The following is a 70,913-nucleotide window of genomic DNA, read 5'->3' on the forward strand; positions in this document are numbered from 1 at the left end:
ATGCCGGTGACGATGTGCAGCGACAGGGCCTGTCGCGCGTCGCCGGTGGGGATGCAACACGGCGCGGCCACCTGGGAGGCAGCCTGGCGGTGTCTCACAAAGCTAAGCGCGCTCTCACCATATGATCCAGCAATCGTGCTCCTCGGCATTTACCCAAAGGAGTTGAAAAGTTATGTCCACACAAACCCCGCGTCGCATGTTGATAGCAGCTTTAGTCATAATTGCCAGGTTCTGGAAGCCTCGGAGATGCCCTTCAGTAGGTGAATGGGTAGACACGCGGTGGGCCGCCCAGACAGCGGAACGCTGTTCCGCACTAAAAAGAAATGAGCCGTCAAGCCGCGGAACGTCACGGGGGAGACGTAAATGCATATCACAGAGTGAAAGGAGCCAATCTGACTCCATAAAAAGACTATACGTGCATGACTCCGAGGGCATGACATTCTGGAAAAGGCGAAACCAGAGAGATAGTGGAAAGATCCGTGGGTGCCAGGGGTTGGGGAGAAGGAGCGATGAAGGGATGCGTAACGAGGATTCTAGGGCCCGGACACTATTCCGTGTGGAATTGTAACAGTGGGTGGGCGCCAGTACGCATTTGTCTACCCCACGGACTGTCCAACACCAAGAGCCCCGATGCAAACCATGGACCTTGGGTGATAACAGTGTATCAGCATCGGTCCCTGGGTTGTGAACCCCAGTAACGCAGATGCTAATAAGAGGAAACTGGGAGTGACGGCACCCTGGGATGCTCTGTACTTTCTGGTAATTTTTTTTTTTTTTTGTAAACCAAAGACTACTCTTTAAAAAAAAAAAAAGAAACTTAAAAAAAAGTGGGGGGAACGCCTGGGTGGCTCAGCAGTTGGGCTGTGGCCTTCAGCTCAGGTCGTGATCCCTGGATCCTGGGACTGAATCCCACATCGGGCTCCCTGCGTGGAGCCTGCTTCTCCCTCTGCCCGTGTCTCTGCCTCTCTCTGTGTCTCTCATGAATAAATAAACAAAATCTTTTAAAAACAATAAATATAAAAATAAATAAACAAATAATGAAAGCAATAAACAAACTCTGCGTACAGGTTGAGCAGTGCCTTCCGTGTCTCATCATATGCAGCTGGAAGAAGCCAAGTGACACTTGTAACATCCCGTCTAGCGGTCTCCTCAGCCACGTGCAGCAAGCGTGTTAGGAACAACGTGTATCTTCCAAGTTACCGCAGGCAACAGCTTGTCATTTACACTTAAGTGACAAGGGTCACCCTTTCTCCAGCCTCCACTAGTCCCTGCACCACCTTCCCAGCCTTTACACTCAAAGCCCAACGTCATGCGTTCCAAGCACCGTGCCCTGTACTACGCCTCTATTGCAACATAACAAACCACCCCAAAACGCGGGGGCATCAAGAAACAATTTGTACTTCTGACAGTGCTGTGGACCACCACCTGCCTCACCTGGACCCCCTCACCTGCACTCACCTGGTGGGTCAGCTGGCTGCCAAGCTTACCTAGAGTGACCAGAACGGCCGTCTACACCCCCCCACTTGGTTTTTCGTCTGAGGCTTCTTTGTAGCAGGACGGTCCCCGATGCAAGAAAGCGAAAAAACGAACTCCAAGCTCCTTAAGGGCTTGCCTTGGGAGTCACACCCCGTCACTCCACTGCATCGTCTCGATCAAAGCATGTCAGAAGACCAGCCCAGCTTCAAAACATGCAAAAACAGACTCTCCTACTTGGCGGAAGCATAGCAAAAACCATGCGTCCAAACTGAATCAGCTATAGTACGTTCTGGTTATGCGGCTCCTGTGCGGCGAGATAATGCAATTAAGGGATCGTGTAGATGCCATTAGGAACCGAGATCTTCAGGGTGAGAGGAGAGAGAGGTAAATATAAGGTCACAGAAGTCATGCAAAAACACTGCAATATCTTACACTTAAACTGGAAATATTAGTGTGAACTCATGACACATTTCTCTTGCAAAAAAAATAATATGTATTTCCTGGGCTTAGAGCCCATGACCTGTCCTGTAGTGATGACCAACGTCCAGCTCTCAGACTGTGATCACGAGCTGCCATTTCCCACTGAAGGGAACCAGAGCTCCTGGAAGGAACAGCCAGTCGGAGATCTCAGTATGAATCTGGAACGTACCATCACGCCGGAACACAAGGCGCCCTCCACATGACGGGAGCAGCCTCCCCCCAGCCGGAGACGGAAATCTGTTCCCGTATCTTTACCCACATCCCCGTCATCGATGCCTGTAGGGAGCTGAGACCAAATTCGAAGGCACCATCATGGTGCCAAGTGAAAGGAAATTTCCTGAGCATTTTGGGAGGTGCCAAGGCCCCTTCTCATTCCTGTGAAAAGTGCCAAATGGAGAGAATCACGCACCGACTCTGCCTTTCTGGGTGCACCGTGTGTCAAGGTAAGTGAGCGGCTGCCGAAGCAGATCTCTTTCCTGGAAGAACATCAGCGTGTTGGGACACGGGCTAGCATCCAAAGGTGGCTGCGCACAGCACCTGGGGGAAGCTGGCGGGAAGCTGTGCAAAGGGCGGGCCAGGCTGGCACCCTGGGCCCGCCGATCAACCCTGACGTCTGGTCCAGGGGAACAGCAGGTCCGTGGGCCGCCCGGTAAGACCCCGCAGGAAGGGCCTGGCATGTTTGGGAAACGTTCATGCCAGATATTGAACCTGAACCTGACCCGGCCTCCAGGGGTGGCTGCTGGTTTAGGAGGCACAGGGGGCCGGGGAACGGGGTAAATGGCACCACAGGGCCGCAATTGCCAACCAGCTGTGGGGAAGGTGTGCGGAGTTCTGTGGGTCAGCGGCAAATAGCCAGATAAAAAGGAGGCGTGGGGGACCAGGATGTAAGAAGGCACCCAGTGACCTAGCGCCCAGAGGCTGGGTGCACTACACCGGCCTTTCTCACAGAACCACGTCTGGACACAATTTGAAAGCTCCATGCTCAAAATTTAAGAAAGTCTGTTGCACAATTAAATAGAGATGCTGAGTCCTGAGTCGGCTGGCACGTTCCAGGGAACAGAGCAGAGGTCTTCTCTGAGGCCGCAGGCCATGGAAGAGTATGAGCCAGCACAAGCCGGCTGGGGACCCCCGTGCAGGAATTCGGGGGGAGGGTCCTGACCGGCCTGCACATGGTGGGGCCGAGGCTTTGGTGGCTTCTGGGTATCCCCACAGACACCGTGCTCCACAGCTCCCTCTGATGCAGTAGGCAAGGCAAGCCACATCCTTGGAGGTGCATTTTGCTTGTTTTCCTGATTACTGCCCTGGGATAAATCACGGGAATGTCCTCTGCCACAACCTGTCCGCCCACCGGCAGTCACGTGCACTTCCCAGCTGCCCTTGGGATGCGGGGCAGGTGGCCCACCTGCTGGAGGGGCCCCAGGAACTCAGCGGGCAGCCCAGCTACGGTGCTACGTGTCCAGAGCTCCCGGACCAGAGGCCCATTGAGCCACCGGAGCCCGTCCTCCCTCAGCCGACACTGCTCTGTGTCCACCTCCCTGGCCCAGCCGTGGACCCGAGCGGAGCCCCGTTTCCCAGCCCGCGTCAGAGCTGAGCCTGGCTGGGAAAGACCCCACAGTAGGGCCCGGAGCTGGGGGTCCATGCTGGGCTGGGGGGCACCTAGGGGGGCCGGCAGGGCCGAGCAGCTGCTGACCTCATGGAGGTGGGAACTGCCCATCAGCAAGGAAGCCAGGTGGGAAGTAGAGGCTGGGCCCCAGCACTGCCCCGCCAGACGCAGACCCGGACCCAGACCCAGACCCGGGCCGTCCTGAGGAAGACAAAGGTGACTCCGAGCCAGAAATCAGCGGTCCTGCCGCCGCTGGTGGGACAAACCCGAGGTGCGTGGGCTGGAAGGCTGCTCTAGACCAAGGAGAGCACGTGCTGATTGAGCGGTAATATCATAAAGCGCAAACCTGGTTGCTATGTAATTAACTCGAAATGTAATGAGCAATAAAAATACAATTATATTCCTGTAATACATTAAACTCCCGTGCTTTCTTAATCCACTTAAAAGGCCCCGTGCGTGTTCCCGAGGCGAAGAACACAAAGAGGGTCGAGGGGAAGAGGCGCTTCCCCACCACGTGGCCTCGGACGTGGCTCTTGCACCCCTGGCACCACCCAGGGCGGGGTGTGGAGTGTGGGGGGGGGGTCCCGGAGCTGGGCTGAGCCGTGCAGCCCGCGATTCCGCAGCTGGGCGCCCCTGAGCGATGCAAACTGCACGGACGGCACCCCGTTCGCGGTAGCCCCCGGGGGGACACAACCCTCGTGTCACGGACGGAGGGGTGGATAAGGATGTGGTCCGTCCGCATGATGGGCTGTCCTTCCCCGGGAAGAGATGAAGTCCCCGCACCCCCCCACCCCGAGCCACAGCGTGGAATTGACCCGGGCGCCGGGTGAGAGGCCAGACACTGACGACCACGGATTTACGACTCCACTCACGGGAAAGGTCCAGAAGGGGCAGATCCACAGAGACGGACGGGGGAATGGAGGGTGCCAGGGCTGGGCAGGGGAGCAGGGTGCGGGGACACTCCCCTGTAGGGGGACAAAAGGGGTCCAAACAGGTGGATGTGGCTGCACCGTGACTCCAAGACAAACCACGGAGCCGCACCCCTGAAATGGGTCCATTGGATGGTGTGTGAACGTGAAATAAAACGTTTTAAAGAAAGACTGCGGGGTGGGGGGTGGACAGGCTTCTGGGTGCAGCTTGGGGGCCCCGGAGGGCAGGACGGTGCTTGTGGCACCTCCTCTCACTCCCTGCAGTCAGGGCGGAAGCAGTCACTCAGCACTGACCTTGGGGTGACACAGGGGTGGGGGTCAGGCAGCCAGGAAGTGGGTCACCCGCCCGGACGCTGCCTGAGGTGTGTCGCACCTGGGGGAGCCCTTGGCCTCCGTGTGCACCTGCTCACGTCCGAGCTGGACCCCCGGGTGCGAATCCCCACTCCTCCACTGACCATCCGTGTGACCCAGTGTGACCACAAGGCTTGACAAGCCTCGGAGCATTGGCACGGTCCTGCCTTGCAGGTGGTCAGGAGCTAGGGCCCTGCCCACCGGGCAGAGGTCACCACCACCAGGGGCACGGACGGGAGGAGGTGCGTCCCTCCCCCTTCCCGGTGACATTGGGTGCAGCCGCTCCGCTGTCGCCAGGGAGGATGACCATGCACGGCTGCTTCTCAACCGCAGCCCCGCCACACTCCCCACCTCCCGAAACAGGTAGGACGAGCAGCGGTGACCCCCAAGCTCCCGCCTGGGTCCGGGGTGGGGGTGGCAGCCCCGGCAGCCCCGGAGGCGCAGGGGGGGACCCGGCAGGGTGGGAGGCCCCCAGCACGGGAGGACGGCAGGCCTGGGGGCGGGCAGGGAGGGAGGGGGCCCGAGCCGCGGGGCCGGGCTGTTCGAGGGAGCTACTGATGAAAACCTTCGGCTGCAAAACATCATCGTACAAGGTCATTTTCACAAGAAAGTTGTGCTTCGTGGATTTATTGCTGTGTGCAGAGAGGATTTTAATTACCACGTTTTAAGAGGTGTTATTATCTCTGCTGCAGGCCCTGCAAAGATCGCGCTCCGAGACCCAATCACCGCCTCGTCGCACAGAGCCCCCCGGGACTGGGAACCGGCTGCGCCCCCGGCCGCGGCCGCCGTCCTCCGCCTGCCCGGGCCTGCCTCCGCACCCCCGGCCCAGCCCGGCCTGGGGCCGCAACGCGGCTCGCCCCCCGGCGGGGAGCCCGAAGCCTCTGCTCTCCCCAGGAGCCCACGGCTGGCACCTTCTCTCTCCTCCCAGCCCGGCACAGGGCATCCCCGGCCCCCTGCCTCCCTCCTCTGAGCCCACCCTCCCACTAGCAGGACCGGCAGCTCCCACAGCGTGGTCACTCTGCTCCTAAGGATGCAGCCTCGGGCTGGGCAAGGCCGGCCCTGGGCCCCCCGGGAGTCTGGGTCAGTCCCGGCCCCTGGAGGGATGGGCAGGGGTGGAGGAGTACAATAGGCCGGGTCGCCAGCTCTCTTTGCCCTTCCCCTGCTGTGAGCCAGGACACGCAGCGCCCCCTCCACACAACCGGCTTGCAGAGGGGGTTTTTTTCTTTTTTCTTTTCTTTTTTTCTTTTTTTTTTTTTTTTGCAATTAAAGAGTATCCTTGACAAATGTCCCCTGTAAAAAGGCCTCACTAATTTAAAACCCATTCTTTCCTCGTAGCATTTTAAAGTGCAGGGAACCTGATGAATTCTAAAAGATCCAGCGGGGGCTGAGGGGCCCTGGTGGGGAAGGGATGGGTCTGGAAGGCAGGGTCTCTCTCCAGCCCCCCGGCTCCCGGCACCGTCACGTGTCCTCCCTCCCAGGCTGTGTCTGGGGAAAGGGTCTGAGTCCGTCTGCCCCCTGCAGGGCTGGGGCGGGGAGGGGCCCCTCAGCCGGAGGGCACGCCTCACCCCTGATGGGCACAGGCTGCTGCCGGGTAAACATGAGACTGCGCGGTGGGTCGGCGCTGAGGGGGTCTGAAGGGCCAGCCCCGAGATGAAGCAGGAGAATCGGAGTCGGCATCTGCCAGGTGCACAGCAGCCGTCTACTCAGGTTCTGACCAGTGGGGGAGGGGCTGCAGATGGGGGGCCTGGACCCCCAGCAGTCCTCCGGTGACCCCAGGTGAGCGAGCAGGGCCGCCTCTAACTGAGGAGGAGGACCCATGAAGAAGGGGGAACAGAGGGGTACTTGATGGATTCACAGGAGAGGGGCTAAAGAGCTGGAAATTCCTTAGTACCATGGGCCCTGGGCTCTGCACACCAGCCCTGAGCTCTGCACACCAGCTCTGGGCTCTGCACACCAGCCCTGAGCTCTGCACACCTGCTCTGGGCTCTGCACACCGGCCCTGAGCTCTGCACACCGGCCCTGAGCTCTGCACACCGGCCCTGAGCTCTGCATACCTGCCCTGGGCTCTGCACACAGGTTCTGGGCTCTGCACACCGGCCCTGAGCTCTGCACACCAGCCCTGGGCTCTGCACACAGGCCCTGAGCTCTGCACACCGGCCCTGAGCTCTGCACACCAGCCCTGGGCTCTGCACACAGGCCCTGAGCTCTGCACACCAGCCCTGGGCTCTGCACACAGGCCCTGAGCTCTGCACACCAGCCCTGAGCTCTGCACACCTGCTCTGGGCTCTGCACACCGGCCCTGAGCTCTGCACACCGGCCCTGAGCTCTGCACACCGGCCCTGAGCTCTGCATACCTGCCCTGGGCTCTGCACACAGGTTCTGGGCTCTGCACACCGGCCCTGAGCTCTGCACACCAGCCCTGGGCTCTGCACACAGGCCCTGAGCTCTGCACACCGGCCCTGAGCTCTGCACACCAGCCCTGGGCTCTGCACACAGGCCCTGAGCTCTGCACACCAGCCCTGGGCTCTGCACACAGGCCCTGAGCTCTGCACACCAGCCCTGGGCTCTGCACACAGGCCCTGAGCTCTGCACACCGGCCCTGAGCTCTGCATACCTGCCCTGGGCTCTGCACACAGGTTCTGGGCTCTGCACACCTGCCCTGGGCTCTGCACATTTCAAGCCTGCGCCACCACCCTTGTGCATGGCAACAGTCACAAGAGGCGGAGAAGCTGTGTCCTCTGCACCCAGAGCTCCCCACCCAGCTGGAGGTGGAACCGTGAGACTCAGGTGCATCAGAAGCCTGTGGCCCCGGCTTCCTCTCTAGGCTGGGAGATGTTTCCAGAAGGAGTTCAGCTCTCAGACTGAGACTCTGGCCCACCCTCCCACGGTGCACTGTGCCTCCAAGAGAGGGTGCAGGGAGCAGTGTCGGGGCTGTGGGGAGGGCAGGGAGCCCGGGGAGGCCCGTGAGCCACTGCCCACCCTGAAGCCCACACCCCGGGAGGCTGCGGGGCCAGGAAGGAGGGAGCTCTGACAGCCGGGGAGCACGGCGGCCACTCTGATAGATGTATTATCGATTTATAACATGTAACCTTGTCAACTCGTGTCGCCTCCCCACCAGCCTGGGCTCTGGCTGCAGACGGCCCGGGAGCTCCGTGGTGCCTCTCCGCTGCGCATCATGAGCACGCGGGGACACAGTGTGGGGGTGACAGCCCCCCGGCCACAGCTGGCCCACCCCACCAGCTCGTGGAGCACCCTTGGCCCCATAACTGCACGTTCCGGGCGTGAGGGGGAGGCCAGGACGTGGAGCCCCTTCCCCACCCCGTGCCCCTCTCTGGACCAACACAGGCCACTGCTGAGAGGCCGCCCGGTGGGGGACCGGCCATGCCCAATGCCCCAAGGGCGGGCAGCTGCCCAGGCCTTCCCAAACCCGTCTATGCCCTGATCCCAGCTCCTGACGGACCGTCCGGCTCAGCTCCCAGGGCAGGGCCGCCCGGCAGGGGTGGAGAGGCCGCAGGCTGTGCCCTGGGGGGATGGCCGCCACCCCCTAATAAAGTCAGGGACCCATGTCTCTGGCCTTCCCCAAAGGGTCCCACGTGGTGGGCACGCTGGGGAGCCTGAGAAAGGGATTCGGTGCGAAACCCTGAGGTCCACACACGTTTTGGGCCTTCGTTCCTTAGACGGCACGGCACTTAGGGAGCTGACCGAGGTGTCACAGGCCCTCTGCCTGCTGGCACTCGTCCCCAAGCACGGCGACTCTACAATGGGATGGACACGCGCACGCACACGACCGCGCCCTGAGCTCCCCCGTTGCCCGTACTCAGGCATCCGCAGCCCACAGAGCAGGTGAGCAACTTGCCCAAGGTCACGGCACGAACCCCAGGCCGTCTGCTCTTAACCCCCCATCTTCTCAGGGGCCACAGAAGCAAGGCCCACACAGCCTTGCCGCCGCGTGTGTTCAGGGAGCCTGGACCCACAGTGATCAGTCCGGAAGCCCCCCCAAAAGGGCCCCACTAAGCAGAGCTGCCGAGCCGCCCCAACATAAACAGACTGGGTCCCCGAGGGCCACCCCTGGGTGCTCCGCACGACCTGTGTCCCGGGGGTGCTGAGGTGGGGGCTGTAGAGCAGGGGCCTCAGCAACATGGACGGGGGGAAAAGGGTGAGGGGTGAGGCCAGGGTGGGGAGGCCAGAGGCTGAGACAGGGTGGGAGACCCTCCAGGTGCAGGGCAGATGGGCCTCTGAGACCCCAAAGCCGCTCCATCTTCCACAGCTGCCCCAAGAGCTGCCCACGCCGGCCCATCCACTCTGTCCACGCCGTGACCGGAGCCAGGGAGGTGACCCCAGAGCCCCAGTGTCAGGCCCACCAGTCCTCCCGAGGAGCCTGCAGCCTCTTCCGTCTCCCATTCTGGCCAAACCTGCCAAATGTCCCCCTCGCTCCTCCTGGCCCCAGACCCTTTGCACAGGCTGCACCTTGGCCTGGAAGTTTCTCCCTGTGGCCACTTTGTCACCCTGTCTTCCTAGAACCCTCTCAGGCCCTTGCGGGCTCGCCTGGATGCCCTCCTCGTCGCCCGCCACCCCATGTGGGCAGGGCCCCAGCACACTCCTGTTACTCCCAGCGCGGCGCGGGCACACGGCAGGTGCTCAGCAGACCCTGGCAGGCCTAGTGAGGAACAGAACGCGTGAGCACCCTTAAGGCCGGCTCTCCAGCTGCACCCTTTCTGGCCCGCCACGCCCCCGCCTCCCGAATTTCCTCCAGGCCCGTGATGCATAGACGGGTGCACAAGGGTCCCCCGGAAACTGCGGGGCACCTCACTTGTCCTCACTTAGACGCGTTCCCCGGCGGCGCGGCGGTGGGGGGAGTGAGCCTGGCACGTTATCAGGGATTTGCTCCTTTGATAAATAAGCAGTAAATGCTCCTGGACGCCTCCTGCCTACAGGCCAGCCCGGATCACTGATAAAACCGTGAAAATACTTTAATTACCGAAAAACGTCGCAGTCTGTCGGGAAACAAAAGGCTTTCTGATCCTGAGAGTCTGGGACGAGGGTGGCGGGTGGGAGGAGGGGCAGGGGGCGTCGCCTCCACCCTGCCCTGGGGCGTCCCTCCCAGGAATCTCGGTGGGCGCAGCGCCCACTCCTGAGAGCGGGGCGGGGTGCGGGCCCCCCCAGCGGAGGCACCAGCAGGGCCCCAGGCCTGGGCCCGTCAGAATTAACTCTGAATTTCCAACCCGGAGGCCAAGTCCAAAGGAGGTGCTGACAGGTGGCCTTGGCTGGGCGGCGGGCGAGCCCCTCCCGTGCGCGCACACCTCCCCCCACAACCCACCGCCTCCCGTCAGGTCTCATTACCTGCGCCTGTCACCCAGTCCCCCGTCCTTCCACCTTCAAGCCCGCGGCCTGGCGCACTGTGGTGCCGAGGGTGCAGGTGGCGGCAGGTGCGTGCAGGGGCTGTCATCCCGGGCTCTGCAGGGGCGGAGCGTCCTCGGCGTCCCAAGGACGGGGCAGGGCCTCCTGGGCGCAGCCAGGCTGGAACAGGCCCTCCAGGCACCTGCTGACCCTCTGGGCCACAGGGCGCTCACCGCCCGTCCTAAAGCCCGCCCTCTCGGTGAAGACCAGGCCCCAGCGGCGGGGGAGGGAAGTGTGGCCCCTCGAAGACCGGCCGGCTGCCCCCGCAGGGCCCGGGAGCCCCAGCCCCACTGCTGGACAACGGGAAGGATGCGTCAAGGGACGTGGGCCTCTCGGGGGTGGGTAGGGCTACACGAGAGCCAGGGCATTTGGGCTGGCCCGGGGACCCTCCCTTGGGAACAGCAGAAAATTTCGGACGCGGGAGCCCCGGCCTGCTGGGGGAGCCCTCCGCCCCCTCCCCCGTCCCCGGCCACCCCACCCCACCCCCATCCCTGTCCACCCCCAGCCAGCTGGCTCTGCCTTTCTGAGCCTTGGGTGCTTACGCGGGGCCGTCTGTCAACACGAGGACCCAACTGGGGGGGACGGAGGCCACGACACAGGCACAGGCAGGCTGGACGTCTGCAAGCCGCCCGGGCCTGGCCCTCCCGCGGGGACACGCACCTGGGACCTGGGGCCAGATGCTAGAACGAGGTCACCAAAGCCGGTCCTCAGTACAGAATTCTAGTTTTTCAAAAACACTTTCCCGGAGAGAAGAAAGAAGCCCAAAGAGCTGGCACCCTGCCCCGTCTCCAGGTGGGCAGGTGGGCAAGGCGTGCGGTCAGGCCCGGGGGCAAGGGGCCCCCACGCTGGCCTCACGGGGACTCCCCGAGGCCTGAAAAGCCAGACCAAACAAGCGATGTCCTGATTCTAACAGCTGCACCTGCACGCGGGGGTCAGCGGCCGCCCCCTGTGAGGGTCGCTGGCCCGGGGCCCGGGCGCCAGGGGTCCCAGGCGGCTGCGCGCAGGAGCGGGTGGCTGCCCGGCGCGCCCAGGCCCCACGAGGCCGCGCTCACCATCAGGGACCCCGCCAGGCTCCTCTTTGTCTACATCCAATCTCTTCATCCGAGCCAGTTCTTTTTATTTTTCAATTTGCTTTGCAAATAACCCTGAATTAAAAACCATATATATCTATTTTTAAAAACCCAGTCTTTTACTGCCTTAATTAAATTTCCACAAGATATTTTTCCCTAGGAAAATTCAATTAGGCTTTAATTTTAGTCATCTAAAAGGCACTGGTGCTTTGAGTATTTGATTTTTAATTTAAGCCCTTCATAGGGCATTGCAATTAAAAAGCCCAAGGTAGATGCCGTAGCACAGCCAGGCTGTCGCATGGCGGGGAGCTCCCAGTGGCCGGGACAGGGCGGGCAGGAGGTCGCCCAGTGAGGCAGGCTCCTGGTGGGCAGCTAGGACCACCCTGGCCTCCGTTCTGGTCCCTTCACACAAGCGGCCCACAGGACACTCAGATCTGCTCTCGCTGGGTCCGGGTGGGCACAGAATGTCCGAGAAGGGCCCACCAGGGTCCCCAGGTGCTCCCAGGGGTTGGTGTCAGCGGCCAGCAGCCCTCATGCACATGAGTCCAGCCGTCCCCTCCCATGCTGCAGGAAAGGGGAGTGTGCACCTGCAGGTCCTTGCTGGGCACAGGGGCCGGGCACACTGGGGGTGGTAACCCCATGCCGGTCTGCCTGGGGCTTGTCCTGCAGCCCCGGGGTCTCAGGGGCCTGGCGCCGGGTGAGGAAGGGGTGCTGCCCCCGGCTTACCGCACCTCCTCCCTTCCTGCCCAGTAGAGGCCCACCCCAGAGTGGTGCTCGGACACGCAACCAGTGTGACCCTCAGAACTGCTTGTACAGCTTGGTCAGGAACCGGGGAGGCCCCACGGCCCACCCGCCATGCATCCCAGCCAGGACGGAGAGGGGAGCAGCCTCTACCTCTGGAGGGGCAGAGGCGGATGGAGCTGGACGGTCATGGACGGGGGTCCCTGAATCTCTTGCTTGCTCACTTGCCCTAGGTGTTTCCCTTACGGATGTCCAATGGCTCTAGAAACATTGCTTTAAAGGCTGCTTTTCCTCCACTGAAGTGTTTCTGCACCTCTGTCAAAAATCAGCCGAGCACACCAGGGGCACCTGGGCGACTCAGAAGGTGAAGCGTCTACCTTCTGCTCAGGTCATGAGCCCGGGGTCCTGGGGTCAAGTCCCTGCATTGGGCTCCCTGCTCAGTGGGGAATCTGCTTCTCCCTCTCCCTCCCCTCCCCCGCTCATGCTCTTTTTTTGCACACACACACACACACACACACACACACACGCACAGTCTCTCTCTCTCTCTCTCTCTCTCTCTCAAATAAATAAATAAATAAAATATTTTTTAAAAATCTGCTGAGCACACGGGTGTGGGTCTGCCCCTGGGCTCTCTGTTCTGTTCCACTGATGGGTCTGTTTGTCCACTGTTTGCCAAGAGTACAGCCTTCATCAATGTGGCCATCTAAGATGTCCCGAAATCTGGTAGACCGATTCCTCTCTTTTTCTTTTCTAAAATTATTTCAGCTAGGGCAGCCCGGGTGGCTCAGTGGTGTAGCGTAGGCTTCAGCCCAGGGTCTGATCCTGGAGACCCAGGATCGAGTCCCACGTCGGGCTCCCTGCATGGAGCCTGCTTTTCTCTCTCTCTCTCTCTCTCTCTCTCTCTCTCTCTCTCTCTCTCTCTCCCTCCCTCTCTCTCTGTGTGTGTCTCTCACAAATAAATAAATAAAATCTTTAAAAAAATAAAATTATTTCAGCTATTCTAGTTCCTTTGTATTTTCTTACAAATTTCATAATTATGTGGTCTGAATGTGGTTTGAATTTTGATAAGATTCACGTTAAACCTTCTTCCCATCAATCTGGGGGAAAACTGACCTCTTTACGGTGTTGACTCTTCCCACCCATGAACTCAGCTGTTCTGTGCATTTATCGAGACGGTCCTTGACTTCATTCATCAGCATTTTGCAGAATTCAGCACAAGTCCTCTATGTGTGTTATCAGATTGACACCTAAGGATTTCATTTTTTAAATGATTACAAATGGTGGGTCTTTAGTTTCTGTGTCCACATGTTCATTGTCACGATATAGACACACGACTGATTTCTGTGTCTTTATCTTGTATACTGCAACCTTGCTAAATTCCTATATCAGTTCCACGAGTTTTTTGTAGATCCACTGGGGTGGTCTGTATAAACAGTAATGCCCTCTGCAAGCGGGGTCAGTCTTATTTCTTCCTTTTAGATCTCTACACCATTTATTTCTTTTTCTTGCCTTATTGCACTGGCTGGAACTCCAGCACTATATTGAATAAAGTGGTAAGAGTGGGCACCCTCGACGTGTTCCCGACCTTGAAGGAAAGAATTTAGCATCAATAACCTACTTATTACAACATTAAGTATAATGTTAGCTGTAGCTTTCCTGCAAACGCTCTTTAGCAAGGTGAGAAAGCTCCCTCCCCCCGCCCCCGAGATTCCCATTTTGCCAAGAGTTTATCAAGAACCAGTGTTGAGGGACCCTGGGTGGCTCCGCGGTTGAGCGCCTGCCTTTGCCTCAGGGCATGATCCCAGTCCTGGGATCGAGTCCCACATTGGGCTCCCTGCATGGAGCCTGCTTCTCCCTCTGCCTGTGTCTCTGCTTCTCTGTGTGTGTGTCTCTCATGAATAAATAAAATCTTAAAAAAAAAAAGAGTCGGTGTTGAATTTTGTCAGCTGATTTTTCTTTTTTTTATAATAAATTTATTTTTTATTGGCAATTGATTTTTCTTCATAGATTGATATCGTCGTATGACTTTTCTCCTTTAGCCTAAGACGGTGGATCAGTTTAGTGCCACCTTCAGCCCAGGGCGTGATCCTGGAGACCCGGGATCGAGTCTCACATGAGGCTCCCTGCATGGAGCCTGCTTGTGTCTCTGTCTCTGTCTCTGTCTTTGTCTCTCTCTCTGTGTGTGTGTCTCCATGAATAAATAAATAAATTTTTTTTTTAAAAAAAAGCCTTTAAAAGACAGTGGATCACACTGGCTGATTTTCAAATATGAAATCAGCTTTGCATTCCATTTGGTCATGGTGTGTAATTCTTTTTATATTTTGCTGACTCTTCTCTGCCAGAATTTTGTTAAGGATTTCATATATATATATATATGAAATAAGTTTGTGGCTTTCCTTTTTTGTACTGACTTTGGTTTTAGTATCAAAGTAAAACTAGCTTTGCAAAATAAGTTGGGAAGTGTTCCCCCTTCCCCTGTTTTCTAGAAAAGATTGTGCAGAATTGGCACCAGTTATTCTTCACTTCTTTGCTAGAATTCTCCACTGAAACCATATGGACTTAGAGATTTGGAAGGTTTTTGTGAGCTTTTATGTTATTAATTCAATTTTTATTATAGTTGTAGGGCTATTCAAATGGTCTATCTCATATTGGGCAAGTCGTGGTAGTTTGTATTTTTTTAGGAAGTGGTCCATTTCACCTAAATTGTCAAATTAATGTATGTGGAGCTGTTCATGCCTTTGCTTTATTATCCATTTGATGTCCGCAGCCTGTAGTGACATCCCCTGCTTCGTTCCTGATATTGGGGAGCTACGTCCTCTTTTTCTTTGTTGTTCTTACTAGAAGGTTATCCATTCTCTTAATCTTTTCAAAGAACAAGCTCTTTGCTTCACTGGCTTTCTCTATATTTTTTTCTTTTTTCGGTTTTATTTAGTTCTACTCTTTTATGATTTCCCTCCTTCTGCTTATTTTGCTCTTCTTTTTCTAGATTTTTGAGGTTGAAGTTTAGATTATTGTTTTGAGACTTTTCCTCTTTCCCAACAAACGCATCTGACTCTAAATGTCCCCCTCAGCACGGCTTCCGCTGTGACCCATGATTTTTGATACGTTGTGTTTTATTTTTACTTAGTTCACTATAGATTTTATGTCCTGAGAAACCCCCTTATGGACCATGGGCTGGCTAGAAGTGTGCTGGTTACACATGGGCGCCCTCTGCACCCCGGAGCCTCCTCTCGCTGTCCCATGGCCCCTTCGGCCCCGTGGCCACACCTGCAGTCTTCAGCCCTTGGCACTGATCCTGTTCTCTCCCACCTCAGGGCCTTTGCACTTGCTGTTCCTCTGCCTCGCCTGCTCTTAACCTCCCACCTCAGTTCCAAAGTCACTTCCATGGGGGGGCCTCCCCAGTCCGTCAATCTGTTCACTTCTCTGGGCTTCTGTCAGGGGACCCCTGCCCAGCCCACATCCTGGTAGTGCTGAGTGAGAGGGCTTTGGGGCTGCTTGTTACCCCAAGAAAGGACAGAGTAACAAAGAGGAACAAAGAAGAGGGGGTGGGGCCACTGCCCCAAAAGGGAGAGGAGCGTCTGGACCCACCTGGGGGTACCCAGGTCACTCCCTACCCCTCTCCACACTGTCCCTCCCATGGATCACACAGGGCTGCTGGGCCCCGAGGTACCAGCTTCCTGCGGAGCTGTGTCGCATGCAGGGACGGGCAGACAGCGAAGCCCAGCCACCGCGGTGCCCACAGCGGCCTTCGTCCCGCCCCCACAGCCGAACACGGAGGCTGGCCCAGAGCTTCCGAGTAGCCAGGAAGCAGCTCCCTGGGCCTGGCACCGAGGATGGAGAGCCAGCCCCACCTGAAGCTGGGGAGGAGCCCACCTGTCACCGGTCACTGGGCAGCCCCTCGTCCACCCGAGCCCTGCAGGGCCTCCCGTCCCTCTGGGCCTGGGCAGGTTCCCGGGAAAGGTGCAGAGGCCTGGGAAGACGTCTGCAGCAGCCCCAAGCACCATGAGCTCTCCGTCCCCAGGTTGTCTGAGCACAGGCCGGGCACCCCTCCGGGCACATTGCAACGCAGCCTGGGGGTGGGGGCGTCGCTGCCAGCCCTGTGGTGACCCCTCGCCTCCAGAGTGCCACACAGCAGGGCTCCTGCCACCACCCCCAGGCCACGGGGGATCTCTGGGACCGTGAGAAGTCCTCCCCAGAGAGGCATGGTGTCCGTGTGGTCCCCAGGGTTAGAGGGTGCACGGGAGTACGAGAGCCCCCAGACAAGGGTCCCGGACAACCACAGCCCAGGTGGGGGCACAGAGGAGACCCACCAGGCGGGGGACACTGAGCAGGCACCTGTGGGGTTGGGGGAGCCCAGACCCGTCCAGCCAGCAGTAGTGTCCCCGCACCCACCGAACATGCCCCCAGATGCTGGGACCCGTCGGCCGGCCCCTGCCCAACAAGGCAGGTGGCGGGATGCCGTCTGGCACGTAGCAAATTGGCCCTCCTCTGATGAGAAGAACCCGATTATTTGACGGTGTTTCTCCACCACGGGAACATCTGTCTTCACTGTCTAATTACTAACAATTAGTGAAGGCGGTCTCGGCCTGTCAGGTGCCCGCGGGGCAGGGGCTCGGACGGTGCGGGATGGGGTCCCCGTGTCCTCTGCTGGCGGTGGCCGCGACCCCGGGGGGGAGGGGACGGTCGCAGGCCGGCAGGGCTCCGCGCCTGGGCTCCCTCCCCCGGGTTTGGTGGGTGGCCTTCGGGCTGCCCGGAGCTGGGCCCTGCAGGGACGCTGCTGTCTGGCCGCTCACCATCTCCTTTGTGTCGGGAGGAAGAGCCTGGCCCCGGAGGCCTGCGGGCCACCACGTGTCAGGATGTGGCCTGTGTGGCTGTGGGGTCCTGTCCACTGCGTGACTCGGTGCCCCCGGGCCAGGTGACAGGAAGAACCGGCCAGTGGGCAGAGCCCCAGGACAGCAGGCCCCGGGCGGGGGCTCCACGGCCAGTAGCGATCAGTCCGGGGGGGTCCCCGGCCGTGAGTAACAGCGATGCCTGGAGCCCCAGGCCATGGCCCCTAGACCGGACCCACACTTCAGGGCTCTCTGCTCAGAGCCGCGCCTCCCCAAAGTGGCTGTGCACCCTCCCTTGCCCCAGCGAGCGTCCACCCGCAGGGCCCCCAGGTGGGCTCAGGCTCAGCAGCCCCCCGCCTGCCCGGTCTCCCTGGAGCACACGTGGCTCCCGGGGCTGCCCGGCAGCGGCTCCAGAGCGGTCGGGCTGGGGCGGCAGGGAGGGGCTGTGTCCCCGCCCCAGGGCCTGCCAGCGGTCACCCGGAGCGCCCCGGTCCATCCGCCCTGGCCTCCCCAGAGCGATCCCCAGCGTTCGGGTAATTTCCAGCCTCCGCCCCTGATTAACGGCTGCTCTGGGGCTCTTTCCTCCGGCCCCAGCTGGATAAACAGGCCCAGCCCTGATAGGCCCGAGGAAGGACGGGAGGAGGCGGGCGGAGTGGCCAGGAAGCCAGGGAGGGGCCAAACTGGAAAAATGAGGTGCCGGGCCAGGGGCTTGTGCCAGGGTCAGTGTCCAGGGACCACCCCGGCAGATTCCCCAGGGTGGAGGGCAGCCCCTCACCCGACCCTGCCCTGCTCAGGCAGCCGGGCATCCCGGGGTGGGGTGGGGGGCCCAGCCTCGACCTCCCCGCCCCTGGGGCCCCAGCCTCAAAGCTGCATCCTGCACTCGGCCATCACCCCGTGGCCCCCGCGTGCCTCTGGGACAGTGGCCATCCAGCCGCGGGTTGCACACGACAGCTGCAAACCCCAGCCCCTCCCTGGGTCCCTGTACTGCAGACAACCTGGGGAGCCCGGTCTCAGCCCCCACTTCAGAGATGAGCCAACTGAGGACCTCCGGGGGCATTCACATGCCCGGGGATCCCAGCTGGGGAGCTCCAGGACGACCCCCGGGGCCCCCGGAGGATATGGTCTGTCTGCCAGCAACTCAGCCCCTCTCACCAGGACACTGATGCCCCCTCGGCGCCCTGGGATTATGCTCCCTCGGGCCCCTGGGGGCCGCTCTTCCGCGGGGCCTCGCCCTGCCCACCCACCTCCACTGCCCCCACAGGTACTTCCAGAACCTTCTTCCTAAGTTCTTCTTGCAGGGAGCCTGCCCGGATCTGCTTCTAGGGAACCCAGACTCGGGTCTGCGGGCACTGACCCGGACACCCCTGTCATCTCTGCGGGGTGCCGGGGCACAGTCTCCCCTCTTACAGGAGCACCACAGATGGAGCCACGGCAGCCGCCCTGCCCAGCACCGAGGCCCACGGTCTGAACCAGCGACCTGACCCAGGGGTGCAAGGCCCAGCCTCCGTGACTGAAGGAAGGGCCTGTTCTAAGGCACCACACACTCGCCTGCCTTTTATAAGGAGAGAGACGGATGGGAGACCCTCTGTGATCCGGGCACAGCCGCTGCCCCGCTGCCCAGCCTCACGCCGGCCCCCGGCGTCCTGACAGGTGAGCGGCCCCTCTCTGCTCGCAGGAGCGGGTCTCGGGCAGCTGTGCCCGGACAGCTGCTTACAGCCCCGTGTCCCCGTGCCAAACGCGGGGGTGCAGGTGCGCGGCTGGGGCTCTGTCCACACGTGCGGTGCACTAGGCCCATCACACAACGTGCCACGGGAGTGACCACCCGCCCAGTGCAGACGGAAGCACCTGGCTGTCCTGAGCAGGCAAGGAGCTGGGTCTCCCCCGGGGGTGGGCTGCTGTCTCCCCATGCGCCCCCAGGCTGGGCCTCACCCTCATGCCAGCGCCATGGCCCCAAGCCCCTGTACTCAATACCAGCTGGGGCCTCCCACCCCGTCTCTTTGTCACCCAAGGACCCCTCCTCCTGTCCCAGACCCTAGGCTATTTCCATGGTCCAAGCCAAAGCTGAGGCCCCAAGGGTTTGCACTGGGTTTGGGGGGAGGCCCCTTTGTGGGTGGGAGGGCAGAGGGACATGTAAGCTGGCACCCAGGGCAGGGAGCTGGGGGCTAGCCCGGAGCACGGGAACCAGGGACTAAGTGGAGCCCTGGCCGGGGCACGGGTGACGTATGTCCCCTGAGGCTGCGAGGGGCCCGCGGCACTCACCCAGACACCTCCCCCTGCCTCCCAGGGATGGCGACGCCCGCGTGCAGGTTCCAGCCGGTGCCGGAGGAGTGGCCTCTGCACTTGAGGACAAGCACGTGCAGCTCACCCTGGGTAAAGGTGGTGGGCACCCATGAGTCGTACGAAGCCAGCCACAGGGAACGGGACACAACGCCGAGGGGGTGGGGGGTTCTAACGTCGGGCTAAAAGTCAGCCTCGTCCCCGTGACAGTGCCTCCCCAGGCAGGAAGGGGCCCCTGGGAATGCGCAGGCAGCTGACAAGGACGTGGAAGGACCCCGACGTCCCTCCAGAGGCGCGATGGCGCAGCCCCTGCCCCGCAGGCCGCTCAGAAAGGCCAGTTGGGAGGGGAGGAAGGCCTTCTGTGCCGTGGGCCGGGCTGCGTCCTCCCCAGCCCCGGGGGAAGGTGGGGGCTCCCCTGTCGCCACAGGGCTTGGAAAGGACCCCGAGGCCGGGCTGGGCGGAGGTGACCATGCTTGGGGCAGGGCTGTGTTCCTCTGGGCGCCAGTGACCCGCAGGCCAGACCCGAGCGACAGCAGCTGTCAGGGCCGTGCCCGGGTGTCCGTCTCCACGCCGTGCTCATCCCCTCCTCGGTCCTTCCCCCGAGCACCCTGAGCACCCCCGGGCGGCCCCGAACAGGCCCTGGGGTGGGAGGGTCTCCGCCGCCGCTCAGCCTCCAGCCAGGGCCCTGATCCGGGTGCCTGCAGCTCGTGCACGAAGGGGAGATCAGGGCCCAAGACACGCGGGGAAGGGCCGTGGGGCTGGAGGCAGAGACGGTAGCGGGGCACCTACAAGCCAGGAGCCCCCAGAGCCCCGGACCCTCCAGAAGGAACCTGCGCTGCAGCACCTGCCGTGTCCTGTGGACTCCAGCTTCGGGTGCGAGAGAGGACCCGGGAGGGCCCCCCTTCCGGCCCCCAGGCGTGTCTGGACGGTGGCGCTGCTCGCCCTCCTCTCAGCACGGAGCACAGCTGTGCTCTGCAGGCGACGGGACGACAAGCCCTGCCTCAGCCCCCGCCCGTCCCAGCCCCAGCGGCGGACAGTCCGGGGTGCTCGGGGCTCAGACACTCTGTCCTGGCCCGCGGTCTGCAGGACCCTGAGCGCTGCGCAGCCGCACCCCGACGCCCCACTCACGGCCTGCAGCTCGCGTCCGTGGGGCCGAGCCGGGGGCCACCGGGGCTGGCACTGGAGGAACCGCCGCCTGCCTGGAGGCTCGGTCTGGCCGCCAACCGAGCCCGGGGCCGCGGCGTAGGCTGCGGGACAGAAGGACACGGACAGCCCTCCTGGGGAAGGTTCCGGAAGCCCAGCTCCAGTGTCCTCATTAGCAACAGCTGACAGTCCATGTAGCTGCTTCTCCCGGGTGCTGCCGGTGTTTCTGGACCACTGGGGAGGTTTAATTGACTGCGTATTTAATGTCAGAGTTATTTAGATTCTGGACCATGTGTCTGCAATAATGTTATAGTCACACGAACACTTGCCGTGCGCCTTGTCCTACCGGGGAGCGCGTGACCTCACGCCAACCTCACGGGGAACGGTGCCGCCGTTTCCCTCGTCTGACGGGGGAGCAATCGGAGCCTCAGAGAGGTCAAGTGATGCGCCTCAGGGCACACAGCGGCGCGAGACCTGCCCCGGGCGTCTGGGTCCAGTCTGTGCTGCTCCCCGGAGCTTGCCCTCAGCCCGACCCTGCTAGCAGGGGGCCAGGTCTCTGTGCGGGTCCGTTTGGGAAGAGAGGGGGGCAAAGACGGAAAACTTGGTCCCACGGGGTTCACACCGCCTGTTCCCCTGGCCCAGCTCCTGCTGGATGCCTCCCTGGGCTTCCTTCTCCCTCACCTGTCCACCAGGTGTGGTGCAATCAGCTGACTTCCCAGCACCCCACCCATCCCCCACCCACCCCATCTCCTATCCCCATCCCCCACCCCAGAACATCCCCACCCACCCCACCTCATCCCCCCTCACCCCCCACCCTCAACCCCCATGGGGTCAGGGCTCCCACTGTCAGGCACAAGAATTGGCCTGGGTGGCTCAGAGGTTGAGTGTCTGCCTTCAGCCCAGGGCGTGACCCCGGAGACCCGGGATCGAGTCCTGCATCGGACTCCCTGCAATGAGCCTGCTTCTCCCTCTGCCTGTGTCTCTGCCTCTCTGTGTGTCTCTCATGAATAAATAAATAAAATCTTTAAGGAAAAAAAAAAAAAGAACTGAGCCTACAGCTGTCTGGGGACCTCAGGGTTGCAGGGTGAGGCTGCCTCCCCTTGCACCCCCGCCGGGGGTCACTTTCCCCAAGGGCCCTGCCATCCTCGGCCCACTCTGCGCTCCTCTCCCTGTGGCTCCTAAAAGCCAGAAGTTGCTGAGGAGAAAGTGGGAAACCCCGTAAGCAAAATCGCCCTACTGCCGCGGGGGAAGCTCCGCTGGGGCCCTGGGGCACCTGAGCGGAGCCTGGAGGCGGAGGGGCCGCGGCGGCGCCCACGGGGCCCTGGTGCACAGGCGCAGGTGCCCACGAGCTGCAGGACCCCCCGTGGGATCAGGCATGGGCGTGGACCTGGGTGGGTGCAGACAGCGTGTGCGCCGGGCACGCCCATACCCACGTGCGACCCACGGGCGAGCGAGCCCCATACGCACCAGAGCCTCAGCGCCACGTGGCGCGGGGTAGGAAATGAGCGCTTCCCACGTTGCACGACACCTGCCTGAACGTGCACACGTTTGGAGTTTTCAGAAGGTGGTTCAGGGCCCGCCCTGCGGACAAGCCACCCCCGGCTCAGACCTCCCCCCCGCCCCGGCTCCGGGGCTGAGCAGCACAATGGGGCACATGCCCGCAGGCCCGGCTCTGCCCAGCGGGACACAGGTGCCGGTGACGGCTCACCCGCCCCCAGTGCCCACGCCCTGGGCCTCCGGCTCCCCGGGAGGAGCGCGCTCCCGTGCAGCGGCTCCCTGATGCCCTCGGGAGGGCGGACACCTGACAGCCTGCCCTTGCGCTGGCCCTGCCTGCAGCAGTGACTGTCGTGTCAGGGTGGCAGGCCCAGAAATGTGGTGGTAGCAATAGTGGTGACAATAGTTACTGTGGAGGGGACAGTCACGGGGAGAGGAGGGCAGGAGGGGACAGTCATAGCCGTAGTAATGGAGGCGGCAGCAGTGGTCGTGGGGGTGACCAGTGCTGGTGACATCCGTGCCGAGTGGTACTCTCGCCCCTGCAGAGGGGACGGGACAGCATCTCCCTGGATGGTGCGCATCACAGCCTGGTCAGCACGCAGGCCCCCCTCCCCTCCCCTCCCGCTGCCATCAGAGACCCCAGACCTCTCGGCTCCTGCCCACTGCCGGCGGCCTGCTCGGCCCGGAGAGGATTGGGTGCTGGGGGGGGGGGGGCAGGGCGTCCCGGTCCATGGGCAATGAAGGGCGGCTCATTACGGGGAGACAGTAAATATTCTCTACTTAGATGTGATCGCTTTAAAATCAGAGTGTGCTGGTCCCAGCTGTCACGCCCATGCCCGGGCGCTGGGTCACTCGTTAAAAGCGAAAGGTCACTGTTGCCTCTTGGTTGCGTTTTAATCGGATTCGGCATCTCCGGCTTCCCGCCATTGCCTGCCAGGGCTCGGGCGCCTCATTAATGGGAACCAAGGAGGGAGATGACATCATTTACATTTAATTGTCTTGTTTATCCGCGTGGCTCTGTGGTTGTTTTAATAAAGGGCAGAGGCAGATAAAGGCTACATTTGCATCCTGCAAGGGGAGTCTGACAAGGTCTCCTGCTGTTGACATTTATTGTTTGCAAATGAGATAATCCAATAACAGGAGAGCCAGCTCCCCTCCCAAGCCTCCCGGCCTGCCCTTCTCAGCCGAGGGCAGTCCAGTGACTGGGGATGGGGACGGCTGGTGCACCTCAGTCCCTCTCCCCGGACACCTACGCACACCTAGGACGTGCCCCCAGAGCAGCTTCCAGGCAGGCCAGAGCCTTTAACACACACCACGTACAAGCACCTGTTGGGCCCAGCCACCTGCAAGCTAGAATTAGCATCTGCAGTTTGCCGGAGAGGAAGCCGGGGCTCAGAGAGGTCAAGTCGCTCACCCAGTGTCACACAGCTGAAACGTGAGCAGGGCTAGGAAGGCAACGCACGCAGCACGCTCTGAACGTGCCGAAATGGCTCTCCCTGCCCGTGCCCCCGTGCTAATGCACAGAGTATGTTAAAACTTAGTAATGTGGGGTTCCTACTCATCCTGCTTCTACCTGACTGGGGACCCAGCTCTGATTGTCAGAACACCCAAGGAACCTCACAAGAAACCCCTAGAGCTGCATGAACTCTATTTTCCAGGGGTCTAACAAAGGATTATTGATTAGTTTCTAAATCTCGCCCTCCTAAAAGGTCTTACAAAGGATTGGCATTATACCGGGTCTAATGACACATTTTGTGGGTGGCTTTATTTGAAATGAATATTATTATTAGCTAGCTGGGGTCAGGAGCCTCCCTGAGCTTCCACAGCCCACCATGCACCCACCCCAAAACTACCCTCTGTCACATCGTTCAGGATGCTTTGGGCACTGAATTGTCACTAGGTCTAGGTCCTGAAAAGCAACAGGATCCAAATAATGTTGGATGGATGGATGGATGGATGGATGGATGGATGGATGGATGGGAGGATGGATGGAAGGGTGGATGGGTGCATGGATGGGTGCATGGTTGCATGGGTGGTTGGGTGGATAGGTGGGTGGTGGATGAGTGGATGGATGGATGGAAGATTGATTGGTTGATTGGATGATTGGATGGATGGATGGATGGATGGATGGATGGATGGATGGATGGATAAATGGATAGGTAGATAGGTGGGTAGGTGGATGGATGGATGGATGGATGGATGGATGGAAAGGTGGGTGGGTGGATGAATGGATAGGTTAATGAGTGGATAGGTGGGAAGATGGAAGGAAGGAAGGAAGGAAGGAAGGAAGGAAGGAAGGAAGGAAGGAAGAGAAGAAGGGTGAGTTGGTGGGTAGATGACAGACAGATGGACAAACATCCTTAGTGCTGCCTTTGGTCTTGGTAGGGGACACGGGTTGTGAGCATCCGTGAAGCATGAGCTCCCTTGTTCCCATCCAGCCCACGGGCATGGAGGAGCCTGCCTGGTGTCCCTTGCCCACACACCAGAGCACAGCCACCTGGCTTGTTCAGGCCCCACATCCCTAAGCCAACAGCAAAGAGGGCTTGGAACATCACCAGGGTTCACGGATGCTTGAGGTCAACCCTAACGCAGCCTTGGTGGCCATGTCTGGGGAGTCTGAAGTGTTAAGATCCATCCTTCTGAAGATAACCCGATGTCCCAACACCCCCAGCCTGTGGGCCACACTGGCCTCCATTCCCCGGGTCAAACGTGTTTGCCACCCCCAGCATCCAGGTGTTAGAGGAGACACATCCAGGCCAGGAGCCAGTGTCCTGAGCCTTCACTGGACCTCAGGCTGGGCTCCGGGTACTGAGGCCACGGCTGCTGTCAGGCCACACGGAGAGCTGGCACAGCCCGCCTGCCCCAGCCACCCACCCCTGCATCCCGCCACAGCCCAGAGGGAGCTCTTCTGTGCAAACAGTGCCCGGAGCCCTGCACGGCAGGGCCCGTGGTTCTCATGCAGATCCCATGGCCCCACGCCTGGACACAGCCCACCCTCAAGTTCCCAAACTTCAGCTAAGTCCAGACCAGAGTAAGAGACGTTACAGTGACCACCAGAAATTTCTGGCAGACGGAGCTACCAAATGGAGGGAAACCATATGTGGGTGGAGGGGGTGAATGTAACCAGAAGTCATGTCCTCTATGGCCACCTCTCTTCTCCCCAGGCCTGGGCCCTCTCCTGGTGCCCAAGGCCTCCAGGACAAGGAGAATGGAGACACACACATGACCCCGTGAGGTACAGTTTCCCTGAAACTAAGCAGCCCTCTGCCTCCAGCTTGGGCGGCAAGGAGCCACAGGTTCTGGCAGCACCCTGCCCCCCTCCAGCCACACAGCCTGCCCCCCAGACACCAGCACACGCCATCACCAGGACCCCGACCTGCCTTGAAGCCAGGCCTGGCCTTTGTCCTGAGCCTTAGATATAGGTGCGTCCCACCCAGTGGTGTGAGGCAAGGAGAAACGGCAAGCCCGCACCCTTCTGGAATGTTCTGAGGGCTGAGGAAATGCCAAGTCCAGGGGTCAGGTCCTCACCACCACCCCCACCCCTGGCCACCCGCAAGGCGCAGCAGGACACGATGACGCTATGTCTCCGTTAAAAGGGTCCTGCTTCCCCTCTAAGGAGGGGCCGCATGTTAATTCATCCACAGCCAGGGATCAGTCATCGGGCAAATGAGATTAAATGCCCTTGAAATGGAATTAAAATGACGTCAAACAGCAGAACATCATTTCTTAGCAAAGCCCTGCAAGACGCTTCCTGCTTTAACCCCTCCGTGGCTGTGTCTCAGCCGTCACAGTGGAGACCCCTCTGCGCTCCTGCACCCAGCCCAGGACCAGGGCCAACCAGGGCCAGCCCCTGCCCAGGACCAGCTCCCAGCCAGGACCATCCCCCAGGCCAGGACCATTCCCCCCCCCCACCCAGGACCATCCCCCTCAGTCCAGGATCATGCCCCCAGCCCAGGGCCATCCCCGAGCTGGGGGCCATGCCCCACCACACCTGGAGTCATCCCTCAACCTCCTAAGTCCTTGAAATGGCAGATTCTGGGCCTGCAGCCCCTGCGGGCTCTGGGGACACAAGGCAGAGTCGGGGAGAAGGGAAGGAGTTGGCCGAGCTCCTGAGGGCCCGTCCCTGGTTCCTGCCTGTTCTGGTTCATTCGCACGGCCAGACCTTTGCTCCCTGTCCACACGCAGCCGCCTGGGCTCCCTGGGGACGCGCAGGCCCCCACCCCGTCCACAGCTTTGCAGCCTGGGCGCCGGAGGGGCCGCGTCCTCCTCGTTCTGATGCTCCAGGGTCCCAGGGAGCTGTGGCAGGAGATCGGCAGCCCTGGGCAGGCCACCTCTCCCAGGGGGCCGAGCGCACACATGCCCCCGCTCCCCCGAGCCCGCCCCACAACCGACCGGAGCTCCCAGGAGCCCCCGCCCGGCCCCAGCCTCCCACCTGCGGGTCCACGATGTCGCTGCCAGTCTTGGTTAATAATCTGCTTCTGGCCGCGATCATGATTTCTCATTTTCGAGGAAGCAGCCGCTTGCCAGAGCGCGTGGCCGGTGATCCGCCAATTTGTCACGCCGGCTGCGGCGGCCTGGTCGTGTGCACGTGCCGCCGGGTCGATGGACCACATGCGCGCCCGTCAATAGCTGTAAGCAGCGAGATTTACGAGATAAGCCAGGACAGTCCCCCGCCGGGCGCGGGGTCAGGGAGGCGGGTGCGCCAGCGCCGGGAAACCGGCGTCCCCGAGGGCCTGGCCTGGCCTGACGCTCCGCGGGCCGGGGCTCCGCTGCCCCCACGCATTCACCCTGCCTGGTCCTCCCCCGCCGAGCCTGGCTCCACCCAGGTCAGCGCCCCAGAAATGACCGCTGGCCACGGAGCCCTGGAAGGACCCTCCTGCCTGCCCTGACCACGTGCCCACCGAGCAACAGGCCTCGCAGCCTATCCCACTCTCCGTGACTCAGAATGGGGCCAGCGTGCCCCAGACCAGCCCCTGCCCTCATCGCAGCCCAACCCCCCCCACCTTCACTCACATGACCTCTATAAACATCACCCCCCGCCTGCTGCCCCGGGACCGCCCGGCCCCCCCAGGGAGCTGCCCTCTGCTAACCTGTGTCACTCTCAAAGCCCCCTTGGGAACCGAGCTCTGTGTGGCGGGCCCCGTGGGAGCGGCTAGGGTGGCCAAGTTCACCCAGACCGCCTACCTCCACTAGAACGAGCCTCAGCTCCCACTACGAGTCCAGGGCTTGTCAGTCAGGCTGCTCCGGAGAGACAGAACCAAGAGAATTGTGCCTATATACGCAGTTCACGAAGAGGGACCGGCTCACGCAGTCGAGGTCGGCAGCACCCCCAACGGGACCCTCAGTCATCGAGAGACCCAGGAAGAGCCAATGTTTTAGTTCAAGTCTAAAAGCTGGAAAAAGCTGGTGCTTCCATCCAAAGGCTGTTGGGTGGGAAAGTCCCTCCTGCTCAGGGAGGGTCCGCCCTTTTGTTCTAGCCGGGCCTTCAACTGATTGAACGAGGCCCACCCACACCGAGGAGGCCATCTGCTTTGCTCATGCTACCAAGCTAAATGCAAATCTCATCCATAACTACCCTGGCAGACACACTCGGAGTAATAGCTGACTAATCTGGGGGCTCACTGTGACCCAGTCAAGGTGACACGTAAAATTAGCCTGGGGGCGCTCAGTAAGTTAAGCATCTGACTCTTGATTTAGGCTCAGGTCATGATCTCAGGGTGGTAGGATAGAGCCCCATGTCGGGCTCTGTGCTCATCGAGGAGTCTGCTTGAGTTTCTCTCTCTCCTTCTGCCCCTGCCTCCCGCTCATATGTTCTCTCTCTCTCTCTAAACAACAACAAAATATTAGGGGACCCCTGGGTGGCTCAGCAGTTCAGCGCCTGCCTTCGGCCCAGGGCATGACCCTGGGGTCCCGGGATCGAGTCCCACGTCGGGCTCCCTGCATGGAGCCTGCTTCTCCCTCTGCCTGTGTCTCTGCCTCTCTCTCTCTCTCTCTGACTCTCATGAATAAATAAATAAAATCTTTAAACAACAACAACAAAATATTAGCCCTATCAACATCTCTCCTTCTGCCTCTCCAAAACGCGCAGCTGTTTAATCCTTCCTGACCCTGTCCCTCCAATCAGCCTGTGTCCCCCAACGCAGAGTGTCCTGGCCACCCTGGTGACACTCCCTAGGACAGCAGCAGAGCTGTTCCCGCCCCCTCTCCTTCCTCCAACCTCGGGGATTGGCCCTGGTGAGACACTGGACACTGGACAAAGCAGTGCCAGAGGCCACCCTAAGCATTCCAAGCTCTCCCTGCTGGCCCTGCATGGCCTATTCGCTCAGCCTGGTGCCCCCAGACTCGGTGGGACCCTCCTGCAGCCCTTAAAAAAAAACCCCATATGAGGAAGACTCATGGGCTGGGCGCCCTTCAGGAAAGTGGTGGTGTTTGCACAGGCAAGGGGCTGCCTGTGGTGCTGCCGGGCGCCCCGACCGCACCGAGGCACAGCGAGGCGCGGCGGGACCGTGGGGCTGCCCCCTAGGACCGGGACCCCCAGAAGGAGGCCCCCAGGACCTGCAGGCACACCCCTTCCCTGTCCTGGTGATGGAAAGAGGGGCGGACTGGCAGGAGCCCTGCAACGTGGCGTTACGTCTGCCTCCAGACTGGGGGCCGAGGCTCGGGCTTCGGCGGGGTTGACAGATCCCTGGGTGCCATCTGCACGGTCACCCCGTCACCGGGGCCCCCCAGACACCTGGTGTGACGAGCGCCTGGACAGACCACGTGGTGGGAACCCCCCACCCCCTTGGCGACAAGTGTGCCTCTCAGAGAGGCCTGGCAGCCCCTCCACTGACCTTGCAGAGCCACAGCCCCACCTCCCAGTGATGGTCACCTCGATGTCCCCCCCAACACCAGACTCAGCCTGGGCAGCACAGGTTCCTGCTCCGGTCCCAAGACCACCTCCCCCAGCCCCCAACACTTATGTCACCCCGTCCTCCTACAAACCACCGCAACAGAGCAGAGTTCACGGTACAGCGAGAACTTAGGGACCCGTGAGAAAAAAAATGGGCATCCGGACAGAAAAATGGGCGAAAGGTCAGAGTGGCAATTCACAAAGAAGGACAAATGACCACAGTGAAGCGAGGGAAATGCAATTCCAGATGGTGAGGGCTGCTGCAAAGAAGGATGTGGGTGTTGGGGCAGAGGAATTGACCGAGGGGGGTCCATCTGGGCGGGCCGTGGTCAGGAAGGCTCTCTGAGAAAGCGGTAGCTGAGCAGAGCCCCCAGCGATGTCACGGATCAGCTAGGAGAACGTTGGGAGCCAGGGGGAGGGGCGTGGACACTACAGTCAAAGTGGGACGTGCAAAGGTCCTGAGGCAGGAATGTGCTGGTGGAATCCGGAAAAAGCAGCAGGCAAGAGGAGGTGGCTGAGGTGGGGAAGTGGGGAGACGCTGGGCCATGTGTTTGGGGAAGGGACAGACAACAATCATCACAGCTGGGGAGACGTGGAAGGGACCACGTCACTGTGAGGGGAGCATCCAAATCATACGGTATTAAACAAACACCAGACGTTGTTCTGGGGCACAGATTTAGTTACTGCGTGGGCGCTCCACATCCCCAGAGATGGGAGGGGAGAGGGCCGGGCCCAGGGGCCTCCTGTGAGCGGCCGAGGGCTGAGGGCCAGCCCTGTCCTTCTGGGAGCAGACGGGGGACTCAGGGCTCCTGCGGCCGCAGGGGAAATGTCCTGGTAGCCACTTGCCCGTCCTTAGACTCGGCGGGGGTGCCGGAGCGCGGTGGGGGCGGGTGGCCCCAGGACAGAGCCCTTGAGCCGCCACCCACCTCTCTGCTGGCCGTGAGTGGGCCCGTGCTCTGCGCCAGGTGCGTGACAGGTGCACCCTCCCCTGGCCCGTCGAGGCCGCCACCCTCGTGACCCCATCCCACAGAGAGATGAAGGCCCAGCCAGCGGAGGCAAGGGCCACGCGGGATGTGGATGCTCAGGCGACTCGCCCGAGCCCGAGCCTTGGTCCCACAGGACGTGCACACAGGGGCTGAGCTGGGGTGGCCCCGCTCAGGTCAAGGCTGTGAGGTGCCTGGAGGTCTGGGTGGAGCCGAGCCAGGCCAGCACGTGGCACGCAGGCTTCCCCCGGGCCGGGCCAGGGCGGGGCGCCCCACATACACACCCGGCCCTGGAGCCCCGCATAGGGTCCTGCACGGTAGGTACCCGGCAATTGCCAACGCCCCCCCCCCGCCCCGTTATTTATCCCTCAGTTCCCCGGGGAGAGGTCCCCCCCCCCCAGCCCTCTGTAAGCCCACATGGCTGGGGGCCCCGCGCACCAGGGTTCGGCCCCGGAGCAGAACGGGGAGCACTACAGCATCGGCTGAGGGACGCACGTGGGCTCCGGGGCCGGCACACCCCGACAGCTCGGCCTGCCCGGCCCCTGCTCCTCTCCTCGGGGCTCCCCCAGCCCCCAGCCTCCCCAGGCCCCAGCCGGGCAGCAGGAAGGGTGCCCCTCGCCAGGGCCTGGCAAGCCGCCCGCAGACAATGGGAGCACGACGCCTTTTATGGGGCGTTCGGCACCCAAGGAAGCTGAGCGGAACAAATGAGATTGGAATTTTACGATTCTTTTATAGCGTCACACTGCAGATAGCTTTTTAATTAGCTTCTAACTCAACACCTTTGGCAACTCTCAATAATTCACCAGCCCCCGCCCCTCGTCCCAGCCAGGTGTGCGGAGCACCTGCCCCTGTCCCCTCACCAGCGTCACCGGCTCCGCCTGCAGGATGGGCCGAAGCAGGGGCCCCGCGAGGGACAGGCACGCAGTGACCCGTCCTCCCAGCGCGCAGAGCCAGCTCTCAACGTCACCGCCACGTCCTTACCTGGGGACCCCCCACAGGTGTGCTGGGCCCCCTGGGGGCTGTCACTCCACCTCCCGGGGCCAGGTGGGACACTCCACCTGCACCACCCACGTCGCCCTCCGCCGGGCAGGCCGCAGGCCTCCTGACCCCACAGCCTCTGCGCGGGCCTGGCCGCCCCCGAGGCCTCTGCCGTCCGCTCCGGGCTCCCGGCCTCCCGGGCTCAGCTCTGTCCAACGCCGCCACGGCAATCCCGCCGCCGTCCTGGGGCATCAGAGGCGGCAACCCGGGCCAGCACGGGCCAGCCCCAGGCCGCGTATGTAGCCTGCCCGCGACCACGGCCCAAGCAGGGGGCCAGCCCAGCTTCAAGAGCTCGGGTCTGGGGGAGCGGCTCCGGCCCCCCGCCGGCTTGGAGGTGCGCACACCGCGGCTCTCCAGGCCGGCCCTCCTCGTGGAGGAGCCCTTGCGTCCATCCCTCGCCCCGGCCCCCACCAGAAGCTCAGCCCTTGCCCTTCCGGAGAGGAGATGGGGACGGGGAGCCATAAACCCAGGCCCATTCCCGCTCCCGCGTTTAACGACCCCCGTCAAGGACTCCTGCCCAGACTCCACCACGGCCGCAGGTTTATAAGCGCAGCAGCTGGGCGCACGAGCCGCCGGAACAACGGACCCCGTGCCAGCTGGCCGGGAGCGGGAGCCCTCCCTCCACCCTCGGCCCTCCTGTGACTCGGGGCCGGGGAGCCAAGGTTACCACCAGCACGTTTTCCTGGGAACGGCAGGCCCGGGTGCAAGGTGGCCACCGGGCTCTAGAAGCAACACAAAGACAGATGGGGATTTTCTGGAACCTCAAAGTGTACTAAGTTCAAAGTGAGCGTGCTCACAATCGGGCCTGGGACCCGGTCTGCCCGGCCAGCCTGGACGTGGACTTGGCGAGGGAAGATGCCCCGCAGGACCCCCGGTGTGTGATGGGAGAGCCCTGCGGGTGGGGCCCCAGCTTGTGTGGCCTCCCCGGACACCCCACCACACCCACACTGGGGCTCCCGCCTGGACCCCAAGCCCACCCTCCAGGGGCCACAGGCCTTGACATCCTTCCCCCTGGCTTTGTTTGACTGTCCAGTGTGGACACGTGACCACGGGGTGGTGGGAAATGCAGCCCCGTCCAGCAGACAGCACAGGGCAAGTGCAGGGGTTTGGGGCAGCCTCGGCCAGGACGGTTGGAGAGGGACCATGTGTGCCCGCCGGGGGCCTCGCTGTGGCGCCAGGCTGTTGCCCCGTGGCTGTGGGCACTGGCTGGTGGCCAGCCTCAAGGGCAGAGCTGGAGATTTGCGGTGACACTGGCCGGTGGAGACAAGAGCCTCACACCCAGGACCCGCCTCCTGCAGCAACCAGAGCGAGGCCGTGCCCCTGAAGCCTCAGCGGGCATTGGGCGGCAGGCCCGAGGTCTGGGCCGGGGGTCACATGCCCCCCCATGGTCACGTGACCAGGAGGCGCCCAGGAGAGGCAGGCCCTCCGGCATCTGTGCCCAGTGGCCCTGAGCAGGATGGCGGGGTCCAGCTGGCCCTAAGTCGAGGGTCCTGGGCGCCCTCCCTCCACGCCCTGCCCTGAGCCCGGGCCAACGGGAGGTCACACTGACTCCCGCCTTCCCAAAAGCCACCATCAGCGGCCCAGAGCGGCGGAAAGCCAAGCCACGCACACACTGCCCTAGAGCCCCGGGCTGGGCTGCCTGCTGCCCCCAAGGCGCTGCCCCAAGGCGCTGTCAGGGTGCCCTGGGCGGTGGGCTTGGGGCCTGTCGCTCTGGGCCAAAGCGCAGCGTACGGAGCTCAGAGCCGGGGAGGGACGCGCGTCTGACCTGGTCAGTTCCATCCACTGGTCGTTACTGTCCTTCAAGGCATGAGGCACAAAACAGTGGTGGGGTCCTCGGCGATGGACATGCTCGGTGGGTCCATCCGGGGCCAGCGAGAGGTCGCACTCAGTCTGGGACGAGAGGCAGAACCAGCCTAGTGTGGGGCAGAGGCCAGGGGTCCCCCACACCCTGGGGCCAGCGTGGGGCAGGGCCCGGGGTCCCCCACACCCTGGGTCTCTATCTAAGAGCAAGCACGTCCAAAGGGAGCTCCGGGCAGAAGAGAGGAGGCCTCAGGTCACTTCCCTGCGTCCTGCAGCATCTGAAATCCTCGTCCTGACCGCCGGGCTCCTCCGACCTCTGACTTCCCAGCAGGCGTGCCGACACCACCCCTGGCCCCCCGCCCTGCGGCCTGCGTGCTGGGACCCCCCCGGGGAGAGGCAGCCCGCGCGCCTCCCCTCAGCCCTGTGCTCCCTCCGTGCGTGGCAGGTGGGCCCCTCACCGTGCTGGCCACAGGCCACCTTCCTCTTCTGTGGGCGCAGCCTCTGCACGAGGTGCCCTCCACCTCCAGGAGGAGAGCCGGGTGCTCGGCCTTGCTCGGGAGGGGGGGGTCGACCTGGTAATTCTCGGGGACGTGTGGACTGAGACCCTCTGTACCATGCCGGGGCGGCCAGCTCCCGCGCCAAGGGCTCTGGAGACCGGCCCCAGGCTTGGGCCCCTGCCCCTGCCCGCTCAGGGTGGCACTGAGCATGCAGGTGCCCAGGGCCCGCCGGGGCTGCACAGCACTGCAGTTCACACTGGCGGCCACCCCACGGCCAGAGGCCCGGCTCAGGGTTCTGACGCCGAGGGACCCGCTCACGACCAGGGCATCAGGCCACCCTGCGTTTCCCGGGGACCCTACGCTTAGCATCCCTTCCCCCCAAGACCTGCGCGCTCCATGAGGCCCAACGGCCCCCTGAGCCCCACTCCACCATCGCGGGCAGTGAGGAAACAGATCCGGTATCACATGCACCAGGCGGACCCACGTGCGTTCACACGGGCACACACTCATGCACGCGTGCTCACCCTCCCCGGCCCCCGGCACCCCATGCTTCCCCCTTCCGCTGGACTGGACCACAGCGGTCTCTGGGGCTTCCAGCTGTCCTGAGGATACCGCCCAGGGTCCTCGGGGGGTCCACATGGCGCCTCGCTGCCCCCCCACAGCCACCCCGCGGCCCCCAGCCCCAGCCTCCGAAGGGGTCCCGCCCCAGCCCTCCCGCGGGCCCCTGGACCACTCGCGGCGGTGACCCGGCTCGTCGTCACAGTGGGATTCCCACACCGGGAGCGCAGCGTTTGCACCCGGCCCGCTGAGGGAGACGCACCTGGATGGACGCCCGCCACCTCCCAGGTGCGGGGTAAATACTGTGGGGTGACAGAGCAGAGTGCCTGCTGCGTGCCACTGGGTAACCTCCCTGAGGAAATGGTATCCACGCAATAACCCGCCCGCAGCCCGTGAGGCCGCGGCTGGGAGCCTCGCCGGTTCCCGGGTGGGAGCGCGGAGGACACGGGCCTGCCCAGGGTCGCACTGCCCCGTGCGCGGGCTCCGGCCCCGTCGAGGCCGGCGTCGAGCCCCGGGGCCTGCAGGAACGCGAGTCTCCCACGTCACAGATACGGAAGCAGGGCCTCAGGGCCCTTCGGAGCCGGCCCACGGCACGCACCTGGCGTCAAGGGGCACTCGGGGGGCCCGCAAGCCGGCCCGCGGTGGCTCAGCCCCAGCGTCCCCCAGCCCCCCTTTCTCGGGCCGGAGGGAGGGACCGCTACGGTCTGAATCTTCTCCTGAAGGCAGCCTGCCATCTACGCCCTCCTGCAACGTGACTTTCAAGAAATATCACCTAATTAACGGATTGCTGGCTCCCGGCGCAGCCAGATCCCCCCACGGCGTCTGGCCACAGCCTGGGTGTCCCATATGCCGGCGGCCCTGCTGGGGGGGATGGGCACCCACCCCCTGCTCGGCCCCACCCACCCCCCGGCTCGGCACCCACGCCGCCAGCCTCCAGCCCGACCGCGGCCCGAGAGCTAGGGTACAACCGGGCCGGGCCCTCTGCTGCCGGGACCTGCCGCGGGGCGCCCACCGGACCCCCAGGCCTGTGGCCACAGGGTCGCTCCCCCAGGCGGCACCGCCAGGCCTCCACCGCCGGTCCTCCCTCTCGCCCCCCACACCTAGCCCAACATCCTCATTCTCTTAATTATCGAAGAACAGATTTTTTTTCCCCCAAATAATTAGGCAATTTAAATCATACGCTCTTTCTCTGAGAACTATATTTAACCTTGATTTGGATGTAATTTACGCGAGCAGCTCCCTCAAGCAGCTTTGGAAGCCAAAACATGGATCAAATATTTTTAAATGTCAAATGCTGCCTGGTTGTGGATTGCGCTGAATCTATTTGTACAGATAAGCGTTTGATCTTCTGCTTTCCTTCCCTCCCGAAGCCTTGTCTCCCTAATCTATACAGCATCCCAACCGCTCTCGTAGCTGGGGGGTGAAACAACACGTGAGGAGCCCTCAGATTTGGCAAGCATTGTAGAAGACGTGCATGCAATTGGAGCACAAAGCCTCCAACCGAAGACTCCAGAAGGATTCGTTGAAACAAATGGAACGCGGGGTCCCAGGAGGGCTGCCCCCACACCCGCGCCGTCCTGCCCCACAGCCAGACCCCAGGCCGGTGCCCCCCAGCTCCTGCTCTTTCTCCTTCCTCTCCTTGTTTAAAGCAGGTCAAATGGGGAGACGGCGGAGTGGGGTGTGGACAGTGCTTGCACGGCCTGGGAGAGGACCGGGCCCAGGGCAGGCAGGGCGGAGAACAGAGGAGGCCAGTTGCACTCGCCAAGCTGGAGGTCAGCCATGAGGACACGATCCGTATCAGCCAGCTTGGGCTAGATGCTGCTGCAGTAACAAACATCCCCGGAATCTCGGGCCTGACGGCACAGAACGGCGTTTCTTGGTCATGTCACCTGTAGACGATAGTCCAGCTGTGGTTCACACCACGTGCCCTCCTCCTTGGGGGCTGCAGCTAGTGATGCAGGCCCTCTGTGAGTCATGCCGTGCTTGGGGCCGAGGGGAAAAGAATGGGGCAGCCTCACATGGAGCCTTTAAAGTTTCTGCTTGGGTGCGGTGTGCCCTGCTCTACTTGTATCTATTTGGACCGAGCGTAGTGTGAATAAAGTGGGGGGTGTCACCCCCTCATGAGAGAGGAGTCAGTGTTGGGGACACAGCACAACCAGCCCCCAATCACGAATGTCTGTCTGCCCCTCTCCACACCCGTGACCCCTAGGAAGAATCCCAAAGCCCCATTCAGGGACCTTCAGAGTTGAATCGGGGAGGCTCCAGGCAAACCAGGACGGGTGGGCCAAGCCTGAGCTCTTCCTGGAGCAGGTGGCCGCCGGGCCCTGCTCTCCAGCCTTAGGGCCCTTCCTTCCCCACCACCCTCTCGGCCACATCAAAGCCTTTGGAAATGTCTTCTTGGGGCACCTGCATTGTTTCTCTCCGGCCTCCTGCCCACTGAGGCCACCTTTGGTCTGGTCCGACACAGTCGCGGTCCCTCCAAGGTGGCTGCACGAGCCGTCTGCACTCTGCGGGCTCTGTGGCAGCTTGACTTGGGGCCCATCTGGTGTCCATCTCAAAGCCCCCGGAGTTTCCGGAGATACGCCTCGCTCTCCAGACTTGCTGGCAGCCACCGAGGGCCACTGGGGCTTCCTCAGAGAGCAGTGCCCTCTGCCCTCCTTCCTGCTGGACTCTGCCTGCAAGAAGGTTTGCTGGGCCGCCTCCCTCACCTGGGCAGAGGTGCAAGGGGAGGCTGGCTCTGTGCCCTCCACCCGGCCAGGCCGAGTCTACTCAGCCTCTGTGGAGTGAAACACTTCAGTCTTATCTTTTACTGGTTAGAGATAAGAAACAGTTGCTTCCTTCAACGCTGTTAGGGAACCAGACCGTTTCTGTGCCTGCTTCTTGTACCACCTTATCTATTGGATCCAGTCGAGACATGCTAGTCACATTTGGTTTCCAAACCCCTATGCCTGCATCGACATTCACTCTGTTTTCTGGCTTTAAGACACCGCAGAGGACAGCGTGGAAACGGTTCACGACCTGGAGTCACTGCTGCCTGCTCTCCCCCGCCCAGCCTGAGCAATAGGTGCGGGCTCCCTCGTGGTCAGCAGCGATGGGTGGTGCAAGCTAATAGCTCCCCCCAAACCCGAATCTTTCTCACCCAACTCACACGGCGGCTCTAGCTTGCAGCATTTCCCGGGCATCAGGGTGGGGGCTAGAGGAAGTGCTTCTGACAGGGTGGGCCCACGCTCGTGGCAGCTTTGAGAGCTCTGCCATCTAGACAGGCTAGAGTAAGTCCCTGCGAGACTAGAACCATAAACCAGCAGCACGGGCGCACTCGTTGTCACCCGGTCTTTGCACAGTCTTGCAAACCAAGAAAGGACTGCTGGTGACCAGGAAGCCCTGGGAGCGCAGTGAGTTTATCGAACCTGCTTATAATGTCCCTCCTAACCTTGGGAGGCCCTGCACACCCCCAAACAGCAGAGTGTCACAATATGTGAGGCCAATGCTGGCAGTATGGCAAGGGGCAGTAGGCAAACCCACGACCGTAGGAGGGGCGTCCACACTGCTCTCCAGCCGGTGACGGATCGTGTAGTTGGAAAACCAGCAGGGCGCAAGTTGTGAGCACCATTGGTCTATTTCATCAACAGACATCTTCAGAGCGCTCCATCCAACGGCACCAGAATATATGATCTTCTCACGCGCACCAGGAGTGTGGCCATAAATGCACCGTAACAAATTTAAAAGAATAGAAATCACATCAAGTATGTTGCAGAGTATGGTGAAATTGAACTAGAAATCAATCATGGAAAAGAGAGCTGGAAAATCCCCAAATATTTGGAAGTGAAACAGCACAAGTCTAAATAACACACATGTTCAAGAAGTCTTGAGAGGCTTTTCAAAGTATTTTGGATGAAAGGGAAGTGAAAACAAAAATTATCAAAACGTGTGGGATGCAGCAAAGGCCATGCTCAGAGGGAAAGCTCTAGCGCTAACTGCACATGTTAGAAAGGAAGAAAGATCTAAAATGAATAATCCAGGGGTGCCTGGGTGACTCAGTTTGTGGAGACTCTGACTCTTGATTTCTGCTCAGCTCATGATCTCGGGGTCCTGAGATCAAGCCCCACATCAAGCTCTGTGCTGGTGTGGAGCCTGCTTAAGATTCTCTCTCCTTCTCTCTCTGCCCTTTCTGCAGCTCACGCTCTCTCTCTCTAAAAAAAAAAAAAAAAGAAAAGAAAAGAAAAGAAACTTTCTTAAATATTAAAAAAAATAAACAAAATGAATAATCTAAGCTTCCATCTTAGGAAACTAGAAATAGAGAAACAATTTAAGACAGAAACAAATAATAGAAATTAAAGGAGAAATCAATGAAATGGAAAACAGGAATGCAATAGGGGAGAAAATCAACATAAACAAAAGCTGGTTCTTTCAAAACATCGGTAAAATTCACAAATCTGTAGCCAGGCTAATCAAGAAAAAAATAAAAGTGATGACACAAATTGTCACTATCAGAAGTGAAAGAGGACAGTCATCCCTACTGATCCCATGGCCATTAACAAGATGATGGAGGAAAACTCTGAACAACTCTGTGTCCAGAGATCTGAAAACTGGAGATAAAATGGGCCAATTCCTTGGAAGAAACAACCTACCAAAACTCACATAAGAAGAAACAGATAACCCGAATAGGCCTATATCTATTTTAAAAATTGAAACGATAGGGATCCCTGGGTGGCGCAGCGGTTTGGCGCCTGCCTTTGGCCCAGGGCACGATCCTGGAGACCCGGGATCGAATCCCACATCGGGCTCCCGGTGCATGGAGCCTGCTTCTCCCTCTGCCTATGTCTCTGCCTCTCTCTCTCTTTCTCTCTCTGTGACTATCATAAATAAATAAAAATTTAAAAAAAAAATAAAAAAATAAAAATTGAAACAATAATCAAGAATTAATAGCTTTCAAAAAAGAAAGCACTAGGCCCAGTTGTCTTCACTGGTGAAATCTACCAAATATTTAGAGGATAAAAGATACAAATTTTCTACACTATCCCATGCAAAACAGAAGCAGAGGGAATATTTCCTAATTTATTCTTTAAGGCCGCCATTACCCTAATAGCAAAATGATAAAGATATTGAAAAAGAAAAAAGGAAGCTACAAACTAATGACTTTCATGAACACAGATACAAAAATCATCAACAAAATAGTCACATCAAATCCAACAATGCATAAAAATAATTATATGCCATGACCAAGTGATATTTATTCCAGCTGTATTTCCACATTCAAAAATCAATCTATGTAAGCATGAAGAAATCTGTCTGTCTATCATCTATCTATCTCCTGGAACTAATAAGGAAGTATAGCAAGGTTATAAAATACAAGGTCAATATATAAAGGTCAAATGCTTTCCTATATATCAGCAATGAACACTTGGGCTTTGAAGTCCAAATATAGCAGAACCCCACAAAAATGAAATACTCAGGTATAAATCTAACAAAATATGCACATGACCTATATGCTGAAAACTATAAACTCAGATGAAAGATATCCAAAAGGATCTAAATAAATGGAAAGATGGTCCATGTTCATGGATAGGAGAAGTCTGTATTGTGAAGATGTCTGTTCTTCCGTATGTGATCTATGGAATCAACGTGGTCACAACGAAATCTCAGCAAGCTATTTTGTAGATATGGTCAAACTGATTCTAAAGTTTATACAAAAAGTCAAAAGGCCCAGAATACTCAACCCAATAATGAAGCACAAGGCTGGAGGATTCACGTTACCAAACATCTAAACTTACCAAAAGGCTGCAGTAATCAAGACAGTGCGATATTGGTAAAAGAAGAGATCGATTAATCAATGAAACAGAACTGAAAGCCCAAGAGTAGACCCAACATTGCCAACCAATTTTGGACAAAGGAGCAAAGATAATCCATTGGATAAATAGTCTTTTTAATACATGGTGCTGCAGCAACTGGACATCCATATGTAAAGTTTTAAAAAATGAATGTAGGCAGCCCCGGTGGCGCAGCGGTTTGGTGCCGCCTGCAGCCTGGGGTGTGATCCTGGAGACCCAGGATCGAGTCCCACATCGGGCTCCCTGCATGGACCCTGCTTCTCCCTCTGTCTGTGTCTCTGCCCTTCTCTCTGTGTTCATGAATAAATAAATAAAATCTCTAAAAAATAAAAAATGAATGTAGACACAGACTAAGGACACTTTTCACACAAATTACCTCGAATGAACCATAGACATAAATGTGAACCTCAAAACCATGAATTTTCTAGAATAAACTTTTATAGGACCTGTGTGACCTGGGCTCAATGATGCATTTTGTTACAGAAACAAAAGCACAATCTATGGAAGAAAAAAATTGATGTTAGACTTTTTAAAAATAAAAATATCCATCCTGGGGCGCCTGGGTGGCTCAGTCAGTGACACATGCCTTAGGCTCAGGTCATGACCCGAGGGTCCTGGGAATCAAGACCCACGGGCTCCCTGTTCAATGGAGAGTCTTCGAGCCCCTCTCCCTCTGCCCCTCCCCCCACACGTGTGCACATGCGCATATGCTCTCTCTCTCTCAAATAAATAAATAAAATATTTCTTAAAAGATTTACCCTGCAGAAGACACCATTCAGGGAAAGAAAAGATGAACCACACACTGGCGGAGAATTTTTACAAAACACATGTCAGGTAACAGACTTGTATCCAAAACATTCAGAGATTTCCTAAAACTTTACAGTTGGTAAACAAACACATTTAAAACTGCAGCAAAGGTCTGAACAAACACTTCATTAAAAATATAAACAAATGGCAAGCGAGTGCATGAGAATACTCTCGACATCATTCATCGTTAGGGAAATGCAAATTTAACAAGAAAATACCACTATATACCTAGCAGTGGCTAAATTCCAAAAAAAAAAAAAAAAGTGATAATACTAATTGCTAGTGAGGATGTTGAGCAGCAGGGACTCTCATTCATGGCTGCTGGGAACGTGAAATAGTGCAGCCGCTCCGGAAGACAGTCTGGCGGTGTCTTACAGAGCTGAACGTAGCCTCGCCACACGACCGGCCGTGAGAATTCCTAGGTGTTTACCCAGAAGATTTGAAAACGCACATCCGTGTGCAAATATTATAGCAGCTTGATCCGTAACTGCCCAGAGTGGAAGCCGCCAAGACGTCCTCCAGCAGGCCAACGGGGAAGCGCATCCTGGTACGCCCATACAGCAGAGTAGCGTTCAGTGATAAAAACTACCACCGAGCCTGTCCATACACAGAAAGACACAGGTGCTCCTTACATGCAAAGGGAGAGAAGCCGATCCAAAGACGCTGCATAGTATGATCCAACTGTGGAATATTCTGGAAAGGGCAAAATGATGCACACAGTAAGCGGCTCCGTGGTGGTTGGGGGTCCCTTCGGAGGGGGAGGCCGAACAGGTGATGCTCAGGGGATTTTTGGGGCAGTGAAACTACTCTGTAGGACACCACGGTGGTGCATCTATGACGCTACGGCATTTGTCACAACCCATAGAACTTGACATTGAAACAGTGAAACTTCACACAAGCAAATTTAAAAAAAAAATCATAGAGGAGATTGGGGTTCCCGGGAAGAAGTGCTGAGGGTGGCAGGATGAGCCTGACTGCAGTGGGGACAGGTGAGAGCCCCTCTCGGGGACGGGAGGGAAGAGGGTGGGACCGTGGGGCCCCAGGCAGACAAAACCGTGGGTGGCGCACCTCGCAATGGTGAGGGCGGGCTCTCCTCCCCCCGCGGAGGGGCACCGGCGTGGTCCTGACTTAACACCAAGTGAACGGGCGGTGGACGGCGGGCCAGGTCCCTCCTGTTGGAGAGGGAGGTTCCAGAGCAGCGAGGGGAGGGGAGGAGTCCGGAACGATCCATGGGGTGTGGACTCGAGGTGGAGATAGTCACCATGGACTCAGGATTCACGTAACACAGATGGAGATGAGGTGAGGGTCCCCTCGTGTGTCGGCGCGACCGGCCGCAGGCGCCCAGATCACACATTCCTTCTGGGTGTGTGGGGGGGGGTTCACGGAGAGACCGGGTGGGGGCTAGGTGGCGCAGGTGGCTGTCCCGTGTCCAGGGCTCGGACAGAACTAAGGTGGAGGAAGGACAGATTCGCCCCCTTTCCCCGCCTCACAGCTGAGGCCAGGAGCTTGGTCCCCGTCCTGTCCTCAGACCCCATCTTGCACCAGGGGCTACCCCGGGCCCGGCTCGCAGATGGCAGATGGTGGGAGTCCCCCGGGCCCCGCAGTCACAGGAGCCAGGTCCTCAGGATCTGGTCTCGTGACGAGTCTCCCCGCATGTGTGCTTCCTGCGGGCCCCGTTGCTCTGGAGACCCGGGTGCCACACAGTCACGTGAAGTACACACGGCCACGGCGTGGCAGGAGTCAGTGTCCACGCGCTCGGACAGCGGGGAGGGCGGAGAAGCAGCAGCTCCCGGGGGCAGCCACACGCCGAGCGCCCAGGTCCGGGCCGCTGGTGGGACCCTCCAATGGGAGCAGATGCGTGACAGACGCGTGACTCTGGGGCTGGACCAGTGTCAGAGGCGCTGGGGTCTCCTCGCGGTGCCAGAACCCAAGACGGTGCAGGACACACAAAGCAGTAGACGTCCATGGGCCAGCACGGGAGCCACGGACAGGTGCCCGCCACCGACACCCCCGCAACGTGAGTGGCCAACAGTAACGCTGGATTTTAACCCAAAATGTGAAATTAATACCCAGGGTCTATGCTGATAGAAGTCAACAATCAGGCAAATAAAGGATGGGGGCGGGGGGGGGAGACAAATCTCCCAAACAGAAGAATTCCAAATAATTTCCTTAGATGCCTGGCCCTCGAGAGGGTGTCAGGTGACTTCCCTCCAGGGACGGCGGCGTGACGTGCACACACCTGGCTCCACCCCAGCCTGGTGAGCGGGGCGGTGCCCGCAGGGACACGTCCTGCTGGTAGTCGCACCCTTGCTGCCACGCGATGAAAGCCCGGCTCATCTCGGTGCTCCGCCCTCCCCGACGCCAGCCTCATCGTGAGACTTCGCACGCACCCCCGGAGGGGAGCCTTCGACAAGACCCCCCGACCGGCACTCCTCAAAACCCGGGAACCCCAGGAACCGTCAGAGCCCGGAGGAGACTCGGCCAGACAACGCGCCGCTCGCGGGCTCCTTCGCGGGGCGGACTCCGCTGCGCCCGAGAAGAGGCCCGGGCGCGGGGCGGACACCAGAGCTCGCCGCACCGTCTTCACCATGTTTCCCGAAATCTAAAACCGTTCCAAAAAACAGTTGGCTTTTAGTTGTACATGTTGTTTCGAAATTTGAAGTGCATGTATAATTCACACGCATTGGATTTGCATGTAAATTATACCTCGATCAACTGGGCTTGGAAAGTTTTCTTAAAATGCATCCCGGGCTCTCTGGAGCTTTCTGCTCACAAAGGAGAAAGACAGTAAAGATGAGAAAAACGTGCGTGTGCGATCTCGGGCCGTTGTGCTGCCTCTGAGTGAAACGGGGGGGACCCGCGGGGAAAACGAGGCTGGGAGGTTCGCGGACCTGTCCCGAGAGGAGGCAGTGCGGGGCTCGGGGCCGCTGGCCCTGAAGGCCCCCCGGTGCCCCCGAGAGCCGGGCCCCGCGGGCTCACAGACGGGGCTCAGTGGGGCTCAGTGGGGCTCAGCCGGCTCGGGGGCGTTTTCTTGGAGGAAGACAGTCATCCCCCAGCGTGCAGATTAAACTTGCCCGGCGTCCGGCCGTGGCCAGAAACCGTAACCAGGCCATCACTGTTTGCCATCCCAGCCAGGTTTCTGGAAAAACGGCCCGTGGCCAAGCAGGGACCAAAGCCTCGCTGCGGTGAGGGGCCCGGGGCCGGCTGCTTCAGCGTCTCCCCGCCTCCCAAACACACTCTGCGTTAAGTGTAATGGGTCTTAGGGAATTTATTTTGCCAATTTTAGAACCCACCATAAAGAAGAAATATGAGAGGATTTTATGAGGTGTACTGTATATCTTTAATACTCGTATTTTTTCTCGAAATGCTGAGAATATCAATTACATTTATGGCTTTATGAGGAGACGCTCCTGCCCCACGGTCGGCAAAGCAAGTTTTAGCAGAAAATAAACAATGGGGGGCATGGGGTTCTCCGGTGCCCCGTGGGCGTCCAGGTTCTGGGACTGCGTTTGAGGGGCGGCCCGGCCTCAGACAAACCAGCTGCTACTGTCTGGGGCGCTGAATGTCCCGGGAGCGTGCATCTGCGTGTGTGTGCACGTGCCCCCCCCCCATCGTTATTGTTTGTGGGGAGGATGGCTCAGGGGGGAGAAGGGGGTGAGAAGGAGTGTGGGAAACGGAGAGAAGCCCCCAGCCCCTCAGGGCAGCCAAAAGCTCCATCAAGGGCTCCCACAGTCTTCTGGCTGCCCCCCCTTCCCCCCCGCCCCTCAAACCCTTATGGACCCTTTGCTTCTGGCCCAGGGCTTTCTACAGGATCTGCCCATCCACCCTGCTCTGATCTACCCAGCAAGGCCTGCAGGAGCCGGGGGGGGGGGGGGGACATTTGGCAGCAGGTAGGCTGGCCAGAGGGGTTCCAGGCTCAGGGCAACAGAGGGGTGCCTTTGGGAGTGCAGGGGTTGGGGCCCAGGGGCAGCCCCCACCAGCCACTGGACAAGAGGTTACGTGACCGTAAGAACTACAGATCGGGCTCTGGCGGCTGCAGCCACAGAGGGCACCCCAAGGCCCAAAGGGCAAGGCTGCTCTGGGCTGGGAGCCTGCAGAGATGCTACTGCAAATCCACCTGCACACACACGCAGGCACATGTAATCCCACACATACACAGGCACACACTCATTCACAGATTGCACACACGCATGAGCGTGCACATACACACCTGTGTCCGTATCCACACATGCACACTCATTCATAAGCTGTGCACACGCATGGGCATGCACATACACACACATGTCCATACCCACATGCACACACTCATTCACAGATTGCACACACCCATGAGCGTGCACATACACACCTGTGTCCGTATCCACACATGCACACTCATTCATAAGCTGTGCACACGCATGGGCATGCACATACACACACATGTCCATACCCACATGCACACACTCATTCACAGATTGCACACACCCATGAGCGTGCACATACACACCTGTGTCCGTATCCACACATGCACACTCATTCATAAGCTGTGCACACACGCATGGGCATGCACATACACACACATGTCCATACCCACATGCACACACTCATTCACAGATTGCACACACGCATGAGCGTGCACATACACACCTGTGTCCGTATCCACACATGCACACACTCATTCACAGGCTGTGCACACGCCTGCACACATGCCAGCCAGCCCTGGTGGGCCTCTGCCCTGATGACTAAAGAGCCCCCTTCGTGCCCGTGTTCCAGGGCAGGGAGGCCAGGGCCCCGGGCAGCCAGCTTCTTCCCGGAGGTCAGTGGCTGCTCCCCCTGGCCGCCCTGCAAGGTGGCGCCCACCGGCTCTGCTTAAAATCATTTACGGCTCCAATGAGCACATTTGTTTAAAACCTGCCGCAGAATCCATCCCCTCTGCCACTTACTCAGCCATTATCGGCCATCGCAAAAGTGCCGAAGAGAGAGTCATAAACGCGTGATTTACGAGGCAGCAAGAACACTGCAAGGAGCGAGAGGAAATTAAATCCTTGCCCGTGAGCTTATTTACAAGCGCTGCTGACACGCGCGGCCACGCCGGGGAACAGTGGCCTGGGGCGCGTGGGTAGGCGTCCATCCTGCCTTGGAGCCCGCTCGACCCCCCGGCTGGCTGGGCCGCTGGGGAGGAGCCGGGCCGCCCCACTGCTGTGTGCCCTCGGGGGGCTCGGAGGGGAGGACCAGCCGGGGGCTCCCTGCAGGTGCCGCCACCCTGCTCCCGGCGCCCGTGCCCCAGCCCGCCCGCCCCCTGGCCACGTCAGGCTCCCCCGTCTGCTGCTGGGGGGGTCCCCACACCCTGGGCCAGAGAACGGGCACAGCTGCTGTCCTGCCCTCTACGGGGGCCTGTCCTTCCTCCCCTGTTGTCTCCCCAACCCTGTCCCAGGGACGCCTCTGGCTGCCCCTGTGTCCCCTGCAGAATGCGCTATGGGGGGGGTCCCAGTGACTGACACCCCCCAGACAAGAAGGGGCAGATCAGAGGGCTGGCGCTCAGATTTCCTTCCTCAGGCCTCAACTGGAAATCCCCAGGGACGGAGAAGGGAGTTCTGGCTCCTTACTGGGTCCACAAGAAATCCTGCCAACCGGGCCCCTCGGCCCCTCCGATGCGCCTCTGCCAGGGGCCCGGGAGGACGGCAGTGGCCTGCGTGGGGCGGGGCCTGGGACAGCCACCTGCCTCCTGGGAGACAAGGCGACATCCCACCCTCGTCCGACTGTCGAGGAGCCTGTCCCAGAGCCATCTGCAGGGACAGCGGGCCTCATGGGGTCCCACAGCTGGCCACCGCCAGGACAAGCAGGTGACCCCTACTGTCACCGAGAAAGCACCTGGCCCTGGTCACCCAGCCAGGTCAGGGCTCAGACCCAGGAAGGAGGCTCCCTCCCCGAGAGCGTCTGGCTGGGCCCCTGCCCTCCCCAGATGGAGGCTGAGTCCCCGAGGCCGCTTGTCCTTGTGCCACCTGTGCTCCCGTTCTCCGGGGTGGACATAACTCTCGAGCCTGGGGCAGGCCAAGCCAGGGCTCTTACCCGTAGCTGCCCAGGAGACCTGCCAAAGTCCAGACACCCCGCACCTGCTGCTGCTCCCTGGGGCTCCCCTGGGCTGAGGCCAAACCCTAAATAGAAATGGGAAATAGGGCTACTTTGAGGTGGAGGCCTTTGCCAGAAAACAGGATCCTAAGCCTGCGGGGCTCACAGCACAAACGAGGGATTGTCCCTGCAGACAGGGACAGTCCCATTTGGTTCTGCCCCCCAGACGGCCCACCCAGGGCTCAGAAGGCATGCACAGAGGGACCCCGAGCTGTCAGCCTGCAGAGCCACCAGAGAATCCCATGGTGCCTTCCTTTCAGGGTCCTGGGTCACGGGACGGACATGGCACCCACACCCCAGGCTCGGATGCTTGTCAGGAGCTCAGCACAGCTGGCCTGGGTGGGGGCTCCGCAGCGCCGGGGGCTCCAAGCAGCAGGCGGTGGGGCCCCGTGTGCTGTTTCCTGTGGTTTCTGCTTCTTTAAAATAGAGAAACACCGGGAATGTGATTGCTCATAAAGCTTTATGTGGGCTTAGAAATGACCAGAGCACTTTCGGAGAAATAAGAATTTGATTTTTCAATTAGAGCCCTGTACAGTGTCTGAGCCTCAAAGGGGCCTTCGTGTTCTGCAAACAGCGGCCGACACCATCACCGCCCCGCGCCCCGCACCCCGCACCCCACCACGGCTGGCAGGTGCCACAGAATCTCATCCTTAGTCAGACAGCTGGCCCCTCCAGGTCCAGCTGGGGGGCCTCCCCCTCCAGGAAGCACCCCCGGCTGCACCGCCCCCGTGAGCTGGGCTCCAAGGCTCAGAACCTGCTCTTGCCCAGCCTCCCTGCCCGCCGGGGGCCCTGGGGACCCCCCAAAGCCAGCAGCTCCCAGGCTAGCTCATCACCATCCTGGGATCCTCACGTGGGCCAGGGCAGGCTCAGGGACCCAGGCTCAGCGAGAAGGGGAAGTGTCCGAGCAGAGAGGGTGACACCCACCGGCAGCCGCCTCTCTGACCGTGATGCCCATCTCCTGCCTCCGCATCCCTGCCGGGGACCCCTGACACCCGCCCTGAGCCCGTCCCCGCCCTTAGCCAGGGCTGCTGCGGCTCTAGCCACGCCCCCACTTCGTGGTGTCCCATCCTCTCCCCACGGCCACCTCTGCCACCTGGCCGTTGGGGGGCCGGGAGGCAGACTGAGCTGGCCAGAGCCTCGGGACCGTCCCCCACCCCACAGCCCCGGGCTGCCGTCCAAACCAGGAAGGGGGCAGACGGGACCCGGAGGAGACACTCAGGCCAAGTCTGAACTTTGGAGGGAAATAGAAGAGGCCCACACGCCGAGGGTCCCCGAGGGCAGGGCGTCCGGGTGCGGGAACGCGTCTGCAGGGCCTGCCCGTCCCCGCATCCTCACCTGGGCACCTTGCTCCCCAGGGGCTCCCCAGGGGCTCCCAGGATCTTCTCACCAGGGCAGAGCACAGGCCTGACTCCCTCCGTCAGAGATGCAGGGATGCATGGGCAGCCCAGGATACTCTCCTGGGTGGTGGCCCTTTGACCGAGGACTCCCAGGGTCAGGGGACACACCAAAGTCAGATGCAGGGGCCGGTCCCTCCCCTGCCTCTGGTTGCCCCCGCCCCCGCCCCTGGGCCTCCGTTTCCCCAGTTGGACGAAGGACTGTGTCTGAGGGCCCCCGCGGCTCTGAGGCTCCGGGGGGATGACCGGATCCCGGCCTCTGGCCTGTAGGGCAGCGGCCACCCCGGGTCACCCGCCACAGCCCCCAGCCCGGCGCTCAGAGCCTCCCTTGGGATAGGCTCCCTCCAGCCCACACTCCCTTTCTTCCCGGTGTAATTGAAAAATCAATACGTTGCAGAATTCTGTGCAAACCACAAATACACGTGTTTCCAATCACACCAGGAGCGAGCAGACCAGAGCAGCGGCCGCCCCGCCGCGTGGCCCCGCGCACCAGACACCGCGCTCTGGTTTTAATCGAGTCTTCCCTCCGGTGACTTCGCCTGATTGCGTGGAGCCCGGCCTCATAAATAATGGAGCTTAATGAACGGCATGAAAAGTTAATTAATTGTTAAGCACAGTTCCACACGGCCACGCCACACCTGTCGTAAAATATATCTTGTGTTGGAACTTATTACATTTTTATCAACTCGGCCTCACGAGTCCCGACGCGTACCTGGGCCGTGGACCGTCCTCTGCAATCAGAGTCGTTTGGCTTTTATGGGTTTTCTCAATTTCGCCCAAGGGACAGATGGGACAAAGCAAGGGAGAGCGCAGCCGGCGCTGGTGTTTCCGCGTGGAGGACGTTCGAAGGCCAGGCCCGTCGGCCCCACCTGCCCCCACCCAGGGACAGCTAGGCAAGGCAAGGCCACCCCCCCCCCAGCTTCCTGCCACCCTGACCCTGACCCCACAGCCAGTGGGACGGGCTCACCCACTGCCACCCCCAATTCAGCTGCCCTTCCCTCTGTGGGGCTAGGATGGAGCCCCCCATTCTTGGGCTGACTACCTGGCCTCAATGCCCCCCCATGAAGGCCAAGTGGCTAGGCAATGACTGCCACCCGCCCTGACACTTGACCCCAGAGCTGGTCCTGCTCCCCAAGGGGACCATAGGGTGTAGGAAGCCAGGTGCCCGGAGTCCCAGCCAGGGCTCAGCCTCTCCTCCTGAGTGGCAGGGTTCACTGTGAGATGGAGGGAGAAGGACCCACGGGGGCTCCCCAAGGATGAAGCCCACCCTGGGCTCCCCATCCGTCCCCCCAGGGCAGGTGCGGGGGAGGTGCCTAGACCTGCTCTCACTGTGAATGCCACTCTCGTGGGATGGGCTCATCACCCCCAGAGACCCTCCTTGTATCCTCTCCAATTCCCCAAGGGTGAGCACAAGGGGTGTGAGCCCGAGGGTGTCGGGGGGTCACCTCTCGTCTGCACTGACTGAGGCCAGTCCTCTTAAGGGCAGGATCTGCGCCCCATCCCCAGGTGGCGCTGCCCTCCTGTCTGGCCTCTGTCCACAGCAGCCCCCGTGTGGGCCCTTCGCCCCAGAGGTCAGCGTCACCACCACCCTATGTGGCAGGGACCCCGCACGTCCGCCCTCGCCAGCATCTCCCAAGGGCCTCCCGCCCCTTCCTTCTGCTCACTCTCCCAAGGGCTTCCGCCCCCTGCACTGACCACACCCCACTCCACTGTCCACTTCGTGTGCTCCTTTCCCTCCAACGGCCTGTCCATATATGTCCCTGCAAGGCTCATGATGTCCTTTATGGGATCCCTGGGTGGCTCAGCGGTGTGGTGCCTGCCTTCGGCCCAGAGCATGACCCTGGGGACCCGGGATCAAGTCCCACATCGGGCTCCCTGCAGGGAGCCTGCTTCTCCCTCTGCCTGTGTCTCTGCCCGCCCCCCCCTCTCTCTGTGCATCTCTCATAAATAAATAAATAAAATCTTTTTTAAAATTAAAAAAAATAATTCCTACCCCCTGGCAACCAGCAGTGTGGAGCATCTTTCCACGAGCTCGTTTGCTCTCCGTGTATCCCCCGAAGAGCATCCGCTCAGCGGTGTCCTTCCCCTCGAGCACTCGGTAAAATTCATCAGTAAAGCCTCTGGGGCTGGGGTTCCCATTGTAGGAAGGTTTTCAACTACAGATTTGATTTTGTTCGCAGACATAAGGCACACAAGCTATTTCATCCTGCGTGTTTCGGGTAACTTGTGTCTCGCAAGGAGTCGTCCACTTCACTCATGCAGTTGAATTTATCGGCATGCGGTTGTCCGTAATATCCCCCATCCTCGTCATGTCAGTGGGATCCATTCTGATGTCACCTCTTTCATTCCCGACGCCGGTGATTTGTCTTCTCCCCTTCTCTCCTGATCAGCCCCGCCAAACGTTGGCTGTTATTGATCGTCTCGAAGGACCAGCTTTGGTCTCATTGATTTTCTCTATCACTTTTCTGTTTACTATTTCACTGATTTTCACTCTGATCTCTATTACTGCCTTTCTTCTTCTCACCTTGGGATTTATTTGCTCTCCTTTTTCTAGCTTCTTAACGGGGATGCTGAAGCCATTGATTCCAAGTCTGTCTTCTTTCCTAATATAGGAGTTGGATGCTACAAAAGTCCCCCTAAGTAGTGGTTTAACTAAATCCACACATTTTCTCTGGGATTTGCTATGTTTTCATTTTGATTTAGTTCCAAATACTTTCCAATTTCCCTTTAGATTTTCCTTTGTCCTGTAGATTATTAGAAGTGTGTTCTCTAGTTTCCAAATGTGGGGGGGGGTTCCAGAAATCTCCCATTTCTAATTTAATTCTATTATAGTCAGGCAACAGACTTTTATGATTTGGATCCTTTTATAGGTTTCGGACTGTTTTATGGTACAGAATTGGTCTCTCCTAGTAAATGTCCCATATGTGCTTAACAAAAATGGCTATTCTATGTTGGGTGAAGGGTCTCATAAATGTCAGCCACATCTGGCCTTCCACCCTGTCACAGCCCTACCAATGCTCTCGTGACTAGTGGTAAGAATTTCCGAAAGATGAGTATTAAAATTCTGATTGCGCTTGTGGATTTCTCTGATTCTCTGTGTGACTCTGTTCCTTTTGTTTCACGTGTTTTGAAGCTTACATTATGAGGTACATAAACATTTAGAATTATTATATCCTCTTCTTGAACTGACCCCTTTAACAGTATGAAACCTTTTTATTTTAATTCCTGGTAATAGTCTGGACCCTGAAGTCTATTTTGCCTGGTATCATTCCAGAAGTCTTTGCATGAGGGTTAGCATACTATGTCCTTTCCATTTCTTTTACCTTTAGTTATTTCTATCTTTACAAGTTAGTTTCTTATAGACAGCATGTGGTTGGATCTGGTTTTTCTATTCAGTTTGTCCTCTGTCTCTTATTTGAGATATTTAAGCCATTCACATTTAATGGATTATTCACGGAGTGAAGTCTATTACCTTATCATTTATTTTCTATCTGCCCCATCTGGCTTTCTCTTTTTCCTCTCTTTTCACCTTCTTGTGGATTAATTAAATATATTTTTACGATTCTGTTTTGTCTTTTTTGTTGGCTTATTAGCTCTGACTCTTTTTTAAAAAAAATTTTTTTATTTATTTATGATAGTCACACACAGAGAGAGAGAGAGGCAGAGACACAGGCAGAGGGAGAAGCAGGCTCCATGCACCGGGAGCCCAACATGGGATTCGATCTCGGTTCTCCAGGATCACGCCCTGGGCCAAAGGCAGGCGCCAAACCGCTGCGCCGCCCAGGGATCCCTGACTCTTTTTTTTTTTTGCAATCTCTTGGATGGTTTAAGGTTTATCGTACACTCTGCCTTCAGGTGATATTATACTGCTCCATATACAATGTAGTAACATTACAATAGCTTATTTCCAATTTTCCCCCTCAAAACCTGTGTGCTGTTGTCTTCATGCATTTTATTTTTACATACATCATAAACCCCACACTATGTGATTATCATTTTTGTTTAGACAGGTATCTGTTGTATATGCTTCCATAATGAAAATAGATCTTATATATTTAGCTATAAAGGTGCCTGCTCCAGTAGTTCCTGTTCCCATATGTAGATCTGCATGCCCACCTGGTGTCATCCTCCTGCCTGAAGGACACCCTTTAATGTTTCTCACCCTGCAGGTCTTCTGGAGAGAAATCCTTTCAGCTTCTATATGTTTGTAAGTCTTTATTTTGCCTCTGCTTCTGAAAGACATTTTTGCTGGGTATGGGATTCTAGATCGATAGATGTTTTTCTATTGGGACTTTAGAGATGTTGCCACAGCTTCTGGCTCACATTTCTCACCACAAGTCTGTTGCCATCCACACTTGTTTCCATGGTATGAATCTTCTCTTTTATTTTCTGGCTGCTTCTAAGAATTTGTCTTTATTGCCAGTTTTGAGCAATTTGATTAAGGTACGCTTTGGCGTCAAAGGTTTTTTATTTTTCATATTTCCTGTACTCTGGCTTCCTTGAGCTTCCTGGATCTGTGAGTTTATAGCTTTCATCATACATGGAAAATATTTGGCCATTATCTCTTCTTGCATTTTTCTATCCCTATCTCTCTCTCTCCTTCAGATACTCCAATTACACATTTGAGGCCATTTGAAGTTCTCCCAAAGCTCACTGACACTCTGTTCATTTCTGAATTAACATTCTCTCTTCGTGCTTCATTTTGGATTGTTTCTCTTGCTACATCCTCGGGTTTGCTAATCACTTCCTCCTCCACGTCTGTTCACTATTAATCATTTCTGCTGTGTTTTTCATCCTGGACATTGTCTTTTTCATCTCTACAAGTTCAGTTTGGGTCTTTTTTTTTTTATATCTTCCATGTCTCTGCTTAACTTTCTGAACATACGGGATCCAGCTGCAATAACTGTTTTAATGCTTCTGTCTGCTGATTTTAACATCTGTGTCAGTTCTGGGTTGGTTTTGGTGATTTATCCCCTCATTATGGGTTGAATTTTCCTGCTTCTTTGCTCACTTGTGAATTTTTTATAAGATTCCAGACACTGAATTTTATTTTGTTGGGTGCTGGATTCTTAAGCTTTTTTCTTTTCTGAGGTACTCACTTGGAAATAGTTTGATCATTCAGGAATTGCTCTTAAGACGCTTTCAGGAAGGACAGGAGCAGTGCTCAGTCTGGGGCTGGTTATCCCCACTGTGAAAGCAAGGCCTTTGAGAGTATTCTGGCCAAGGCCTAGGAGTCCTGATTTTTCCAGCCTGACTATTGGAGACAGGGGATACCCTTCCCCTGCCTTGGAAAGCTCCATCACTCACATGAGCCCATTAACCCTAACTGAATCACCTGAACCCTCTGCAGTCCTAGAACTTTTGGGGGGTAATCCTCTTCTCTCCAATCCACTAGCCACACATCCTCAGCTCTTTGGTCCCCTCCTTGGCTCTACGTCTCATCGCAGGGAGTCTCTGGGCTCTGCCTACACCCCTCCTTCCTGCATGGACATTCTCCCCAGCAATGAGCCAGGCCAATTGCAGGACTCCCCTCACTGGTCTCCAGCCTCTCTCTAGCCTCCTCTTCTTGACGTTCGGGGCTTTGCCAACAGATTTTTCACATACTTTTGTCCATCTGTCGCTTACTTCGGGCGGAAGGGTGATTCTGGTCCATGGTACTTCATCTTGGCTAGAAGCAGAAGTCTCAATTTTATTTCATTGTCTTTTATTTGAATTTTAATAGCTATGAGTAGCTAGTGTCCACCAAATTGGACAGCACAGCTCAAGACTCTGGGCTCCATTGGGTCAGGAACCTAGTGGGCTGGCTCCCTGTGGGCACCCCAGGCACTGGCACAGCGAGCATACCCAGGAGTGCCTGCTGAGGGAACAGTTGGCAGGACAAGTGTAGCAAGCATAAGCGCTGGGCCTGGAGGTGGTAAGAGAGCTCTGGTATAACTGTCCCCAAAGCCTTCCCACTGCAGTCAGGTCCCTGATGCCACATGCATCTCTTCCTTTCAGCACCTGGGACTGTGGCCAGGAAGCTCTGCCATCACTCAGATCACTCACATCCTGATGCCCCCAGCCTCCCAGAGCCCCAATCCCCTAGTTCTCAGCATGCTAAGATCCAGGGCTCCTACACCTTAAACCAAAACCTACAAAACATGGCCCGCCTGGCAGCATTCTCAACCTTTACGATTTAAAATGAAAGACCTCAAAAAGCCTCATGGTCTCAATTAGAAAATGGACAAAAGACTTGAGCAGACATTTCTCCAAAGAAAATATAAGCCAACAAGCACATGAAAAGATGCTTCACATCATTAGTCATTCAGGAAATGCAAATCAAAACCACAGTGAGATCCTTACCTCCACCCAACAGGATGGCTACTACCAAAAAAAAAAAAAAATTAATGCAAGTATTGGCGAAGATGTAGAGAAATTGGGGCCCACACGCACCATCAGTGGGAACGTGAAATGCAGCTGCTGTGGAAAACAGTGTGGCATTTCCTCAAAAGATTAAGCATAAAGTTACCACAGGACTGGGCATTTCCATCCTCAGGAATATACAATTGACCCTTGAACAACGCAGAAGTGAGGGGTCCCAACCCCCAACACAATCCAAAACCTGCACATAGCTTTTGACTCCCCAAAAGCTTAGCTACTAGTACCTTACTGTTGACCAGAAGCCTTATTGATGACATAAGGAGTCGAGCCACATGTATTTTGTATGTACATGTATTATATTGTGTTCTTACAATAAAGAAAACTGGAGAAAAGAAAATGCCATTTAAAAATCATAAGGAAGAGACACCTGGGGGGCTCAGTGGTTAAGCATCTGCCTTCGGCTCAGAGCATGACCCTGGGGTCCTGGGATCGAGTCCCACATCGGGCTCCCTGCGTGGAGCCTGCTTCTCCCTCTGCCTATGTCTCTGCCTCTCTCTGTGTGTTGCTCATGAATAAATAAATTAAATCTTTAAAAAAATAAACAAATACAAATCATAAGGAAGAAAAAAAAACACAGCACTCTACTGCATTTATCGAAAAAAAACCATGTCTGAGGGGACCCACACAGTTCGCCCCCATGTTGTTCAAGGGTCAAGTGTGCTCAAAAGAATTGAAAGCAGGGGCTTGAAGCGATCTGTGCATCCCCACGCTCACGGCAGCACTATTCACAGTGGCTAAAATGTGGAAGCAGCCCAAAGCCATCGACGGGTGAGTGGATAAACAAAATGTGGTCTGTCCGTTCAACAGAATGTATCCGGCCGTGGTCAGCAATGAGGGCCTGACACGCTACAACACGGGGGAGCCCTGAGGACACCACGCCAAGGGAAGTAAGTCGGTCACAAAAGGATGAATCCCATACGCCTCCACGTGTGTGATGTCGCTAGAATAGGCGAAGTCACTGAGATCGAAAGTAGAATAAAGGTCACCAGGCGGAGGGGATGGGTGTAGACGGTGGCGATGGGCGTAGATGGTGGCGATGGGCACGCACACTGTGAATGGATCTAACTTCGCCGAACTGTAGATACGCGTGATGTTACGTACATTTTGCCAAAGGCTGGAGGTGCCCACGGGGCCCGGCCGCGTCTGGCCAGGCGGGCATTGCGGGCAGGTGCCCAGGCCCGGCGCGGCAGGGAGGGCCGAGTCTGAATCTCAGCCCCTGAAGTGTTGACGCCAGGGAAGCGGGGGCTTCTCGCCCCTTCTTGCGAACGTCGCTCAGCTCTGGCTGAGGGTGTGCATCTTCCCAGAAGCATAAATTTAGCAGATTGAGTGGGAAACAGCAGCTGCCTGCGGCTAATAACATCCTGAGCACCCATATTTTAGAGGATGGGCTGGTGCCGTGGCTGGCGGAGGGGGGCCGGGGGAGGGGCCGGCCCAGCACCGTCTCCTCCACCTCGGGTTTGGGCTGTTTTGCAGCTTTTCGTGAAAAGAGACCAGCCGGGCCCAGATGCTCCCTCTTCTAGGCCTGCTCTCAGCACTCCTCTCCTGCCTGCTGCCTCTGGGCTGCCTCAGTTTCCCACCCACACCACCACCAAGGCTGGCCACTGCCCCCCAGCCGAGGGCACCTCCATTCTGACCTTCCCAAACCCATTCTTGCGTCCAAAGCGGGCAGACGCAGCCTCCCAGGCCAGCCGCCCCGTGCCCCTGTGTCAGGCCAGAGCGGCAGACGCCCGTGGGCCCCCACCCACTGCTGACAACCCTGTCAGAAGCATCATCGCACAGACAGACACACACCAGATGCACACGGACACACACCCAGAACACAGAAGCAAACACCATGGACACAAGGAAACACACGCACACCCCGGCAACCCCGCACGTCCAAGTGCACCTTGCAGAAAGGAGCAGCGCGCACGCCCCCACCCTCCTTTGGAGGGGCTGCTCTGGCACCCCAGGGGCCTCGCCCTATAAGCCCACAGTGCAATGTGCAGGCACACCAGGGGGCTGCCGCCCCTCCCCAAGGCTGATGAGCACGGCTCCCTCGTCCCGGGGGGCTGCCGGGATTAAGTCTGAAATTGCCTGCGCGAAGCCAGCATCTGGAGTCCCCTTCAGGCTCTGCGAGCCCAGCAGCACGAGGACTCTCTCCTCCGAGCCCCCACCCCACCCAGCTGGTCCCGGTGACCTCAGGGGGGCTTGCCGGCACCCTCCGCATCCCGGCTCCCGAGCCAGCAGAGGCAGGCGGGCTGGGGCCAAGTGTCAGTGAAGATTTCCACACACGCGCACTCAACTCTGTGCAGCCAAGCTCGTGCCAAGACGCCGGATGCCCTTCTGTCTCGACGCAGCCCTTTGCTCCCCACGCCTCCCTTCCCCTGCGCCCACCCGGGACCCCCTCACCCCAGGTATCCGCCGCCACCCCGGTGTGTTTCCTTACACACCCTCCACCTCACCGTGCTTCAGAAACACGCGATTCCTTGTCAACATGTACACGTGGATTTCAGATCAAAGCAGGTTTCCGGCCTGTCTTGAAATCCTGGAAGCTCCAGCTCCCCAGGGCCATCCCGAAGAGCCGGGGCAGCTGGCACTGAGCAAAGGTGGCGGCCACCCTCTGGCAGGACACTGACCCCCGGCCCATGCTCCCTCGGCCCACCTGTCCCTGCAGCCCCAGCAAGGAAGCCAGGGTGGGAGCAGACACCTCTGCCATCCTCTGCAGAGCATCAGGGGAGCCAGGCGGTGAGGGACCAGGAGCAGAGGCTGAGCTGGGGATGCAGGGGAAATGGGCCCAGGGCCAAGGCTGGTGGGCAGGGGGACAGGAGCCCACCCCAGGTGGAGGCCTCTTTGGGGGGGCAGGCTCCATCCTCCCATCCTGGGAGGATGTGACCTATTTTAAGAGTGGAAAACTGGGGAAGTGACCTATTTGCCAAGCTTCCCCAGCCAGTGGGTGGTAGAGCTGGTTTGAATCAGTTGGAGTGACCCCCACACCAAGACCTACCTGCACCCCCACTCCCACCCCACCCCCGTTACTCCCTTCCCGCCTCCCCTCCCACCCCATCTGCACCCCCTTAGGCTGGGCTGCTGGCAGAGTGGGGCCCTCAGGGGGAAGGACGAGGGGGCCAGGCTGGGGATCCTCCGCAGCTTTGCTGAGTTCTGCTGACCTCCTGTGAAGCTATAGGGGGGTAATGGGTGGTGGCTGACAGGCCAGCCCCTCAGGGACACAGCTGCACCCCGCACCGGGCATGGCCCGCAGTGGGAGAGGCAGGCTTCGGGGGGTGGTGGTGGTGTATGCAGCCAGACATGCAGTCTGAGACCCTCAAGGGCCACAGTGGGCTGGAGATTCTCTAAAAGGCACTTCTGGTCCTAGGAATTTTCCTAAAAATTGGCATCCTGAGGTCCCCAGGGCGCTGGTGCCCCCCCCCCCCCATGCTCAAGGTCAAGGACCAGGCGGTGCATGGTTGGGGGGCAGGCGTCAGGGAAGCCACTCCTCCTGCCCACCCACCCCCATGCCTGCCAGCTGAGCCACCAGAGCCACACTCGTCAATGGATTTAATTAGAGCCCAGAAGTGGACCCCAAACCCGCGCTGGCCTTCATCTCAGCTCCCTAAGGTTAAGTAGCAGCCAGCCGCTGCTGCTAACGGGGCGGGCAGGGCCGGACACGGGGCTGGACAAAGGGCTGCCTGCAAATTGAGGGCAAATTGAGCTGGCCTGCCTCTGGATGTGATAATTGGGCCTCGCTTTAAGGAGTCTGTGGGAGCGAGAGGCCTTAATGGGGAAGGCAAGACAGGGCGGAGAAGAAAAGGAGCCGGGGGCTGCTGCCGGGAAGCAGTGGGAGCACCTTCAAACAAAGGCCAGCAGAGCAGTGGAGAGACCCACTCGGTGCTCAGGCGCCACCTCCAGTGGGTTTGTGAGAGCCCCCCTCCCACTGCCCGACACCTGTGACTGAGCCCAGCAAGGCTCCAGGGCAGCTGTTTCAGGGGACAAATGAGGTCTGTGGAGGGGGATCCTGAGCCCCAGACTCCCCTACAGCAGAGGCTGAGGACCATCTTCACAAAGGCTTCAACAAACACTGTGAATATGAAAGAAGGAAAGATGGATGGATGGATGGATGGATGGATGGGTGGGTGGATGGATGGTGGGTGGATGGATGGATGGATGGTGGGTGGATGGATGGTGGGTGGATGGGTGGATGGATGGTGGGTGGATGGATGGATGTTGGGTGGATGGGTAGGTGTATGCATGGATGGCTGGATGGGTGATTGGTGGACAGATGATGGATGCTGGATGATGATGGGTAGATAGATGACAGATGATGGATGGGTGACAGGTGGATAGATGATGGATGGGTGGGTAGATGGATGATAGATGGATGGGTGTTGGTTGAAAGATGGCTAGATGGCTAGATGATGGGTGGATGGATAATGGATGTTGAATGGATGGACACACGGATGGATGGATGGATGGATGGATGGATGGATGGATGGATGGATGATGGGTGGGTGGGTGATGATGGATAAATGGTGGATGAATGGGTGGATGAGCTGCCTAATGAAGTGAAGGCTGGAAGGGTCCTCAGGGTACACAGTCTAATCCTTTGCCCTAATCAGGGTACCCTCTGCCCTTACTGAGGGGACTTCTACTTATCTTCACCCCTCCCCTATTCCATCCTCCTTGTCTTCCTTCCTTCCTCATCCCCTTATTCCTACCCTCCTTTTCCCAGTGCTCTCACCTCCTCACCCAGAACTCCAGCCAATGTTGCCCTCTGGTGACCCAGTTGCCTTCATGTGCCCCCACCTGGCAGGCCCTCAGGGTCAGTCCAGGCTTCCTGTCTCCTGGAACAACGAGGCCACTGTAGAACCACACAGGACCCAGTGCTCCGGGCCCCTGGTCCAGCTGCCCAGGTGGGGGGGACATGTGGTGACCCCAGGCTTTCAGACTCCCTCGTCCACCAGCCCCTGCCAGGCCTCACCCCACCCGCTGCCCCCCGCAGGATCCAGGTGGCCCATGTCTCACTGTGCCCCTCACCTCACACACCAGGCAAGTGTCCCCTGACCCACGAGGCCCTCCTGACAGTCCCCAGGCACCTTCCCCACAACCTCTAGGGGAGCTACAGGGTCAGAGGAGGGAAACGAGGTGAACTTCAGGGCCGGCAGGGCCTGGGCCCCCATCCTGGCTGCACCTCCATCCCGCTGGTCTCCCTGGGCAGCAGATCCCTTCCCCCGCTCTCCGTTTCCCCACTGAAAGGTGCAGATGACACAGCGCCCTCCAGGGCCGGGCAGGTGTCAGGGCCTGTGAGGTGCTGGGCCTGAGACCCGTGCCAGCAGGGGTTTGGGGGGCAGCCTCGGTGTGGCAAACCGAAGCACAGAGGCCCTCAGGAGAACTACGGTGGGGGGAGGCGGGAGCCCCCGAGGACGGGACCGTCTTTGCTGTCACACACAGAGCTTCCCCTCCACCGGACACGGCCCTCTGGACACAGGACCCCTGAGCTCGGCGGGGGACGGGGGGCACCCCTCTGCCTCAGCCTCCCAGATCCTTCCACCCCATTTGGGGTGGGTCTCATGGGCTCAAATCCCCCAAAACAACCCTTGAGCAAGCGACTGGTTTATCTCTGCCCCGAACACTTGAAAGCGCTGAAGTATTCTTATTTTTTTTTTGAAGTATTCTTTTATGCACATTTAATTTCCTTTTACAAAACTCGGACCACAGTTGAGTCTGCAGGCACCTGGTGGGGAACAGAGGGCGGCTAATAGCATCAGGTGCCGCCCCTCCTCCCCCCTCCCGCTGGCGAGGTTGGGAGGTGGGCGGGGAGCCCGGAGGCCCAGCACCGAGCGCACCTCCTGGGGGGCCGGGCTGCCCTCAGCCCACAGCCTGGCCTTTGGGGCCAGCTGCAAGGGTCCAGCGTCTCTCGAGCTCGGAGAGGCCAGCCGGGGTCCCAGTGCTGCCCCCCCACCCCGGCCGGGTCCGCGTGGGCAGCACGCCCTCCCAGGACTGAGTTTCCTGCCCGGGCAGTGGGCCCAGCACCCCCATGTCCGGGGCGGCGGGGACCCACATGACATCACATACAGGAAGGGGCCTACGTGGGCCCCGGAGGCCGGGCCCGCGGGGTGGGGAGGACCCACGGTTGATTTCAGCGGCGTCCAGACGTCCAGGCGCGGCCAGGAGGCCCCGTGATGCAAGCCCTCGGCTCTGGGGCTTCCCTGCCGCGCTGTCACTTGACTGAGGCTTTTAAGAGCCGCAGACCTTCCACGAGGAAACGAACGACGCGCAAATAAGGCTGCTGCATCTATTGTCCCCTGGAGCCCTTGTTGGGGGCAGGGCTGCCGGGCAGACGCTGAAGCTGGAGAGAGCCACCCTGCAGGGCCCCAGCAGAGCCGCCTGCTGCCCCAGCTGTCCCCCCCCCCACCAGGGACACCCTCCGATGAGCAGGCACAGGGGAGCCCGCAGCCACTGCCGGCACCTTCCCGGAGGGGCCTGGCCACGCATCCGCCTCCGGCCACACCGGGGCCACTGTCCCCTTGGTCTGGCCATCCCGGGATGCCTCCCACACTCCACCCTCAACTCTGCATGCTGGAACCCAGCTCCTCCCTCGGGCTGACTGCACAGGCCATTTGTCACCCTCCCGCCTTCCCCTGGGGGCCGGGGCCGGCGGCAGCGGATCCCCCGTGAAGCCCACCCAGCAGCCCCCAGCCTCGGTGCACAGAGCGTCATCCGAGGCCGCTTCTGGCTTTTCCAGATGGTCTCTTCCCAGCATGGCGAGCCTCAGGCGCTAGCACAGGACCGGGAACTAGGGACTCAAGGAGCAGAGGACACAGCCCCGGGGCCCAGGCCCGGCTCTGCAGAAGGAGCAGGTGGTGGACCGGGGACGCCTCCGAGAGGAGACCCTCTTAGAAACGGGCATTGAGGCCTGCCGGGCCCGCACCTCCTCACTGCGGCTGCAGGACCCGCTTGTAAGTCCTGCTCTGCAGGGTTCCAGGGTGGAGGGGCCCCCAAGCCCCTGTGCCCTCCTAGGGCTCACACCCCTGGCCAGGCCACCCCTTAACCTCAGCTCCACCAGAGGCGCTGCCCCTCACTGGCCCCCAGGTCCCGATGGCACCTTGGAGGCCCCAGGCTGCTGGGCACAGGACTGGGAGCTAGGGACCTGGGACCAGGGACCGCGTCCCAGGAGTCCCAACCGCAGGCAAGCCCAGGAAGCCAGCTGTCACCTGGGTCCCCTGGGAAGAGGAGACAAAATGCACACATCCTCCCGTGTCACGATTCCCTCTGCGCCTCTGCAGGCCCCGGCGGGCCCCGAGGCGACACTGCGGCGGCCTGGGCTGGTCTGGGTCGGGACACGGTCTCAGCCCGGGCTGCGGCCCTGGCAGCGGGATAAGCCAGGTCACCCGGGGAGTGGCACGCAGGCAGGGTCCCCCGGGAGCGGCTGCAGGGATCTCGCCACGCATGTTGACACTCCGTGTTGACAAATTAAACAAGCTCCGCTCGCGTTCAGCCTGGGGCTGCGGCGCCCTCAGAGGCCCGTGAGCGTGAGCTGCGTGTCAATCCGGGGGCTTCTGCTGAGGTCACACGGCGCTGACGGTGACCCACCTGGGGGCGGCCCCTCAGCAGAGTGAGGGTCCCAGGCCAGGGCCCGGCGGGGACTCAGGGAAGGGGCTCCAGCTGCCCCTCGCCCACTGCCCGGGGTGCGTCCCTTACACACTGGCCCCCCAGGGCCTCTGTGTCCCTCCGGAGGCCTGGAAGCCAGGTGTCCTCCCAGGGGCCGATGCCAGGGCCTCGGGATCTGCCCGCCGCTGGACACGAGGCCAGAGCTCCGGGTGGGGAGCGCGGGGCTGGCCGGCTCAGCGACAGTGGTGAAGGTGACCGCACCAGGCGACCCCTGTCCCGGACTTCAGGGATGGCCGTGACCCCGAGAGGGCTACTTCCACTCCAGGCCTCGCTTCCGACTCCCACGACCGGGACGATGGTGATGAAGGCCCCGGGCTCCTGGGACACTGGCTGTGCCCGCGGGGTGGACGCTGCGGTGGCTGCGCGGCTCTTGTCACCGCGTCCACACTGCCGCTGCGGAAGGGGGTCATCTCCTCCCTCCAGGCCACTGGCCACCAAGGGGTGAGGAGGGCGAGTATGAGAGGAGGAAGGTCGCGGCCTGCCGGGCTGGTCTCGCCGCTTACCAGAGCTCAGGGACAGGCCACCAGGGAGAAGCCCTCACCAGCCCATGCTGGTGCCCCCCGCACCCCTCCCCGCCTCCTGCCCTGTCCTGTCTGCCCAGGTGACAGAGAAGACGTCCGTGGAAGCCCCGTCTCGGGGTGGGGGTGGCGTTCCCAGTGACCACCGCTGTCCGGGGCCTGAGCGGCTGTCCTGTTGGGAGGATCAGCGCGCTTGACCCCCAAGTCCCCACCTCGTGGTCTGTTCCCCTCCCACGGGGCCAGGGCGCAGGCCACAGCCCTCGGGGACCGTGACAGGCTCCCTCAGCACCGAGGGCCCCACGAGGCACAGCCTGGGGCCCCAAGCAGCCACCGTGCCTGACACCGCGGGGCCCCCTAAGACCCCGCCGCGCCCTCTGGGCCCCTCTCCCACCTGCCGCGGCCCCCAGGAGTGCAGAGGGACACGGTGCCGCCAGGCCCGCGGTACTGGCAGCCACGGCGTATTTTTGGCCTGGGCAGGAATCGGGGTCACAGGCACGCGCTAATTATGGCTCGAGGATAAAACGGGAGCCAGGCAGCTGCGCGCGGTGGAAAGAATGCCGCCCTCGGAGACACATTTTCCGATTCCTGGGCTGCTGAAAATGCATTCTCTGACATTTATGAGGCTCAGGCTCCCCATAAACCCAGGCTTCCAAAGAGGCCAACAGCTGGCCCGAACCCTGGAATCCAGGGTCGCGGGGCCTGGTGCCCACGGCCGTTTACAGCACGTTTGCATTTGCTTGGCTCATAGGGATGTTTCAAAGCAGCTTTGGTGTCGGCGGTCGGAGGGATGCGGGGGACCGTCCCCTCGGCCACAGAGCCCGGGAGGCTTAGCCGCGGCCGCGAGCCACGGTCAGCACTAGCCTCGCCCTGCGCTTCTCAAACTGCCGCCCTGGGTGCACAGGCCAGGCCGGGCGCGGGCTCTGCTGCACACAAAAATAATATTACGATTGGAGAAAATGTCCCCAAAACGTCCAGCGTTCTCAGTGGGTAGGAGAACTGTCTCTTGCTTTTTCTTCCATATTCTCCAGCTCTTCCTGCAAGGACCACACGTTATCCTGAAAAGAGAAAGCAAGAGACGTGCGTTCACAGAAGAGGCTGGGCGATCGGGACCAACCCTTCCAGGGAGCCGTGGGAAAGGCTGGACGCGAGTGGTCCCGTCTCCTCCCAAGCGCAGGAGGACAGGCCCGTGAGGAGGCCAGCGGCCGCAGGGAAGCCCGGAGGTCAGCTCTGCTTTTGCTCCGAAGGCCTCGGCCGCCTGGGCGAAGGCAGCCGTGCTGCCCGGCCCCTGGGGTGGCAAGTGCGGGACGCCCAGGGACAGTGGCTGGAGCGGCCGCCGCGGCTCCCCGACGTTCACCGTGATGTGCGGCTGGCTCCGAACCAGCCTTGGCGGGGGCGTGTATACCTTGGGAATCGGCGGGTGCTGCAAACCAGGGTTTGAGCTTCTGGGGACCCTGTGGTGTAAGAGCCACCAGCCCAGCGCTGGGGACGAGCTCGAAGCTATACCAGCAGGCAAGGGGGCCAGAAGCAGGCCGGCCCCGCGTGGGCTCGCACTTTGTCACGGTGGCTGGAACGGACCCGGCCCAGCAAACCTCAGGCCTTGAACTTGGCCTAAAGTCGTCCCTAAAATAGACAGAGTGCTCTTGCCAGGCACCTGGAAAAGCAAACCGAAACCATCCCTGAAGGAAGGTGCTTCCGTCCGACAGCACGAATCATTCCTACCGGTTCTTTTTCAAACGCCACCCCTGGCATGCGGGGACAGCCCCACCCGCTACTAACCAAACTCTGGGACCAGACCATGGAAACAGGTGTACAGACGCCCTCGGCGCTGGAATTAGAAGGAGAAGATGCAAGACGGCGGCCCTCAAAGGGACAAGCAAATTCAGACGTACCTGCAAGAGATCGAAGCTAGAGCACCCGTCAGAGCAGATCCAGGAAAAACAGAGGAAAAAATGACTGAATCTGAAAAACAGGGGCACCTGGGTGGCTCAGTCGGTGAAGCATCTGCCTTGGGCTCAGGTCATGATCTCAGGGTCCTGGGATCAAGCCCCACATCAGGCTCCCTGCTCGGGGGGGGAGCGGGGAAGGGGGGTGGTCTGCTTCTCCCTCTGCCCCTTCCCCCACTCATGCTCTCCCTCTCTCTCGCTCTGTCTCTCAAATAAACAGAATCTTTAAAATTTAAAAAAAATGGAAATTTCTGAGGCCAGAATAAGAATTTTCCAAAAAAAAAGTTTTAATAAAAATAAATATGAAAAATAAGCAAAAGCGAGCACCAGCGGGACCAGTCCGACAGCAGCTGGTGCAGCTGGAGAGAGCAGTTAGATGGGGACCCCCCCCCTTGTGGGACCTGCAACAGTGACTTCCGGGGGCGGGGGGTGGGCGGGCCCGCACACACTCAAGGTGCATCTCTCCATCGACGGACAAGTAGACGCGTAATTTTAAAACATCAAATAATATAGGATATCGAGGAATACATCTAACCAAGCTACGCAAGGCTGCAGTGCAAGACTTAAAATCATATTCCAAGGAACTGAGGCACATGATAAAGGGACATGATAAACCACACTCACGGGCTGGAAGACACAAGGTCGTGAAGATGCCTGTCCTTCCCAGGTGCCATAAAATTCCCATCAAAACCCCCACGGGGCTTGTTCTGTGTCTGGGGGGGAGCCCGACCAGCCGGCGCTGAGCGGTAGGAGGATGACAAGGGGCCCGGAACAGCCCAGACCCCGTACGGAAGGGGAGGGGAGTTCAGAACGTGGTCTACCAGATCCCCGGGCTTGTTTTAGGGCCACCAGGGTGTGAGGCACAGTGCAGAGGCAGACCAGTGGACCCCTGGGACAATACAAGGGACCCCAAATCCAGGCGGATGGCCGCTGCATGTGCGGCCGAGCTAGGTCCCCCGAGCTGTGCGGGACAGATGAGCTCGCGGTGACCGCTGCTCTGTCAACAGGCTCCTGTGCAGGGAAAGGTCTGGAGCTCTGCTCACACTGTGACAATATCAACCTCTAGCAGATTTGCAGACCGCCGTGGAAAAAAAGCAAGATACCTCGCTTTTGGAAGATACTGCAAGGTAATGGCATCACGACCCCTGAGCGGGGGCGAGACGTTTTAAATAAGACACTAGAAGCTTTAACCAGCGGGAAAGATTAATGAGTGCGGCTGCATTAACCTCAAGAACTTCTTTCCTGGGGATCCCCTATGATAGTAAGAGTGAAAACGTGCTCCGTGCGCCGGGGGAAGACGGACCCCAGCGAGGCCGCCCGCCCAGGAGCCGCGAGGGGCACCGGCACGAAGAAGAGAGGCAGTCGGAAGGCTGGATAAGGCTCCGCAGGCTCCATCAGGCGCTCCACAAAAGGGAAAGCCACGCAGCAAAGGAACATATCAGAAGGTGCCTTATCTCATTAGAAGTCGAGGGAACGCACAATAAAATCACGATTGCGGGATCCCGCCCCCTCGACCCGCCAACCAGGCAGAGATGATAGATTCCGAGGACTCCGGGCACAGCGCGCCAGCAGCTCCCGTGGTCGCTGTCGGGAGTGCCCACCGGGACAGCCGGGCTCTGGAAAGCAGAGTGGGTGGAGCTCGAGGCGCTTTCAGGGCAAGGAGACGATTCTGGATGACACGACGGAGGTGGGTTCGTGACGTTAGACACCTGTCCGCACGCACAGGGCGCACCACGCAAAGCCTGAGCCCTAACGTGAGCCGGGGACTGTAGCTAATAACGTCCCAATACGAGTTCACCGATCGTGAGCAACGTAGCCCGTAAACGCGGCGAGATGCTCCCACCGGGGAGGCCGTGGGGGGCAGGGGGTGCATGAGAACAGGCCGCGCTTTCCACCCAATTACTCTGTAAACCTGAAACTTCTCCAAATAAATAAATATGACCTGTTAGTTGTCTGAAACCCGGAGCGGCACCACCCAGAAGGGCCCATCCTACGAGCACCTCCACTCCCCGGAGGACGCGGGCACCAGCAAACACGCGCGGGGACGTTCAGAGCGGCGTGGGCCCCGGGGAAGCCCAATGTGGAAACGTCCTCATTGTTCCTCGGCAGGGGGATGAGTGAACAGACGGTGGTGGCCTCGTGCAACGGACAGCGCACACCCACGCGTGCCGGTGGACGCCCGCCAGAGACGCCAGACGGCACACAAGACTCGCTCCGCGCACTGTCGCGGAGACTGGCTCCGTGTCGGGACCAGGTGACGGGTGAACAGAACAAGAAGCAAAGGTGATGGCGTTTCACTTCTTTTATATAAAATCCACCCCCAGGGCTTGTGGAGGGCTGCTGGCGCCGTGGGGGGGGGGCAGGGAGAGAATGAGGGCCTGGAGGGAAGGGGGGCCGCGGGCCTGGGGCGATGCTCATCCAGGTGCCTGCCCGGGAGCTCCTCGCCGGAGCCTACGGTTATGATGTGTGCACTCCTCTGCGTGTGGGGGATAGTTTACAGTGAAATAAGGACCTAAAAAAAATAAGAGGGACGCCTCGGTGGCTCAGCGGTTGATCCTGGGGTCCTAGGATCGAGTCCCGCATCAGGATCCCCGCAGGGAGCCTGCTTCTCCCTCTGCCTCTCTCTCTCTCTCTGTGTCTCTCATAAATAAATAAATAAAATCTTAAAAAAAAATAAGAAGAATGTACTTTGCTCTATTATTCTGCTTTGACTCAAGGTACAAGTCACCAGCCACTGTCACCATCCTGGGTGCCAGCCCTGGGCACCTCCGGGCGTTTCTGGGCAAGTGGGCTGGCCAGCCGCAGCTCCGGGGCCCCTCCAGACACTGTCCCCCACATCGCTGGCCTGGGCGGGCCTTGGCCCATGGCCACCGAGCGCTGTCCCAGGCCAGCCAGCGCCGCAGGTTCTACGCAAGGACACTTCCCGTGGCCCGGCCACCCCCTGCGCGGAGACGCCCCGCATGTCAGTGCCCTCACCGTGTGCCTGGGCTCCCCTCCCACGCGGGCAGGGGGAAGGTGAGTAATGGGGTGTCACCACCACCCCAGGGGGCCCGCGGCTCCACCGGCGCCCACAGCGGGAGCCCTGCGTCAGCCGACAGGAAGCAGCAATCAGGCACGCGCTGTGCTGATCAATAATTAATCTGAACATTAAAAAGCATTTTCTTTGCCTGACAAGGAGCTGATTGCTGAAGTTGCCCCGAGTCCCAGAGTCATTTTTCTCCCTCCTCCTCCCATGAAAATGCGTCCTCCTGGCTGGAGGGGAGGGCATCGCCGGCCAGCTGGACACGGGGTCCTCGCTGCCTGTCCTCCGACACGAGGGTGGCAGTGGGTGCCCCTGCTGGGGGCCACCACCCCACACGGCACCCCCCCCCTCACTGCAGCTCCCTCACGTCCCTCCAACCTCCTCCTTGCAAACCGCCCCGGCCCGGCTGGCCCGACTCTGCCCACCCCCCGACCCAGGGACCCAGACACACCAGCCCTCTGCCCTCCACAGGCTTCAAGGACCAGCTCTGAGCACCCCCACCATGTGTGTGGCCCCTCTCGGGTACCCTGTTGGGGCAGCTCTGCTCCCCGCCTGCCCATCTGACCTGTAGGCATCGCCCACAGCCCCCCAAGCCCCTGGCCGACCTCTGGCTGGACGTGTCTCCCTATGAGGATGGGATTGTCATCGTCACCCCCGTTTTCGGACAGGCATTCTGGGGTCAGAGGAGCAGTGCCCCCCCCACCCCGACTGGCCACGTCGGGTCCTCTCAGGGTCTGGACCACCTAGACGGGCCTCTGTCTCTGACCGGGTGGGGCTCCTGACACGTCCTTAGATGTCAGGAAATGACCCGAACACGTCCCCTGGGAGCACCGCCCGCAGCGCTGGGGCGGGTGGGAGCTGGGGACACGGAGCAAGGGCTCTGGACGGGCTCTTCCTCCCAGCGCTCAGCTCGCTCCTGCCTCCCCCTGCCCCTGAGCCACAGGTGGGGGTGCTGATGGCACTTGCTGGGACCCGAAGGCTCATCTGAAGCAACTCAGAATTCAGGCCCAGCCGGTCGTTTCGGGACCACCGGCTCGAGCAAGGGGATTGAAGGCCGTGTCATGGAGCCACCCAAGCCCCCAGCCAGCTGCAAGCGGGCCCCCAACCCTGGCGCTTTCCCCCAGCCCCCCCCCCCCCCCAGGAGTCACAACCGGGCACCCAGGGTGGCTTCGGCCTTCGGAAATACCCCGCGGCGTTCTGACCTTGGACAGCAGGAAAGCATAGGGATGGTCACTCCCCCTGTACAGATGACAAAGCAGCCCAGGGCAGACCATACACAGGCCATCGCCCTGTCCCCCCCTTCCCCCGTCGGGTGTCTGGTCCACGGAGACAGAAGGTCCCTGATGTCAGGAGGCAGCAATGCCGGGGACAGAATTCACCGGGCATCCGGGGTCCCCAGTGCCTGGCAAGACGTCACCACCCTCCTAGGGACCCCAGGCAGCAGTGCCATCCGCAGGGGCAGCCACGGCCACGTGTCTCTGTTTCCCCCTCCCCGCCCCAATACAGGAGACCCCAGCTCTCCCGGGAGCCCCAGCTTCCTTCACGTCCTCCCGCACCCAGTTCCCTGAGCCCTGAACCCCATTGATGCTGCCTTATGTGTGTCCCCCCATGCCCCTCAAATACGCTAGCTCCTCTGAAGTTCACGGCTGAGGAGCACGCCCTCCACTGCCCTCCTCGCCACGCTGGGACCCGGACCCCCTCATCACATGCTAATGACTTCACTGCCATGGCTAAACTGTGACCCCCCCCCCAAAAAATGCTGCAGTCCTAATCCCCCGGACCTCACCCTTTACAGGGGTGAGGAAGTTTAAATGAGGTCACTGGGTGGCCCTGATCCAACAGGACTGTGTCCTCATAAGAAGAGCAGCTTGGGACACAGACACGCACAGAGGGACGACAATGTAAGGTCATGGGGAGAGGACGGCCATCTGCACGCCCAGAGGCCAGGCCCCAGGAGCCACCAGCCCTGCCCACGCCTGGATCTTGGACTTGCCACTGCCAAATCGGGAGAAAATAAGTTTCTGTCCTCAGCCCCCGCCCCCCTGTCACCCCCCTGCCCCGGGTGTGGTATTTACTCTAGCAGCCCAGGCGAAGTAGCGGTTCGTTGATGCATGCGGCGGCCTGTCCGTCCGAGCTCTGACCCCCCTGCTCTGGGACCCTCGTCCCTCCCACGCTGCAGCCTGGACCCTCTCAGCACCGCAGGCCCACCCCCAGGGACCCTGGCTCTCTGCCCTCCCCCCAGCCACCACCTCCCCTATTTCTCACACACCCTCCACCACTAAGGAGCTAACCTCCTTCTGTAGCAGGAGGTACAAGTCCCTGACCCGTTGCCCACTTATTCTCCCTGCAGCCCCTCACACCACCAGCCCACCCCTCCTCACCCGGGCCGGTGTCTGTGGCTACACCCCTCATTCTCCTGCCGGGGCCCTTTGTGCCCTTGCCATCTCGGCAGCAGCACCGGGCAGGACGTGTGAGGCACTGACTCCCAGATGCTGGACGCAGGCCCCTGAGACTCTGACCCTCCAGGGCAGGGAGTGAGGAGAGCCCCACATGTGGCCCACCCTCTGCCCACGGACAGTTCCCAGCGCGGTGCAGTCTGCAGAGCCCGAGCAGGGCACGTGGTCAGGCTGAGCACGGCAGGAGGCGCAGGAACCAGGGTGAGGCTGTTGGAGTGTGCAGGGCAGGGTTCCAGAGAGAAGGGTCTGGAGGTCAGCTCAGTCCCCCGAAAACTCCTGGCCAAGGGCTCTGCCGTGCATGCACAGGGCAGGACACAGTACCCTCATCCTGGGCCGATGCCAAATGGAGGCGTCCCAGTCTAACCATGCTGGAAGACAGGGGTCAAGGGGGGCCCGGTCAGCTCCCGAGCAAGCTGCTGAGACACCAGGGTGGCCACACCTCCCAGGAGACCTTCTCTAGACTCGGCCTAACAGAGCCTGCACTGAACCCACAAGGCCACAGGGGGACCAGCTGGGGACACCATGACCAGGGCTCCCCAGGACCAGCCTTAAAGAGGCATTGAAACCAAAGTGCGCAAGTTCAATTGAGGAGCCAGTAACCCAATGGCCCGCTATTCTGAACAAAAATCAACACGTGTCAGCGGAAGACAACAGAATCCAGAGTCTACACAATGAATCACTTACAACACCAAGTTCCCAATAACAAATCACTAGGCAACCCAAAAGACAGAAAAATCACTTCAGAAACAGCTATGATAAATATGTCCAAGGTCTAAACAAAAGTACGACGTGGTTAGTTACGGGATCTCAGTAGAAAAACAGCTACAAACAACAAGAAGATGATCACTCCAGACTGAAAAATACGATATCTGAATTTTTTTTTTAAATCCCTAGATGGGTTTAACAAGAGATTAGATTGTAGAAGAGTCAGCACGCTGAAGGTGGATCAATAGAAATGATTCAATCTGAAGAACAAAGCGATTGAAGACTTTCAGAACATGAAACGTGTCTGCACGAAGCACGTCTCCTCGTTCTGATGCTTTGATGTCCGGGACCTGAAGACACCGCCCCACCCTGGGTTAGCTAATTCTCTGAGATAATAAATGACTCGGCCACATTCTTTATTTTTATTTTTTGTAAGATTTATTTATTTATTCATGAGAGACACACAGAGAGGCAGAGACACAGGCAGAGGGAGAAGCAGGGTCCACG

Source organism: Nyctereutes procyonoides, unplaced genomic scaffold, assembly GCF_905146905.1.
Source record: "Nyctereutes procyonoides isolate TBG_1078 unplaced genomic scaffold, NYPRO_anot_genome, whole genome shotgun sequence".
Taxonomy (NCBI): Eukaryota; Metazoa; Chordata; class Mammalia; order Carnivora; family Canidae; genus Nyctereutes; species Nyctereutes procyonoides.